Source organism: Arachis stenosperma, chromosome 2 (assembly GCF_014773155.1).
Source record: "Arachis stenosperma cultivar V10309 chromosome 2, arast.V10309.gnm1.PFL2, whole genome shotgun sequence".
NCBI classification, from domain to species: Eukaryota; Viridiplantae; Streptophyta; class Magnoliopsida; order Fabales; family Fabaceae; genus Arachis; species Arachis stenosperma.
In genome coordinates this window covers 46793636-46865724 of record NC_080378.1, presented here as the reverse complement: position 1 = coordinate 46865724, position 72089 = coordinate 46793636, and the positions used below count along the sequence as shown (strand labels likewise).

General features: G+C 39.9%; 2 non-coding genes across 2 annotated transcripts; both read right to left on the bottom strand.

Moving 5' to 3' along the window:
• Positions 1-24720: 24720 nt before the first annotated feature.
• Positions 24721-24824, bottom strand: LOC130965109 (small nucleolar RNA R71). The gene has a single exon (XR_009081163.1). It is a non-coding gene; the product is annotated as a small nucleolar RNA R71 (small nucleolar RNA).
• Positions 24825-50406: 25582 nt separating this feature from the next.
• Positions 50407-50514, bottom strand: LOC130964976 (small nucleolar RNA R71). The gene has a single exon (XR_009081038.1). It is a non-coding gene; the product is annotated as a small nucleolar RNA R71 (small nucleolar RNA).
• Between the last annotated feature and the right edge of the window lie 21575 nt (positions 50515-72089).

Genomic DNA, 72089 nt, shown 5'->3' with positions numbered 1-72089 from the left:
AAAGAAAGCTTCGGTCCAAAACACTAGACATGGCCAAAGGCCAGCCAAGCCTTAGCAGATCACTGCTCCAAAAGCAAGATTGATAAAAATCAACAAGCTCTTGTGATGATAAGTTGAAACCTCGGTCCAATGAGATTAGACATGGCTTCTCAGCCAGCCAGACTTCAACAAATCATCATGAAACTCTAGAATTCATCTTCAAGAATTTCGAAAAAAAAAATACCTAATCTAAGCAACAAGATGAACCGTCAGTTGTCCAAACTGAACAATCCCCGGCAACGGCGCCAAAAACTTGGTGCTGTTGCCGGATTTTGGCACTGATGTTACCGGACAAAGAGCTTGCTCAAAACTTGAACAATCCCCGGCAACGGCGCCAAAAACTTGGTGCGCGAAATTGTGAACAATACTTTTTCACAACTCTCATAATCCCCGATCATGAACTCCAAAAACTTGGTAGCTCAATTCCATGGCATTACACAACTTCGCACAACTAACCAGTAAGTGCACTGGGTCGTCCAAGTAATAAACCTTACGCGAGTAAGGGTCGATCCCACGGAGATTGTTAGTTTGAAGCAAGCTATGGTCATCTTGTAAATCTTAGTCAGGCAGACTCAAATGGATATGGTGATGAACGAAAATAACATAAAAGATAAAGATAGAGATACTTATGTAATTCATTGGTAGGAACTTCAGATAAGCGCATGAAGATGCCTTCCCTTCCGTCTCTCTGCTTTCCTACTGTCTTCATCCAATCCTTCTTATTCCTTTCCATGGCAAGCTTGTGTAGGGTTTCACCGTTGTCAATGGCTACCTCCCATCCTCTCAGTGAAAACGATTGCATATGCTCTGTCACAGCACGCGGAATTCAGCTGTCGGTTCTCGGTCAGGCCGGAATAGAATCCATCGATTCTTTTACGTCTGTCACTAACGCCCCGCCTGCTAGGAGTTTGAAGCACGTCACAGTCATTCAATCATTAAATCCTACTCAGAATACCACAGACAAGGTTAGACCTTCCAGATTCTCTTGAATGCTGCCATCTGTTCTCGCCTATACCACGAAGACTCTGATCTCACGGAATGGTTGGCTCGTTTGTCAAGCGAGCACTCGGTTGTCAGGTGGTGCACGAAATTGCAATCACACTTTTGCAATCCCGCACAACTAACCAGCAAGTGCACTGGGTCGTCCAAATAATACCTTGCGTGAGCAAGGGTCGATCCCACGGAGATTGTCGGCTTGAAGCAAGCTATGGTTATCTTGTAAATCTTAGTCAGGATATCAGAAATTATCAAGATTGATTGTAAAAAGCAAAAGAACATGAAATTGTTACTTGTTTTGCAGTAATGGAGAATAGGCTGAGGTTTGGAGATGCTCCATCTTCTGAATCTCTGCTTTCCTACTGTCTTCTTTATCAAACACGCAAGGCTCCTTCCATGGCAAGCTGTATGTAGGGTTTCACCGTTGTCAATGGCTACCTCCCATCCTCTCATTGGAAATGTTCAACGCACCCTGTCACGGCACGGCTATCCATCTGTCGGTTCTCAATCAGGCCGGAATAGAATCCAGTGATTCTTTTGCGTCTGTCACTAACGCCCCACCCTCAGGAGTTTGAAGCACGTCACAGTCATTCAATCATTGAATCCTACTCAGAATACCACATACAAGGTTTAGACCTTCCGGATTCTCTTGAATGCCGCCATCAGTTCTAGCTTATACCACGAAGATTCCGATTAAAGAATCCAAAAGATAACTACTCAATCTAAGGTAGAACGGAGGTGGTTGTCAAGCACACGTTCATAGTTGAGAATGATGATGATTGTCACGGATCATCACATTCATCCGGATTAAGAACAAGTATTATCTTGGAATGGAAGCAAGCATGATTGAATAAGAAACAGTAGTAATTGCATTAATCCATCAAGACACAGCAGAGCTCCTCACCCCCAACCATGGGGTTTAGAGGCTCATACTGTGGAAAGAAACGTGTAAAAATGTTATGAGGTCATAAGGTACGGATACAATGTCAAAAGATCCTATTAATAGTAAAACTAGTCACCTAAGGTTTTACAGAAATGAGTAAATGACAGAAAAATCCACTTCCGGGCCCACTTGGTGTGTGCTTGGGCTGAGCAATAAAGTAATTTCGTGTAGAGACCTTTTCTGGAGTTAAACGCCAGCTTTCATGCCAGTTTGGGCGTTTAACTCCAAGTTTTATGCCAGTTCCGGCGTTTAACGCTGGGATTTCTGAGGCCGGATTGCTACACCGGTTTGGGCCATCAAATCTTGGGCAAAGTATGGACTATCATATATTGCTGGAAAGCCCAGGATGTCTACTTTCCAATGCCGTTGAGAGCGCGCCAATTAGGCTTCTGTAGCTCCATAAAATCCACTTCGAGTGCAGGGAGGTCAAAATCCAACAGCATCTGCAGTCCTTTTTGGTCTCTGGATCAGATTTTTGCTCAGGACCCTCAATTTCAGTCAGAAAATACCTGAAATCACAGAAAAATACATAAACTCATAGTAAAGTCCAGAAAAGTGAATTTTAATTAAAAACTAATAAAAATATACTAAAAACTAACTAAAAGGTACTAAAAACATACTAAAAACAATGCCAAAAAGCGTACAAATTATCCGCTCATCACAACACCAAACTTAAATTGTTGCTTGTCCCCAAGCAACTGAAAATCAAAATAGGATAAAAAGAAGAGAATATACTATAGACTCCAAAATATCAAAGAAACATAGTTCCAATTAGATGAGCGGGACTAGTAGCTTTTTTGCCTCCGAACAGTTTTGGCATCTCACTCTATCCTTTGAAGTTCAGAATGATTGGCATCTATGAGAACTCAGAACTCAGATAGTGTTATTGATTCTCCTAGTTAAGTATAATGATTCTTGAACATAGCTAGTGTATGAGTCTTGGCTGTGGCCCAAAGCACTCTGTCTTCCAGTATTACCACCGGATACATACATGCCACAGACACATAATTGGGTGAACCTTTTTAGATTGTGACTCAGCTTTGCTAAAGTCCCCAATTAGAGGTGTCCAGGGTTCTTAAGCACACTCTTTTTGCCTTGGTTCACACCCTTATTTCTTTCTTTTCTCTTTCTTTTCTCTTTTTTCTTTTTCGAAATTTTTTTTTGTATTCACTGCTTTTTCTTGCTTCAAGAATCAATTTGATGATTTTTCAGATCCTCAATAACAGTTCTCTTTCTCCTCATTCTTTCAAGAGCCAACACTTTTAACATTCTTAAAACAACAAATTCAAAAGACATATGCACTGTTCAAGCATTCATTCAGAAAACAAAAAGTATTGTCACCACATCAAGCTAATTCAACTAGTTTCAAGGATAAATTTCGAAATCCTGCACTTCTTGTTCTTTTGTGATTAAAGCATTTTTCATTTAAGAGAGGTGATGGATTCATAGGACATTCATAACTTTAAGGCATAAATTTTATTAATTATGAACTAAGAACAATGCTCAAATATAGATATAAGATGAGACTAAAATAAAAATAGAAAGCAAAAGAAAAACGCAAAAAAAAAATTAGGCTCCTAATGATAGAGGTTTTCACAGAGTTAGGACTCAACAACCTTGATTTTGAGAAGTGGATGCTCCCTCAGCTTGAGAGGAGAGCTTTTGGCGCTTCATCTCTTGGATTTCACGCCCCTGCTTCTCTTGTTCCTTCAGCAATTTGCAGAGCATGCAGTTCTGATTCTGCTGTTCTTCCTTAAGTTGCTCCATAGTCTCTTGCAACTTGGTGATAGATGCTTCCAGGCTGGCCCAGTAGCCAATTTCAGGAAATTCAGGGAGGAACTCATGCGCCCTCCTTTTGATAGAGTTGTCTTGCACTTGTCCTTCCATTGACTTCTTGGTGATTGGGTGTTCAATGGGTATGAATTCATCTACCCCCATCTTCACCCCAGCCTCTTTACAGAGCAAGGAAATCAAGCTTGGGTAAGCCAGTTTGGCTTCAGTGGAATTTTTATTTGCAATTGTGTAAATCTCACAAGCAATCACATGATGGACCTCCACTTCTTTTCCAAGCATAATGCAATGAATCATCACAGCTCTCTTGATGGTGACCTCAGAACGGTTGCTAGTGGGCAATATGGAGCGCCCAATGAAGTCTAGCCAACCTCTTGCAATTGGCTTGAGGTCTCCCCTCTTGAGTTGGTTTGGGACACCCTTTGAATTGGTTATCCATTTAGTCCCAGGGAGACATATGTCTTCTAGAACTTGATCCAACCCCTTATATACTCTCACCATCCTCCTATTAAAGGAGTCAGGATCATCTTGCAGTTGAGGCAATTTAAAGATTTCTCTTATTTTGTCCAGATGGAAGTACATAACTTTTCCTCTGACCATGGTTTTGTAGGTATGGTAAGCGGTTCCAGTCATTCTCTGCTTATCTGTCAGCCACAGATTTGAGTAGAATTCCTGAACCATGTTCCTTCCAACCTTTGTCTCAGGATTGGTTAGAACTTCCCATCCTCTGTTTCGAATTTGCTCTTGGATCCCCGGATATTCATCTTCTTTCAGATCAAATTTAACTTCCGGGATCACTGACCTCAGACCCATTATTTTGTGATAATGGTCTTCATGTTCTTTGGTTAAGAACTTCTCTTGATTCCAAAGATTCTTTGGATTAGTCTCTTTCTTGCCTCTTAAATTGGTTTGTTTTCCCTTAGGAGCCATGATATTGATGAATCTTGGCTTAGTGATCACGGAAAAGCACACCAAACTTAGAGGTTTGCTTGTCCTCAAGCAAAAGAAAAGAGATAAGAGAGGGGGAGGAAGAGGAAATTCGAATGGTGTGGTTGGAAGAGGGGAAACAAACGTGTATTTATAAGGTGGGGAGGGGAGTTTTCGAAAAAAAAAAGAATTTGAAAGGAGATTTGAGAAGATATGAAAAGAAATTGAGAAAAAGGTGAAATTTTTGAACAATGTTTGTAATTGATTTGAAATAAATTTGAAAAATGGTTTTGATTTTTGAAGATTTGAAAGTGAATGATGAATGATTGAAGTGTGATTTTGTAGAAAAGTGTGGGTAAGAAAAGGAAAGTTTGAAAAAATTTGATTTGAAAACAAAATTGTGGTCCCCCCCACCTTGCTGGCGTTAAACGCCCAGAATGGCACCCATTCTGGCGTTTAACGCCCATTTGTTGCCCCTTTTGGGCGTTTAACGCCCAGCCAGGTGCCCTGGCTGGCGTTAAACGCCAGAAATCCTTTGTCACTGGGCGTTTTTTCAAAACGCCCAGGATACTGCACACCTGGCGTTAAACGCCCAGAATGGTGCCCATTCTGGCGTTTAACGCCCAGAATGGTGCCCATTCTGGCGTTTAACGCCCAAAATGGCACCATTCCTGGCGTTAAACGCCCAGAATGGTACCCATTCTGGCGTTTAACGCCCAAAATGCCCCTTACTGGTGTTTTTTCGCCAGTAAGCTCATTTTCTCTGCTTTTTGAGCTGAATCCTTCTGTAACTCTGTGAATTCCTTCATTTTTGATACTTGCCTCTGTAAGAACTAATCATACAATTTCCTAATGACTGGGTTGCCTCCCAGCAAGCGCTTCTTTACTGTCTTTAGCTGGACTTTCACTGAGAATCACTCGAGTCTCAGTTTTGAGCACTCCTGCTCAAAATTTCCTTCAAGATAATGCTTGATTCTCTGTCCATTTACAATGAACTTTTTGTCAGAATCAATATCCTGAAGCTCAACATACCCATATGGTGAGACTCCTGTAATCACATATGGACCCCTCCATCGGGATTTGAGTTTTCCTGGAAACAATTTGAGCCTAGAGTTGAAGAGCAGAACTTTTTGTCCTGGCTCAAAGACTCTGGTTGACAACTTCTTGTCATGCCATTTCTTTGCCTTTTCCTTATAAATTTTTGCATTTTCAAAGGCATTGAGTCTGAACTCCTCTAGCTCATTTAGCTGGAGCAATCTTTTTTCACCAGCTAACTGTGCATCCATGTTTAGGAATCTGGTTGCCCAGTAGGCTTTATGTTCCAGTTCCACAGGCAAATGACAGGCCTTCCCATACACCATTTGGTATGGAGAGGTTCCTATAGGAGTCTTGAATGCTGTTCTGTATGCCCACAGAGCATCATCCAAGCTCTTTGCCCAATCCTTTCTTCGGGCTATCACAGTCCGTTCTAGGATTCTTTTTAGCTCTCTGTTAGAGACTTCAGCTTGCCCATTTGTCTGTGGATGATACGGAGTTGCCACTTTATGGCTGATTCCATATCTAACCATAGCAGAGTATAGCTGTTTATTGCAGAAATGAGTGCCCCCATCACTGATTAGCACTCTGGGGACGCCAAACCTGCTGAAAATGTTTTTCTGGAGGAATTTCAGTACAGTCTTGGTATCATTAGTGGGTGTAGCAATTGCTTCTACCCACTTAGATACATAGTCCACTGCCACCAGAATGTAAGTGTTTGAGTATGATGGTGGGAATGGCCCCATGAAGTCAATTCCCCATACATCAAATAATTCTATCTCCAATATCCCTTGTTGAGGCATGGCATATCCGTGAGGCAGGTTACCAGCTCTTTGGCAACTGTCACAGTTATGCACAAACTCTCGGGAATCTTTATAGAGAGTAGGCCAGTAGAAGCCGCACTGGAGAACTTTAGTGGCTGTTCGCTCACTTCCAAAATGTCCTCCATACTGTGATCCATGGCAGTGCCATAGGATCCTTCGTGCTTCTTCTCTGGGTACACATCTGCGGATCACTCCGTCAGCACATCTCTTAAAGAGATATGGTTCATCCCAGAGGTAGTACTTGGCATCTGAAATTAATTTCTTTCTTTACACTCTGCTGTACTCCTTAGGTATGAACCTCACAGCTTTATAGTTTGCAATATCTGCAAACCATGGAGCTTCCTGAATGGCAAAGAGTTGCTCATCTGGGAAAGTCTCAGAGATCTCAGTAGAAGGGAGGGACGCCCCAGCTACTGGTTCTATTCGGGACAGATGATCAGCTACTTGGTTCTCTGTCCCTTTTCTGTCTCTTATTTCTATATCAAACTCTTGCAGAAGCAACACCCATCTTATAAGCCTGGGTTTTGAATCCTGCTTTGTGAGTAAGTATTTAAGAGCAGCATGGTCAGTGTACACAATCACCTTTGATCCCACTAGGTAGGATCTAAACTTGTCAATGGCATAGACCACTGCAAGTAATTCTTTTTCTGTGGTTGTGTAATTCTTCTGTGCATCATTTAGAACACGGCTAGCATAATAAATGACATGCAGAAGTTTGTTATGCCTCTGTCCCAACACTGCACCAATGGCATGATCACTGGCATCACACATTAATTCAAATGGTAATGCCCAATCTGGTGCAGAGATGACTGGTGCTGTGACCAGCTTAGCTTTCAGGGTCTCAAATGCCTGCAGACACTGTGTGTCAAACACAAATGGTGTGTCAGCAGCTAACAGGTTACTCAAAGGTTTAGCAATTTTCGAAAAATCCTTGATAAACCTTCTGTAGAATCCTGCATGCCCCAGAAAGCTTCTGATTGCCTTAACATTGGCAGGTGGTGGTAATTTTTCAATTACCTCTACCTTTGCCTTATCCACCTCTATTCCCCTGCTTGAAATTTTGTGCCCAAGGACAATTCCTTCAGTCACCATAAAGTGACATTTCTCCCAGTTTAAAACTAGGTTAGTCTCTTGGCATCTTTTCAGGACAAGTGCTAGGTGATTAAGACATGAGCTAAATGAGTCTCCATATACTGAAAAGTCATCCATGAAGACTTCCAGAAATTTCTCTACCATGTCTGAGAAGATAGAGAGCATGCACCTCTGAAAGGTTGCAGGTGCATTGCACAGACCAAAAGGCATCCTCCTATAGGCAAACACGCCAGAAGGGCAGGTGAATGCTGTTTTCTCTTGGTCCTGAGGATCTACTGCAATTTAGTTGTAGCCTGAATAGCCATCCAAAAAGCAGTAGTAATCATGACCAGCTAGTCTTTCTAGCATTTGGTCTATGAATGGTAAAGGAAAATGATCCTTTCTGGTGGCTGTATTGAGCCTTCTGTAATCAATACACATGCGCCACCCTGTGACTGTCCTTGTAGGAACCAGTTCATTTTTTTCATTATGGACCACTGTCATGCCTCCCTTTTTGGGAACAACTTGGACAGGTCTCACCCAGGGGCTATCAGAAATAGGATAAATAATCCCAGCCTCTAATAATTTAGTGACCTCTTTCTGCACCACCTCCTTCATGGCTGGATTTAGCCTCCTCTGTGGTTGGACCACAGGTTTGGCATTATCCTCCAACAGGATCTTATGCATGCATCTAGCTGGGCTAATGCCCTTAAGATCACTTATGGACCACCCAAGAGCTGTCTTGTGTGTCCTTAGCACTTGAATCAGTGCTTCCTCTTCCTGTGAATTTAAAGCAGAGCTTATAATCACTGGAAAAGTGTCACCCTCTCCCAGAAATGCATATTTCAGGGATGGTGGTAGTGGTTTGAGTTCAGGCTTAGGAGGCTTATCCTCTTCCTGAGGAATTTTCGAAAATTCCTTTGCTTCCTCTAGTTCTTCTTGATCAGGTTGAGCATCTTTGAAGATGTCTTCAAGCTCTGATTCTAGGCTTTCAGCCATATTGATCTCTTCTACCAGAGAGTCAATAATGTCAGCGCCCATGCAGTCATTTGGTGTCTGGATGCTGCATAGCTTTTACAGCATTCAACTTGAACTCATCCTCATTGACTCTCAAGGTTACTTTCCCCTTTTGTACATCAATGAGAGTTCGTCCAGTTGCTAGGAAAGGTCTTCCTAGAATGAGAGTTGCACTCTTGTGCTCCTCCATTTCCAGCACCACAAAGTCAGTTGGAAAGGCAAATGGCCCAACCTTGACAATCATGTCCTCTATTATGCCTGATGGGTGTTTAATGGAGCCATCAGCAAGTTGGAGGCATATCCTGGTTGGTTTGACTTCTCCAATCACCCAAGCTTTCTGATAGTGGATGCAGGTATTAAATTGATGCTTGCTCCAAGATCACATAGGGCTGTCTTGGTGCAAGTACCTTCTAATGTGCATGGTATCAGAAAGCTTCCAGGATCTTGAAGCTTTTCTGGTAAGCTTTTTAGAATGACTGCACTGCATTCTTCAGTGAGAAACACTTTTTCAGTTTCTCTCCAATCCTTCTTATGACTTAAGATTTCCTTCATGAACTTAGCATAAGAAGGTATTTGCTCAAGTGCCTCTGCAAACGGAATCTTTATTTCAAGAGTCCTTAAATAGTCTGCAAAGCGGGCAAATTGCTTATCCTGTTCCGCTTTGCGGAGTTTCTGAGGATAAGGCATCTTGGCTTGATATTCTTCAACCTTAGATGCTGCAGGTTTATTCCTTACAGAAGTGGTTGAAGAAGCCTTGTTAGAGGGATCACTGTCAGCACTCTTAGGTGTCTGATTTTCCTTTGGCGTTTGAACGCCAGGACTGGGTGGAAAATGGGCGTTTAACGCCAGCTTTTCCCCCTTTTCTGGCGATTGAACGCCAGAACTGGGCAAGGAATGGGCGTTTAACGCCAGCTTTCCTTCCCTTTCTGGCGTTTGAACGCCAATAGCATTCCTCTCTGGGCTCTTACTGTCCTGAGAGGGATTTTGAACAGTGGGTTGGTCATCCTCTGTCAATTGCTCCTTATTTGGCTTTTTGCTCCTTTGAGAATTGTTATTCAGTGTCTTCCCACTCCTCAGTTGAACTGCTTGGCATTCCTCTGTTATTTGTTTAGATATTTGTTGTTTTGCTTGATTCAACTGCAGTTCTATGCTCTTGTTAGCAACCTTAGTATCATGGAGCATTTCTTTAAATTCTGCTAACTGTTCTGTCATCAGGAGCAATTGTTGATTAAGCTCATTCATCTGTTCCTGAGGATTAGGATCAGTGACTAATGCCATGACCTCCTCCTTTGGAACGAACTCATTGCTAGAATATAAGTATTGGTTTCTAGCAACAGTGTCTATAAGCTCTTGAGCTTCTTCAATTGTCTTCCTCATGTGTATAGATCCACCAGCTGAGTGGTCTAAAGACATCTGAGCTTTTTCTGTAAGCCCATAGTAGAAAATGTCTAACTGAACCCACTCTGAAAACATTTCAGAGGGACATTTCCTTAGCATACCTCTATACCTCTCCCAGGCATTATAAAGGGATTCATTATCCTCTTGTTTAAAGCCTTGGATGTCCAGCCTTAGCTGTGTCATCCTCTTTGGAGGGTAAAAATGATTCAGGAATTTGTTTGACAACTGTTTCCATGTCTTTATGCTTGCTGTAGGTTGGTTATTTAACCACCTTTTAGCTTGATCTTTTACAGCAAATGGAAACAGTAATAGTCTGTAGACATCCTGATCCACCTCTTTATCATGTACTGTGTCAGCAATTTGTAAAAATTGTGCCAGAAACTCAGTAGGTTCTTCCTGTGGAAGACCGGAATACTGGCAATTTTGCTGCACTATGATAATGAGTTGAGGGTTTAGCTCAAAGCTGCTTGCTTTGATGGGAGGTGTACAGATGCTACTCCCATATGCAGCTGTAATGGGGTTAGCATATGACCCCAGAGTCCTCTTGGACTGATTAATTCCACTTAAGTCCATAATGGACAAAAGGGAAATGATAATGATTGCAAAGAGATGAATTTTGTTTATTTTTATTATTTTTTTGAAATATCCGAAAAAAAATTAAAATGAAATAAAATAAAATAAAAAAAAATTCGAAAATCAAAAGGGAAATGAAATCAAAGCAAATTGAGAACTGAATCAATTAGTAAAAGAGAAGATTTTGAAAACAGCAATTAAAAAGATATGATTGAAAAATTTTTATGAAAAAGATTTGATTTTTGATAAGAGGAAAGAGAAAAACACAAAAAGACACCAAACTTAAAATTTTTAGAAATCAAACACTAATTTTCGAAAATTTTAAAGGAAAAACACAAAGAGGACACCAAACTTAAAATTTTTATGAATCAAAAAGGGACTAAGAACATGCAAAAACGAAAATCAAGAGAAAAATAAAAGCATGCAAAAGACACCAAACTTAAAATATGAAACTAGACTCAATTAAAAGACTCTAAACCAACAAAAATTGTCCTAATCTAAGCAACAAGATAAGCCGTCAGTTGTCCAAACTCGAACAATCCCCGGCAACGGCGCCAAAAACTTGGTGCACGAAATTGCAATCACACTTTTGCAATCCCGCACAACTAACCAGCAAGTGCACTGGGTCGTCCAAGTAACACCTTGCGTGAGCAAGGGTCGATCCCACGGAGATTGTCGGCTTGAAGCAAGCTATGGTTATCTTGTAAATCTTAGTCAGGATATCAGAAATTATCAAGATTGATTGTAAAAAGCAAAAGAACATGAAATTGTTACTTGTTTTGCAGTAATGGAGAATAGGCTGAGGTTTGGAGATGCTCCATCTTCTGAATCTCTGCTTTCCTACTGTCTTCTTTATCAAACACGCAAGGCTCCTTCCATGGCAAGCTGTATGTAGGGTTTCACCGTTGTCAATGGCTACCTCCCATCCTCTCATTGGAAATGTTCAACGCACCCTGTCACGGCACGGCTATCCATCTGTCGGTTCTCAATCAGGCCGGAATAGAATCCAGTGATTCTTTTGCGTCTGTCACTAACGCCCCACCCTCAGGAGTTTGAAGCACGTCACAGTCATTCAATCATTGAATCCTACTCAGAATACCACAGACAAGGTTTAGACCTTCCGGATTCTCTTGAATGCCGCCATCAGTTCTAGCTTATACCACGAAAATTCCGATTAAAGAATCCAAGAGATAACTACTCAATCTAAGGTAGAACGGAGGTGGTTGTCAAGCACACGTTCATAGTTGAGAATGATGATGATTGTCACGGATCATCACATTCATCCGGATTAAGAACAAGTATTATCTTGGAATGGAAGCAAGCATGATTGAATAAGAAACAGTAGTAATTGCATTAATCCATCAAGACACAGCAGAGCTCCTCACCCCCAACCATGGGGTTTAGAGGCTCATACTGTGGAAAGAAACGTGTAAAAATGTTATGAGGTCATAAGGTACGGATACAATGTCAAAAGATCCTATTAATAGTAAAACTAGTCACCTAAGGTTTTACAGAAATGAGTAAATGATAGAAAAATCCACTTCCGGGCCCACTTGGTGTGTGCTTGGGCTGAGCAATGAAGTAATTTCGTGTAGAGACCTTTTCTGGAGTTAAACGCCAGCTTTCATGCCAGTTTGGGCGTTTAACTCCAAGTTTTATGCCAGTTCCGGCGTTTAACGCTGGGATTTCTGAGGCCGGATTGCTACGCCGGTTTGGGCCATCAAATCTTGGGCAAAGTATGGACTATCATATATTGCTGGAAAGCCCAGGATGTCTACTTTCCAATGCCGTTGAGAGCGCGCCAATTGGGCTTCTGTAGCTCCAGAAAATCCACTTCGAGTGCAGGGAGGTCAGAATCCAACAGCATCTGCAGTCCTTTTTGGTCTCTGGATCAGATTTTTGCTCAGGACCCTCAATTTCAGTCAGAAAATACCTGAAATCACAGAAAAACACACAAACTCATAGTAAAGTCCAGAAAAGTGAATTTTAATTAAAAACTAATAAAAATATACTAAAAACTAACTAAAAGGTACTAAAAACATACTAAAAACAATGCCAAAAAGCGTACAAATTATTCGCTCATCATCAGGCGATCAACCATGCATCGTGCAATCAGGAATCCAAGAGATATTCACTAGAGCCTTGGTTGCTTGTAGAACAAAAGTGGTTGTCAGTCACCTTGTTCATAAGTGAGAATGATGATGAGTGTCACGGATCATCACATTCATCAAGTTGAAGAACAAGTGATATCTTAGAACAAGAACAAGCGGAATTGAATGGAAGAACAATAGTAATTGCATTAATACTCGAGGTACAGCAGAGCTCCACACCTTAATCTATGGTGTGTAGAAACTCCACCGTTGAAAATACATAAGCATAAGGTCTAGGCATGGCCGAATGGCCAGCCTCCCAATGATCTAAGATAGCATAAAACACGAAGATAGCTACCCAGATATCTCAATACAATAGTAAAAGATCCTACTTATAGAAAACTAGTAGCCTAGGGTGTACAGAGATGAGTAAATGACATAAAAATCCACTTCCGGGCCCACTTGGTGTGTGCTTGGGCTGAACAATGAAGCATTTTCGTGTAGAGACTCTTCTTGGAGTTAAACGCCAGCTTTTATGCCAGTTTGGGCGTTTAACTCCCATTTGGGTGCCAATTCCAGCGTTTAACGCTGGGATTCCTGAGGGTGACTTTGAACGCCGGTTTGGGCCATCAAATCTTGGGCAAAGTATGGACTATCATATATTGCTGGAAAGCCCAAGATGTCTACTTTCCAACGCCGTTGAGAGCGCGCCAATTGGGCTTCTATAGCTCCAGAAAATCCACTTCGAGTGCAGGGAGGTCAAAATCCAACAGCATCTGCAGTCCTTTTTAGTCTCTGAATCAGATTTTTGCTCAGGTCCCTCAATTTCAGCCAGAAAATACCTGAAATCACAGAAAAACACACAAACTCATAATAAAGTCCAGAAAAGTGATTTTTAACTAAAAACTAATAAAAATATACTAAAAACTAACTAGATCATACTAAAAACACACTAAAAACAATGCCAAAAAGTGTATAAATTATCCGCTCATCATCAGGCACGCGTTCATAAGTTGAGAGTGGTGATGAGTGTCACGGATCATCACATTCATCACATTGAAGTACGAGTGAATATCTTAGAACAGAAGCAAGCGCGATTGAGTAGAAAATAGTAGTAATTGCATTAATTCATCGAGACACAGCAGAGTTCCTCACCCCCAACCATGGGTTTAGAGACTCATGCCGTCAAAGGTACAATAAGGAATGTAAAAATGTCATGAGGTACAAAGTAAATCTCTAAAAGTAGTTTTTATACTAAACTAGTAACCTAGGTTTACAGAGAATGAGTAACTATGTGCAGATAGTGCAGAAATCCACTTCCGGGGCCCACTTGGTGTGTGTTTGGGCTGAGCTTCCTAGCTTTCACGTGCATAGGCTCTTCTTGGAGTTTAAACGCCAGTTTTGGTGCCAGTTTGGGTGTTTAACTCCAGCTTTGGTGCCAGTTCTGGCGTTTTACGCCAGAAAAAGGGTCTTTGGTGGGCGTTTTGATGCCAGTTTGGGCCATCAAATCTCGAGCAAAGTATGGACTATTATACATTGATGGAAAGCCCAAGATGTCTACTTTTTAACGCATTTAAGAGCACGCAAATTGGGATTCTGTAGCTCCAGAAAAACGACTTCTAGTGCAGGGAGGTCAGAATCCAACAGCATCTTCAGTCCTTTCTCAGCCTCTAAATCAGATTTTTGCTCAGGTCCCTCAATTTCAGCCAGAAAATACCTGAAATCACAGAAAAACACACAAACTCATAGTAAAGTCCAGAAATGTGATTTTTGCATAACAACTAATAAAAATATACTAAAAAGTAACTAAAACATATTAAAAACTATGTAAAAACAATGCCAAAAAGCGTATAAATTATCCACTCATCACAACACCAAACTTAAATTGTTGCTTGTCCCCAAGCAACTGAAAACAAAATAAGATAAAAAAAGAGAATATACAATAAATCTCAAAATATCAATGAAACTTAGTCCCAATTAGATGAGCGGGGCTAGTAGCTTTTTGCTTATGAACAGTTTTGGCGTTTCACTTTATCCTTTGAAGTTCAGAAAGATTGGCATCCATTAGGAACTCAGAATTTAGATAGTGTTATTGATTCTCCTAGTTCAGTATGTTGATTCTTGAACACAGCTACTTTATAAGTCTTGGACGTGACCCTAAGCATCTTTTTTTCTAGTATTACCACCGGATACATAAATGCTACAAACACAAAACTGGGTGAACCTTTTCAAATTGTGACTCAGCTTTGCTAAAGTCTCCAGTTAGAGGTGTCCAAAGTTCTTGAGCACACTCTTTTTGCTTTGGAACATGACTTTAACTACTCAGTCTCAAGCTTTTCACTTGGACCTTCATGCCACAAGCACATGGTTAGGGACAGCTTGATTTAGCCGCTTAGGCCAGGATTTTGTTCCTTTGGGCCCTCCTATCCATTAATGCTCAAAGCCTTGGATCCTTTATACCCTTGCCTTTTGGTTTAAAGGGTTATTGGCTTTTTCTGCTTCTTTTTTTCTTTTTCTTTATTTATTTATTTATTATTTATTTATTTATTTTGCAAGCTTTTTCCTTTTCATTGCTTTTTCTTGCTTCAAGAATCAATTTTATGATTTTTCAGATTATCAATAATATTTTTCTTTGTTCATCATTCTTTCAAGAGCCAATAATTTTAACATTCATAAACTTCACTATAAAAAATATGCACTGTTCAAGCATTCATTCATAAAACAAAAAATATTGCCACCAAATGAAAATAATTAAACTAATTTCAAGATAAAATTCGAAATTCATGTACTTCTTGTTTTTTTGCAATTAGAAACATTTTTCATTTAAGAAAGGTGAAGGATTTATGGGACATTCATAGCTTCAAGGCATAGACACAAGACACTAATGATCATGTAATAAAGACACAAACATAGACAAACATAAAGCATGGGAAACCAAAAAACAGAAAGATAAGAGCAAGGAAATTAAAGAACGGGTCCACCTCAGTATGGCGGCTAGTTCTTCCTCTTGTAAATCCTATGGAGTGCTTGTGCTCCTCAATATCTCTTCCTTGCCTTTGTTGTTCCTCCCTCATAGCTTTTTGGTCCTCTCTATTTTCATGAAGGATAATGGAGTGCTTTTGGTGCTCCATCCTTAGTGCTTTTGGTGCTTCTATCCTTAGTTGCTCCCAATAGTTGTGTGGAAGGAGGTGCATCCCTTGAGGCATCTCAGGGTTTTTTTTATGAGAGACTTCCTCATGCTCTTGTTGAGGTCCATGAGTGAGCTCTCTTGTTTGCTCCATCCACTTTCTAGTGATGGGCTTTTGAGATGAATCTCTCCATCTCCCATGACTCAGAGTTTGAAGCAATTGCCTTACCTTTTCTCTTTCTAGAGGTTTTTCCGACCTTAGGTGCCATTAATGGTTATTGAAAACAAAAAGCAAAGCTTTTTCCAACACCAAACTTAAAAGGTTTGCTCGTCCTCGAGCAAAGGAAGAAAGAAAGGAGTAGAGGAAGAAGAAAAAAAGGAGATGGAGTTGTGTGAGTGGGTAGGTTTTATAGAAGGGTGTGAAGAGGAGAGAGAAAGTTGGGGTAGGTAGGGATCCTGTGGGGCCCATAGCTCCTGAGGTGTCAAGGAATTTTCATCCCTGCACCTTTCTGGCATCTAAACGCCCTCTGGGTGCCTTATCTGGCGTTAAACGCCAGTCTGCTATCCATTTCTGGCGTTAAACACCAATTTGCCTGCCCGTTCTGGCGTTTAACGCCTAGAATGCTTCGGGATGCGCGTTAAACGCCCATTCTGCTATCCTTACTGGCGTTTAAACGCCAGTAGCCCTGTCCTCCGGGGTGTGCTGTTTTTGATGTTGTTTTTGATTTCGCTTTAATTATACAGCTGTTTTTGTGACTCCACATGATCATCAACCTAAAGAAAACATAAACTAACATAGATAAATAAATAAAATTGGGTTGCCTCCTGATGAATGGATTTTAGCCGGTAGAGAAATTATCAAGTAACCATTCGTAGTATAGTCTAAACCGACACAAAATCCATCATCAAAAAAATCAAATCAATAACCGAGAGTATTAGTCCCGAGTCGTTCTTCCCTAGGAATGCTACAAGGATGCATGTTATTGGTTAAGTGGGCTTTTGTGGTTTGAAGAGTGTGGCATAAAAGTGCTAACAAAGGTGAACAACAATCAATTAATATTAAAGGCCTTGGCCAAGGTTGAACATTGGAAGTTCCATCACTATAGCTTCCTTCAATTGTGATAACAATGGAGTATTGCTTCACTCTGTTAACCCTTAATCATAGAGGAAAGTCAAGTGAAAATAACTAACTTGAGTCACAAGTCCTAGTCTAACCCTAGGGAAGTCTAGCTTTAGTGCACTCCAAGTTAGTTAGCAATTCTCAATTCTCAATCAATAGTTGACATCCATTATTCAAGTGTCTCCAATGACTCAACCACTAGGCCAAGTGAGGGAATGCTACTCCATATCTAAAGTTGGCATTTTCTCAAAAATTTGGAGAGCAAGAATGAAAGACATAGTATAATTGAGAAGAAACTTAGAATCAAAGTAATTCAATACAAGAGATTAACAACAATCTACAATGAACAACAATGAAAATGAGATCTCCAATGCATTAATAGAACCCAAAACAACAAAGTCAAATCTAATATCTACGAGAATTGAACAATTACAAGCACTAATTGAGATTAGAAAAGAGGATCTATAACATGAACAAAGTAAATTGAGAGTTGCAATGGATCTCACTAAGGAATGGTTGAAAATTGAGAAAATGAAGATGAACCCTAGAGAGAGGTTGGAGTCTCTCCCTCTACAAATGTAACTAACTAAAAATATCTACGAAGGTGCAAAAATGAGTGTATGGATGTGAAAATGTGTTAATTCCCTTCAATCCTTGGTTCTTATATGCAGTTTTGGTGCCAAAGTTGGTTACAGAAGCCCTCCAAAATCACCAGGCACGTGTTGTAGTAACAGAATCACGTGCAGACTGCGACGCATGCGCGCACAATATGCGTACGCGTCCCTGGCCGATTTAGCGATGTGCACGCGAGCGCCTTGTGTGCGTGCGCGTCCTTGGCCGAGATCAATTCTTTGGCTTTTTGTGCTTCTCTCCACTTGCATGCTTCCTTCCTTGCTCCTTTGATCCATGTCTAGCCTATTTTAACCTGAGATTACTAGCAAACACATCAAGGCATCTTATGGAATTAAGGATGAATTAAAATTATCAAATTAAAGGCTTAAAAGCATGCTCTTACATTCAAGCACAAATACGGGAGAGATTACAAAATCATGCTAATTCATTGGTTAAACGTGACAAAAGGTTGATAAAATGCTCTAAATCCAACACAAGATAAACCCTAAAAATGGGGTTTATCAACCTCCCCACACTTAAACCAAGCATGTCCTCATGCTTAAACCAAGAGAAAGCAAAGGGCATCAACATTTATTCAATGTGAGCTAATCTAAATGCAACCTAAACTATATGCATCTATCTATATGAATGCAACTAAATGCAAAATAATTCTACCTACTTGGATAAAAATAAATCAATCTCCAAGACATACATGCACAAGTAGGGCTAAGGTCCCATGACGACTCATGAATCGTACCAATTCGAATATCAAAATGAAGTTCAAGTAGACTTGCAAGAAGAACGCTCATGAAAGCCGGGAATTAAGGAATTGAGCATCGAACCCTCACCGGAAGTGTTTGCACTCTAGTCGCTCAAGTGTATAGGGTCGATTCTCTCAATTCTCCCCTACTTATGCTTTCCAAGATTTGTTTTTCATCTAACAATCAACAATTATTCAATGCATGCATACATTCATCATGAGGTATTTTCATAGGTTGTAATGGGGCTAGGGTCAAGGTAAGACCATATATGGTTAAGTGGACTAGAATTTGAATCTTTGATTAACCTAGACTTTCCCACCAAACCTATATAATAACTTATACAATTGAGTACTAATCTAACTACCCATTCCTCACTTTTTCACAAACTCATGCATTCTCTTTTCTCTTTACAACACATATGCATTGACTTTATTGAGCTTCGCTTTGGGGCATTTTGTCCCCTTTTATTGCTTTTTTTTCTTCTTTTCATTTCTTTTTCTATTTTGTTTTTCTTTTCTTTCTGTTTCTCTTTTTTTTTCACATTTACTTTATTTTTCTTTCACTTTTCTTTGTTTTTCTCATTTTCTTCTCTCTTTCAAGACTATCACTGCATAAGGTCTTACATTTAATTAACGCATGAGTATGTACCCGATTCCGAAATATAGAAATATAAAACAAAAACATCCTTTTAACTCAACCAATGTCCCAAGTTTCCCACACTTGAATGATACTCACACACACTAGCCTAAGCTAATCAAAGATCCAAATCAAGGACATTTATTATTTTTCACTTTAAGGTTTGTAATGTGCTAAAATAAGAACAAGTGGGTTAAGCGTAGGCTCAAATTTGCTAACAATGGAAGATAAAAGGTAAGGCCATTTGGGTAAGTGAGTTAAATGAAATGATGGCCTCAATCATATAAATGCATGTATACACAAAATAATGGACATAAAGAATCAAACAAATCAAAGATTACATTCCTAGAAAGAAAATAATGCACACAAGAAGGAAAAATAAGTGGTTATAAGATGTAATCACACAATTAGGCTCAAATCTCACTAGCTTGTGTTCTTAGCTCAAAAACCATGTTCCAAAATAAATTCATTCAAGCAAGTTCCACAAAAATTTTTTTTTCAAATTGGTAGGGTGCCCTAAAACAGTTTCTTGGACAAGAAATCATTACTCTAACCAAGTATTCCTAATAAGAAAGAAGTGTTAAAAATATGTACAAATTGTAACTAACATGCAACCTATCATGCAATGCAACAACTAGCTAACATTGGTGTTGAAAAAGGAAATTGTTACCCATGGAGATCGGTCGAACGACCTCCCCACACTTGAAGATTGCACCGTCCTCAGTGCATGCAAAGAAGAGCAATGTGGATAGGTTGTTACAATTGATGAGCTCCTTCAAAAGGTTGTGCGGATGACTTGTTTGTTGCCCCATTTAAAAGCTTTTCGGTTTCCTCCTTTCTTGGTGGCCAGCCTAAAAAGAAAGAAAAGGAAAGAAAAATTAAGCCTGTAACAAAGATATCAAAGCAAATAGAACCTAGGTGGGGGCTAATGCCAAGTAAGAGTGTGGTTCTCTACTACATGGTAGCTAAGCATGTGAGTGAGAAAACAATGTAAGCTAAGGCATATCATTAGGCTCGATGCAAGAGTAAAGTTAAAGCATGAAGAGTATATTGAGCATCAAGTTCAAATGAGAAAAAGTGGGTCATGAAAGACAATATGAGGTCATATCAATGCAAAAAGACACAAGAGTCATACAAGACGAATCATTGATTTAAAAGTTTCATCACCCAACAATATCAAACAAGTCAAGAAGCATAAAAGTAATGCAAGAATGTTCAATAATTGAGTAAGAGAATTCAACACCATTATTAAAATAAGAAACTCAAAAAAAATGAAGTGAAAACAAGCTACAAAAACAACATGAAAATGCAAAGGATAAAAGTATGCGAATGCAATGGACAGAAGAAAATGGAAGATGAGAGAAAAAAACTCTTTTTTTTACCGGCATGGACGCGTCATGCACGCTTACGCGCCGATGTGCAAATCAGTTGAAGGGCGCGGAAGCGCCAGGTGCGCCTAGGCGTGGATGGAGATGTACGCATAAACGCGTATGCGTATAGTACGCGTCTGCGTGCATTGAGGTTGGGCTAAAGGCATAGTGCTGGCCCAGAGTTAGCACAACTCTCGGGTCATATGTATGGGAACTGCGTCAGCGGATCGGTGCTCACGCAGCATGTGCGCGGGCGCGCGCATTGCAAAATATGTATATCGACGCGTGCATGTGGTTATGCCATTAGCCTAGTGTTGGCGCGAGATTGGTCTAACTCTCTGGAAAATGTATGGGTCTGTGATGAGTGGATAATTTATATGCTTTTTGGCATTGTTTTGAGGTATTTTTTAGTATAATCTAGCTACTTTTTGGGATGTTTTCATTAGTTTTTATGCTAAATTCACATTTCTGGACTTTACTATGAGTTTATGTGTTTTTCTGTGGTTTCAGGTATTTTCTGGCTAAAATTGAGGGGCCTGAGCAAAACTCTAATAAGAAGGCTGACAAAGGACTGCTGATGCTGTTGGATTCTGACCTCCCTGCACTCGAAATTGATTTTCTGGAGCAACAAAACTCCAAATGGCGCATTCTCAACGGCGTTGGAAAGTAGACATCCAGAGCTTTTCAGCAATATATAATAGTCATTACTTTATTTGAGATTTGATGACGTAAACTAGCGCTCAACGCCAATTCCATGCTGCATTTTGGAGTCAAACGCCAGAAACACGTCACGAACCAGAGTTGAATGCCAAAAACACGTTATAACTTGGCGTTCATCTCCAAGATAAGCCTCAGCTCGTGTAAAGATCAAGCTCAGCCCAAGCACACACCAAGTGGGTCCCAGAAGTGGATTTCTGCATCAATTACTTACTTCTGTAATCCCTAGTAGCTAATCTAGTATAAATAGGACTTTTTACTATTGTATTAAATATCTTTGGTCTCAGTTTTATTTTATTATTCATCGGAGGAGACTATTGATCACGTTTTGGGGGCTGGCCATTCGGCCATGCCTGAACCTTCATCACTTATGTATTTTTAACAGCGGAGTTTCTACACACCATAGATTAAGGGTGTGGAGCTCTGCTGTACCTTACGTTTCAATGCAAATTACTACTATTTTCTATTCAATTCCGCTTGTTCTTATTCTAAGATATTTGTTGCACTTCAACATGATAAATGTGATGATTCGTGACACTCATCATCATTCTCACCTATGAACGCGTGACTGACAACCACTTCCGTTCTACCTTAGACCGGGCGCATATCTCTTGGATTCCTTAATCAGAATCTTTGTGGTATAAGCTAGAATTGATGACGGCATTCATGGGAATCTGGAAAGTCTAACCTTGTCTGTGGTATTCCGAGTAGGATTCCGGGATTGAATGACTGTGACGAGCTTCAAACTCGTGATTGTTGGGCGTGATGACAAACGCAAAAGAATCAAGGGATTCTATTCCAACATGATCGAGAACCGACAGATGATTAGCTGTGCTGTGACTGACCATTTGGACCATTTTCACTAAGAGGATGGGATGTAGCCATTGACAACGGTGATGCCCTACATACAGCTTTCCATGGAAAGGAATAAGAAGGATTGGATGAAAGCAGTAGGAAAGCAGAGATTCAGAAGGAACACAACACCTCCATGCACTTATCTGAAATTCCCACCATTGAATTACATGAGTAACTCTATCTTTATTTTCTATTTTATTTATTTACTATTCGAAAACTCCATAACATTTATTATCCGCTTAACTGAGATTTACAAGATGACCATAGCTTGCTTCATACCAATAATCTCCGTGGGATCGACCCTTACTCACGTAAGGTATTACTTGGACGACCCAGTGCACTTGCTGGTTAGTTGTGCGTAGTTGTGACTAAGTGTGATTCACGTTTGAGAGCGCTACCAAGTCTTTGGAGCCATTATTGATGATCACAATTTCGTGCACCAAGTTTTTGGCGCCGTTGCCGGGGATTGTTCGAGTTTGGACAACTGACGGTTCATCTTGTTGCTCAGATGAGGTAATTTTCTTTTTGTTTTATTTTCAAAAAAAAATTCAAAAAAATTTATCCCTATTTTCGAAAAAAAAAGTATTTCTCATCTGTTTTAGAAAATTATTCCAAAATTTTTAAGAATGAATTCTAGAGTTTCATAGTAACATGTTGAAGCCTGACTGGCTGTAAAGCCATATCCAAATCCTTTTGGATTAAGGCTTCCACTTGTCAACATAACGGGTATGTATATGGAGTTGGATGAAATATCAGCTGTTGCATGCCTGATTTATATCTTCTAAAGCTGGCTGGCTATTTAGCCATGCCCAACCCTTGGATTGGAGCTTTAGACTAACATTGAAAGATTCCTAGAATTCTTATTAAAAATTTTTGAATCTCTTAATTTCTTTTCCTATATGTTTTTTTTCGAAAAATTAAAAGAAAATACAAAAAATCATAAAATTATAAAAATAAAAAATATTTTGTGTTTCTTGTTTGGGTCTTGAGTCAATTTATAAGTTTGGTGTCAATTGCAATATTCATTTTGTTCTTGCAATTTTCGAAAATTCATGCATTCATAGTGTTCTTCATGATCTTCAAGTTGTTCTTGGTAAGTCTTCTTGTTTGATCTTGATGTTTTCTTGTTTTGTGTCTTTTATTGTTTTTCATGTGCATCTTTGCATTCATATTGTCTAAGCATTAAAGATTTCTAAGTTTGGTGTCTTGCATGTCTTCTTTGCATCAAAATTTTTCAAAAATATGTTCTTGATGTTCATCATGATCTTCAAGGTGTTCTTGGTGTTCATCTTGACATTGATAGTGTTCTTGCATGCATCATTGGTTTTGATCCAAAATTTTCATGTTTTGGGTCATATTTGTGTTTTTCTCTCTCATCATTAAAAATTCAAAAATAAAAAAATATATATCTTTTCCTTTTCTCTCTCAACATTTCAAAAATTTGGGTTGACTTAGTCAAAAATTTTTAAAATTAGTTGTTTCTTGTAAGTCAAGTCAAATTTTCAAATTTTTTCATTTTTTATTTAATTTTCGAAAATTTAATGTTTTAAAATGTTTTTCAAAAATATTTTTCTTATTTTTATCTTTATTTTCGAAAATTATGCTAACAATTAATATGATTGATTCAAAAATTTGAAGTTTGTTACTTTCTTGTTAAGAAAGGCTCAACTTTAAATTCTAGAATCATATCTTTTAGTTTCTTGTTAGTTAAGTAATTAATTTTAATTTAAAAAATTAAATCTTTTCCAACCATATCTTTTTAATCATATCTTTTTCAAAATTTTATCTTTTTCAAAAATTTGATTTTAAAATATCTTTTCTAACTTCTTATCTTATCTTTTCAAATTTGATTTTCAAATCTTTTTCAACTAACTATTTGACTTTTTGTTTGTTTCTTATCTATTTCAAAACCACCTAACTACTTTTCTCTCTCTAATTTTCGAAAATATCTCCCTCTTTTTCAAAATTTTTTTTAATTAATTAATTGTTTTAAATTTTAATTTTAATTTTAATTTTATTTCTTATCTTTATTTTTCGAAAATCATTTAACTCATTTTTAAAATTTATTTTCGAAAATTACTCCCTCTCTCATATTATTCTATTTATTTATTCATTTACTAACACCTCTCTTCACCTCTCTTCATCTCAAATCACTGCCCCTATCCTTACCCTTGTGTTTGGATTCTCCTTTCTATATTCCCTTCTTCTTCTACTAATAATAAGGAACCTCTTTACTGTGACATAGAGGATTCCTTTTCTTTTTCTGTTCTCTTCTCTTTCATATGAGCAGGAACAAGGAAAAAGGCATTCTGTTGAAGCTGATCCAGAACCTAAAAGGACTCTGAAGAGGAAACTAAGAGAAGCTAAATTACAACAATCCAGAGATAACCTTGCTGAAATTTTCGAACAAGAAAAGGAGATGGCAACCGAACCTAACAACAATAATGCAAGAAGGATGCTTGGTGATTATACCACACCTACGTCCAAATTTGATGGAAGAAGCATCTCAATTCCTACCATAGGAGCAAATAATTTTGAGCTGAAATCTCAATTAGTTGCTCTAATGCAATAGAACTACAAGTTTCATGGACTTCCATCAGAAGATCTTTACCAGTTCTTAACTGAGTTCTTGTAGATCTATGAGACTGTTAAGACTAATGGAGTAGATTCTGAAGTCTACAGGCTCATGCTTTTCCCTTTTGCTGTAAGAGATAGAGCTAGAACATGGTTGGACTCTCAACCTAAAGATAGCCTGGACTCCTGGGATAAGCTGGTCATGACCTTCTTGGCAAAGTTCATTCCTCCTCAAAAGCTGAGCAAGCTTAGAGTGGATGTTCAGACCTTCAAACAAAAAGATGGTGAATCCCTCTATGAAGCTTGGGAAAGATACAAATAGATGACCAAAAGATGTCCTTCTAACATGTTTTCAGAATGGACCATGATAGATATATTCTATTATGGTCTATCTGAGTTCTCTAAGATGTCATTGGACCATTCTGCAGGTGGATCCATCCACCTAAAGAAAATGCCTGCAGAGGCTCAAGAACTTATTGACATGGTTGCAAATAACCAGTTCATGTACACTTCTGAGAGGAATTCCGTGAATAATGGGACGTCTCAAAGGAAGGGAGTTCTTGAGATTGATGCTCTGAATGTCATATTGGCTCAGAACAAAATGTTGACTCAGCAAGTCAACATGATTTCCCAAAGTCTGAATGGATGGTAAAATGCCTCCAACAGTACTAAAAATGCATCTTCTGAAGAAGAAGCTTATGATCCTGATAACCCTGCAATAGCAGAGGTAAATTATATGGGTGAACCTTATGAAAATACCTATAATTCATCATGGAGAAATTATCCAAATTTCTCATGGAAGGATCAACAAAAGCCTCAACAAAGCTTTAATAATGGTGGAAGAAATAGGTTCAGCAATATTAAGCCTTATCCATCATCTTCTCAGCAACAGACAGAGAATTATGAACAGAGTACCTCTAACTTAGCAAATTTAGTCTTGATCTGTCTAAGGCCACTTTAAGTTTCTTGAGTGAAACAAGGTCCTCCATCAGAAATCTAGAGGCACAAGTGGGCCAGCTGAGTAAGAAAATCACTGAAACCCCTCCTAGTACTCTCCCAAGCAATACAGAAGAGAATCCAAAAAGAGAGTGCAAGGCCATTGATATACTCAACATGGCCAAATGCAAGAAGGAGGGAGAGGACGCGAATCCCAATGAGGAAGATCTCATGGGACGTCTCTCAAGCAAGAAGGAGTTCCCTATTGAGGACCCAAGGGAATCTGAGGCTCATATAGAGACCATAGAGATCCCATTAAACCTCCTTCTGCCATTCATGAGCTCTGAAGACTATTCTTCCTCTGAAGAGGATGAAGATGTAACTGGAGAGTAAGTTGCTCAATATCTAGGAGCTATCATGAAACTGAATGCCAAGTTATTTGGTAATGAGACTTGGGAAGGTGAACATCCCTTGCTCATTAGTAAACTAGATACCTGGATTCAACAAACTTTACCTCAAAAGAGACAAGATCCTGGCAAATTCGTAATACCCTGTACCATAGGCACCATGACTTTTGAGAAAGCTCTGTGTGACCTAGGGTCAGGCATAAATCTTATGCCACTCTCTGTAATGGAGAAGCTGGGGATCATTGAGATACAACCTGCCTTATTCTCATTACAAATGGCAGACAAGTCAGTTAGACAAGCTTATGGATTGGTAGAGGATGTGTTGGTAAAGGTTGAAGGCCTTTACATCCCTGCTGATTTCATAATCTTAGACACTAGGAAGGAGGAGGATGAATGCATCATCCTTGGAAGACCTTTCCTAGCCATAGCAGGAGCTGTGATAGATGTTAACAGAGGAGAATTAGTCCTTCAATTGAATGGGGAATACCTTGTGTTTAAGGCACACGACCATCCTTCTGTAACAAGGGAGAGTAAGCATTCAGAGCTTCTCTCAGTACAGAGTCAAACAGAGCCCCCACAGTTAAACTCTAAGTTTGGTGTTGGGAGGCCACAACCAAACTTTAAGTTTGGTGTTCAATCCCCACAACCAAACTCTAAGTTTGATGTTGGGAGTCTACAACATTGACCTGAACACCTGTGTGGCTCCATGAGAACCCACTGTCAAGCTATTGACATTAAAGAAGCGCTTATTGGGAGGCAACCCAATTTTTATTTATCTAATTTTATTTTATTTTCATTGTTCTTTTATGTTTTATTAGGTTCATGATCATGTGGAGTCACGAAAAAAATATTAAAATTAAAAAAACAAAATCAAAAACAGCAGAAGAAAAATCACACCCTGGAGGAAGGACTTACTGGCGTTTAAACGCCAGTAAGGAGCATCTGGCTGGTGATGACAAGTCATCTTAGCCTAGTTTCACTAGTCTTTTTCCTTTGTTTTCAATAGATTTTATGCACTTTCTTGAGCCATAAGCAAGCCATTTGGGTAGAATTTCATGTTTCCTTTGATTCAATCAACCATGGATGAATTGATGCATTTTCATGAGTTTTTATGCCATAATTGCTTAAATCTCAAGAAGAAGAAGAACTCTCATGATTATAGCATAGCTTTGATGTTTTTGATTGATTGATGATAGGTGAAAAGATCTTTGAAGAAGGTTGAAGAAAGAAGAAATGGCAAAGAGCAAGAGAGGACAAAAAGCTTGAGCTAAAGCTTGCCTCAAGCTTTAGCTCAAACGTGAGGAAGAGCTTGACTTCACCCTGGAGGCATTAAAAGCTTGCGCCAACGTTTGCCTCAAGCTTGAGGTCAAACGTTGGCACCATCAGAGCAAAAGAAGAAAGACCCAGGGAGCAAAAAGCTTGCGCCAATGTTTGCCTCAAACTTTGAGTCAAACGTTGCTCCTCACAGCCTGAAGGGGTATACTTCCAACAAGAATAACTTGAGCTACAGAGCTCTAAATGAGGTGATTCAAAAAGCAATGGAAAGTAGGAATCGAGAGCTTTCCAAGAATATATGGCACTACATGGTGGACACCAAAATCGAAGGAGAAAACTGCCCCGAAATGTGCATAAACAAACATGGTGTCAACCTGCAGTGAGGCCAACTGACCTCTGCACCTTCGATGGAGTATAACTCGAGCTGTGAAGCTCCAAACTATGCGCTCCCAATGGCATTGGAAAGTAGACCTTCACGGCTTTCCAACAATATATAATAGTATGGGATGGACAATGCGTTTGAGCCTCAAGAATCTGGCGTTTTTGACCACGTTTGAGGCAAACGCCGCCTCAAACGTTGCACACCAAAGCTAGCAACCCTATCACCTTCAAAGGAGCATAACTTGAGTTGTAAATGTCCAATTGAGGTGATTCCAATTAGGTTAAAAAGCTGATATTCAGAGCTTTCCAACCATATATAATAGTCTATAGCGAGCATCAAATTGGCAACGTTGACAAGAGGACAAAGTAGCATCCCAAGACTTGATGTGCAACAAGTGTCAACGTTTGCGTCCAAGTTGGGCCTCAAACTTGGACTCAAACGCCAATGGCAGCACAAAGGGGCAATCTACTAAAAAAAAAAAGCTTGAGTCAAAGCTTGCCTCAAACTTTGACTCAAGCTTAAATGGTTCATGGCCCGGTTCACAAGTGGATTTCTTCTCAAGACCAAGAGCAACCCATCCGGATCCATCTTCAACCCAATTCTACTCCAAAGCAAGCAAAGCCCACATGACTCAAAGGCACACAGAGAAGCTAGATTAGGAATTTTATTTTATAAATGGTGTTTTGATTTTTCATTTTCATTTTGTAAAATCCTATATAAAGGCATTGGTTTCATTCCATTACGGAGGAGTTGGCTCTAATATAGAGCATTGAGGGCTAGCTCCACTAGGGAGCATTAGGAGTAGTAGAGAGCTCTCTCTTGAGTTTTTCTCTTTGTTTTGAAATTTTAGATTGAGATTGGAAGGAATTCTGTTTTCATTCTCCATCTGCAACTTCTCTTGTTCTTCTTTTGCATAATTGAGAATTGGAATTACATTTCACTTGCTGTTTGATTTACTTCTCTTCTGCTGATTATTTTCTACTTTGATCAAGGAAGGAATTGAGATCTAAACTTGTTTTCTAGTCTCTTTGATTTCCTGAGATCTTCATTTTGATTTTGCAATTGAGTTGAATTTAATTTCTGTTTGCTTCTTCAAGCAATTCTGCTTTCTGTTTGAGATCGGTTGTAAGTTACTACATCTATTACTTCTCTGTTTGATTGTCATTTACAATTTCTTGTTTGATTTCTTGAATCCCAGCTCCCAAAATCCTTTTATTCTTCTTGCAATTTAAATTTCCAGTTTCTTGATCTACTGCTTTCATTTAAATTCCCTGCTCCCACTCCCTTTACATTTAATGCAATTTACATTTCTTGTCATTTAAGTTCTTGCAATTTATATTGCTTGCTCTTTAAGTTTCTGCCCATTTACATTCTGCAATTTTAATTTCCCTGCAATTTTACATTCTGCAGCATCAATTTCACCAAATCACTCAATGTTAGCTTGACTAAACTAATCACCCACTAAAGTTGGTTGATCCATCAATCTCTGTGGGATCGACCTCACTCTTGTGAGTTATTACTACTTGATGCGACCCGGTACACTTGCCGGTGAGTTTTGTGTCGGATCGTTTTCCGCACATCAAGTTTTTGGCGCCGTTGCCGGGGATTGATTAGATCAACAATGATTAAGTGGGTGAGAAGTCTAGATCAAGCATTTTTTTGTTTTTGTCCTCTGTTCTAAGTTGAAACCAAGGTGTTTGAGTTAATGGAACTAAGAAATTCTGTCTCTGTGACATGAATTTCAATTTCCATTGATGTTGCATTTTACAAAATACAAATGGAGTTCAACTCATCTTATGGTCAAACAAAATTTTTCAGGATATTGCCCACCATCACCAACCTCTAATGGTGGCTGGGAATATCAGCAAGAATCAACAAATGCTGAGCACTCCAATCCATGGAGATTTGCTTTAGAGACACAAGATGAGCAAGAGAATCATATGGGATACTTTCCACCACCACAAAATGATTCAAGTCATTATCCTAATGGTGGCTGGGAGTATCACCAAGGAATGAAAGAGCATCCACCCTCACGTCCCAGTTTCTCATTTGAAAGTTCTTTATCACTTGATTATGCTTCAACACAAAGTTTCCTCCAAAATCCATACAAGTCATCCCATCAATCACACAACTCATTCCACACCCCTCAACACAACTTCACCACAACAAATCCACGTCACCAAAATTTCTCTCAACCTTCATCTTTTGAACCAGCAGATGAGGATTACCTTCAAGCCATTGAAATACATAGAAAACTCGTGGAAAGATACACACAACCCCAATCCTGGAAAGAAATCATCCTCAAGAAGACGAATGGGACCTTAGAGCAAACAAGGGGAAACTTAGAACCATCAAACAGTAAGAATGAAGACCAATTTGTGAATGAGGAAGTGCAAAAAGAAGAACAAAAGGTCCCTGTTGCAAGTAAAATTGTAATAAAGGATGAGGGACATGAGCCAAGGATTTTACAATCACAAAAGCTACTTGAGGTGACAATGAAACATAAAGATTCCCTCCCAAAGGAATTAATGGAAAATCATGACGAAAAAAGGGAGGAAGATACTCAAGAGAATTCACAATCAAGTGAAGTAAAGAAGAAAGAGGAAAGGCTCAAGGAACCACCAATACAAAAGGCTCTTGATGAAAAGAAGACTCCAACAATCACACAACCACCAAGACTTGGATTCAAGGAAGTGAAGGCAATTAACAAAAGCACCAAGAAGAGGATTGTGACCAAGCTACCAAAGACAATATTCATGAAGAAGAAAAGGTCAACTACAAGCAATCATCCCCCTGATCCAGCAAGCAAGCTCAATCAAGCCATTAACAAAAGAAAGCTTGCTGAGGAGAGACCAAGACAGGGGGCAATAGCTGAATCTTCTCCTTCCTTGAGGTCATTCCTCTTAACAAACTAGAAGAAGAGGAAGAAAGTCATCAACCATAGGTCAGTAGTTTTTCTTTCTTAGTTATTTCAATAAAGAAGTTAGGTAGATTTCTCTATATTGCAAGGAGCTAAGTCTGGTGTTGCACACCAAAATAATTAGGGGTGAATGTTGGATGCTAAGTTTGGTGTTCCACCAAAAATTTTACTAAGAACACATTACACCCTCAGCATGACTAGTATCGGCTCCAAACAATCAGAAAAACTATTTAATAATTGTCATAGTTTATTCTCTAGTTTACAGTCATTTTCTAGTTCATAGTCTACTTTCTTAATAAAAGTACTTGGTGTTTCATGCATGTATTTATTCTGCTGCATATAGAAGTAGGCAAGGAACTAAGTTTGGTGTTCCCACACCAACTTAGGATCAGAAAAACACAAGCATACATGCATGCTAACTATGTCTCAAGTGCTTGGGGAACAAGCAACTTTCAATATCTTTTGTAGGAAGTCATTCAATCTCTTGGAGGAAAAGATACATCATCATAGGCAAAGGAAGGACATGGAATCCAACATTGATGATGACACAGAGAAAACAAATTGACTCCAAGAGGTTGTATTATTCTCTCACTGACTTTAGCTTAAATATGCTATTTGAAAGTGCAAATGTCCTCTGTTGATTAGTGTTCTATTAGATTTATTTACTGTTTGTTTGTTTTCATGCTGTTTTGGCTTACTAGTTTAAGTGCTTGATTCACTTTCATCTTATTCGGATTATATGCTTTGTTCCTCATGTTGAATAAAAGAAAAATAACTGTGAAATAGAGAAAGAGTAAAAGTCTAGCATGATATGAGGCAAAATAAGGTTATGTGGTGGTATGTGCTGGTTCATTGGTTGATTTATAAATAAAACTGAATGTTGACATGACTTTGTGATATGAACTTGAGTTACATTTCATGAGACTTGACAAAAAAAAAGGTCCAAAATAAAAGAAAGAAAATGCAAGAAAAAGAAGCAAAAAGAAATAAACAAGGCTGGGCATCAATAGCTTGAGATTTGGATATATGCCTGTGATGCTTTTTGTACAAAGATAAGCTTGGATAACTAGGTTCTAAGGGGTGCTTCATCACCCGGCAACTTGGGTTAACTAACTCAGGATTGCCAACCGAAAGTCCACCATCAAGAGCTACTTTGAGACAAAGCATTTAGTAATCCAAAGAGGTGCTGGGCATCAATTCCCAAAGAACAAACAGAGATGAACAAAACAAGCTAAATGCTGTGATGTGTGTGTGCTAAGGAGAGGCTTGAGCAAGTAAGCCCATAGGGGTGTTTCAACACCTAGCATCTTGAACCAACTGGGGTGGGAATGCTGGCTGAAAGCTTACTCTAAAAAGTTGCCTTACCACATAGCATTAAGCCTCAACCAAGAAAGAGAACAAGACAAGAACTAAGGACCAAGTAATAACAAGTCTCAATTTTTTGTGTGATTCAAGTAAGGATCTAGAGGAATGTTGATGCCTCAGCCACAGAATAAAAATCCCTAAGATACCATGCATGAAAACCCCATTTACCAGTATTCAATGTCTTCCAAAAAAAGGGCTTATACACTTCTCTGCTTCTAGTAATTTTTCTTCTGTTTTACTGCTTGCTTGGGGACAAGCAAGATTTAAGTTTGGTGTTGTGATGACAAGTCATCTTAGCCTAGTTTCACTAGTCTTTTTCCTTTGTTTTCAATAGATTTTATGCACTTTCTTGAGCCATAAGCAAGCCATTTGGGTAGAATTTCATGTTTCCTTTGATTCAATCAACCATGGATGAATTGATACATTTTCATGAGTTTTTATGCCATAATTGCTTAAATTTTAAGAAAAAGAAGAACTCTCATGATTATAGCATAGCTTTGATGTTTTTGATTGATTGATGAGAGGTGAAAAGAGCTTTGAAGAAGGTTGAAGAAAGAAGGAATGGCAAAGAGCAAGTGAGGACAAAAAGCTTGAGCTAAAGCTTGCCTCAAGCTTTAGCTCAAACGTGAGGAAGAGCTTGACTTCACCCTGGAGGCATCAAAAGCTTGCGCCAACGTTTGCCTCAAGCTTGAGGTCAAACGTTGGCACCATTAGAGCAAAAGAAGAAAGACCCAGGGAGCAAAAAGCTTGCGCCAACGTTTGCCTCAAACTTTGAGTCAAACGTTGCTCCTCACAGCCTGAAGGGGTATACTTCCAACAAGAATAACTTAAGCTACAGAGCTCTAAATGAGGTGATTTAAAAAGCAATGGAAAGTAGGAATCGAGAGCTTTCCAAGCATATATGGCACTGCATGGTGGACACTAAAATTGAGGGAGAAAACTGCCCCGAAATGTGCATAAATGAACATGGTGTCAACCTGCAGTGAGGCCAACTGACCTCTGCACCTTCGATGGAGTATAACTCGAGCTGTGAAGCTCCAAACTATGCGCTACCAATGGCAATGGAAAGTAGGCATTCATGGATTTCCAATAATATATAATTGTATGGGGTGGACAATGCGTTTGAGCCTCCAGAATCTGGCGTTTTCGACCACGTTTGAGGCAAACGCCGCCTCAAACGTTGCACACCAAAGCTAGCGACCCTGTCCCCTTCAAAGGAGCATAACATGAGTTGTAGATGTCCAATTGAGGTGATTTTAATTAGGTTAGAAAGCTGACATTCAGAGCTTTCCAACTATATATAATAGTCTATAGTGGGCATCAAATTGGCAACGTTGACAAGAGGACAAAGTAGCATCCCAAGACTTGATGTGCAACAAGTGTCAACGTTTGCGTCCAGGGCCTCAAACTTGGACTCAAACGCCAATGGCAGCACAAAGGGGCAATCTGCTAAAAAAAAAAGCATGAGTCAAAGCTTGCCTCAAACTTTGACTCAAGCTTAAGTGGTTCATGGCCCGGTTCACAAGTGGATTTCTTCTCAAGACCAAGAGCAACCCATCCGGATCTATCTTCAACCCAATTCCACTCCAAAGCAAGAAAAGCCCACATGACTCAAAGGCACACAGAGAAGCAAGATTAGGAATTTTATTTTATAAATGTTGTTTTGATTTTTCATTTTCATTTTGTAAAATCCTATATAAAGGAATTGGTTTCATTCCATTAGGGAGGAGTTGGCTCTAATAGAGAGCATTGAGGGCTAGCTCCACTAGGGAGCATTAGGAGTAGTAGAAAGCTCTCTCTTGAGTTTTTCTCTTTGTTTTGAAATTTTAGATTGAGATTGGAAGTAATTCTGTTCTCATTCTCCATCTGCAACTTCTCTTGTTCTTCTTCTGCATAATTGAGAATTGGATTTACATTTCACTTGCTGTTTGATTTACTTCTCTTATGCTGATTATTTTATACTTTGATCAAGGAAGGAATTGAGATCTAGACTTGTTTTCTAGTCTCTTTGATTTCTTGAGATCTTCATTTTGATTTTGCAATTGAGTTGAATTTAATTTCTGTTTGCTTCTTCAAGCAATTCTGCTTTCTGTTTGAGATCGGTTGTAAGTTACTGCATCTATTACTTCTCTGTTTGATTGCCATTTACAATTTCTTGTTTGATTTCTTGAATCCCAGCTCCCAAAATCCTTTTATTCTTCTTGCAATTTAAATTTCCAGTTTCTTGATCTACTGCTTTCATTTAAATTCCCTGCTCCCACTCCCTTTACATTTAATGCAATTTACATTTCTTGTCATTTAAGTTCCTGCAATTTATATTGCTTGCTCTTTAAGTTTCTGCCCATTTACATTCTGCAATTTTAATGTCCCTGCAATTTTACATTCTGCAGCATCAATTTCACCAAATCACTCAATGTTAGCTTGACTAAACTAATCACCCACTAAAGTTGCTTGATCCATCAATTCCTTTGGGATCGACCTCACTCTTGTGAGTTATTACTACTTGATGCGACCCGGTACACTTGCCGATGAGTTTTGTGTCGGATCATTTTCCGCACATCAGCTGGCGTTCAACGCCAAAACAGAGCATGGATCTGGCGTTGAACGCCAGAAACAAGCAACATCCTGGCGTTCAAACACCAGGAATGCACCCTGAGGAGAGCTGGCGCTGAACGCCAGAAACAAGCATGGAACTGGCGTTCAACGCCAGAAACATGCTGCACATGGGCATTTAACGCCCAGAACATGCATCACTTCGGCGTTTAAACGCCAAAATTGCATGCAAAGGCATTATACATGCCTAATTGGTGCAGGGATATAAATCCTTGACACCTCAGGATCTGTGGACCCCACAGGATCCCCACCTACCATATTCTCCCCTCTTCTCAACATTCATCCTCTATTTCCAATAAATACTGATGACAAGTCATCATATACCCATTTTTCAAGCAAATTTCACTTGTTTTGTTAGCATTTATGCACTTTCTTGCATCCTAAGTAAGTGATTTGGAGTGAAAATGCATAACTTCTCTAAATCAAGCAACCACCATGAATTTAATGTTAATCATTGAGGTTTGAGCTCATTTTAATTGAATTCTAATTGATTTATAAGCCTCTTGAATTTAGTGATACTTTGAGTGGTTGTTTGGTTTATTTTAGGTGAAGAAAAGAAAAGAAAATGAAAAGCGTGGCCTAAGAAGTGTGACGCAAGAAAAGGAAAGCGTGGCCAAAGAGGAGAGAAGCGTGCCGCATTGAGGTGGGGGAAGCAACATTGCCCTCCACAAGGGCAGAATGCCCTCCAGGAGGGCAGCACTAAGTGACCAAGCCAAGGAAGGCAACCCTGCCCTGCCCACTCTAAGGGCAGAGCACAAAATGGTGCCTTGAAGCCAAGAGAAGGAAAACATTGCCCTGCCCTTGTGGAGGGCAGAATCGGGCTCCATAAGGAAGAAAATCAAAGAGAAAAGGTCACTCATGCAAGCTACAAGGTTCGAACAAGGAACCAGGAGGAAGTCAAGCTCTAAGACCCATTGCCGTGCCAAGAAATCAAGAAAATTAATGAAGCGTGTGTAGCGGCCCAGGTTCGAACACGGGCGTACAAGATGGCAACTCTGCCCTGCCCTTGGCGCGGGCAGGGCAGCATTTGAATTGGCACGATCTTGGCGCACCATTCCTCAATCTGGCGCACCAATTTCCTTCCATGGCAGCACCAAGCGCACGCGCTCCCATCCCTGGCGCACCAAAGCTTGCCTGCCCTGCCCTTGGCGCGGGCAGGGCAGCGTCCCACGCGCCAATTTCCTTTCCTGGCGCACCAACCTTCGCATCTGGCAGCACCAACGCACGCACGCCTCACATCCTGGCGCATCAGCTTTCCCGCCCCCTGGGCGCGGCAGGGCAGCCTCTGGCGCGCACAGACTCGCACCACACGCACCAAGGCCGCACCAAATCACACCACCATGCATCAATTTTCTGCCCTGCCCTCCACAAGGGCAGGGCAGCCTCCTGGGAGTGGTTTTTGGGCCAAAATTCAAATTAAAAATTCATTTGAATTCATTTCTTCACCAATCCAAAAGCCCATCCAAATCCCATTATCCAAGAATAGAAAGTGTATAAATAGGACTTAGTTTGATGTAATTAGGACCTTTAGCTACCTTTACTTTGAGCTTTGAATTTTTGCTTTCATTTTGAGCTTTTGAATTTTGTCTTTGAGCTTTCTTGAGAGATTTGTCCGAGCACCAAGAGGATCAAGGGAGAATTGATTGATCTCCTTCCTCAATTCACTTGGGCAATTCTACTCTTCTGTTTTCTGAGTATTGGGTGTGTGAAATTGGGGAAATTCTGTCCCAATTCCCATTCAAGCTCTTTGCACTTTGTTTTCTGCATATAATTCAAATTCTGTTCAATTGTTTTTTCTTAAATTTTCTGTCAATTGCTTAGTTAATTCAGATCTGGGAAGGAAATTGGGTTTTAGGATCTGCTACCTAAGCCCTTGGAATCCTGAGATCACAATTTCACTTTTGGTTCTTCTGTGAACCTCTGCTATATTTCATTTAAATTCTGTTTGAATGCTACTTGTTATTGATTTACTTTCTGCTCAACCATTTACTGCAATTTACTTCTTCTTTGTTTAGATCTTGCAATCCCATTCCTCAGTTCCCTTTTATATTCAAGCAATTTATCTTTCTTGCCATTTAAATTACTGCAATTTAAGTTTCTTGCACTTTAAGTTTCAGTCATTTACTTTCTTGCTCTTTAAGACTCTGCAAATTTACAATTCTGTTCTTCAATTTACTGCACTTTTCCCTTCCCCCTTTACATTTACTGTCATTTACTTTCTGTTAAACACAAATCACTCAACCAAAACTTGATTCGCTTGACTAAATCACCCACTAAACTAAAATTGCTCAATCCTTCAATCCCTGTGGGATCGACCTCACTCATGTGAGTTATTATTACTTGATGCGACCCGGTACACTTGCCGTGAGTTTGTGTTGGATCGTTTTCCACACATCAAGTTTTTGGCGCCGTTGCCGGGGATTGAAATAGATTGACAATGATTAAGTGAAGTGAAGGTCTAGATTAAGCACTTTTTCTTTTCTGTTATTCTAACTCTCACTAACACACTAACTGTTTGAATCTTTGCTTAAACTAACTAAACCTTCATTCTAGCTATAGATTGAAGTTTCATTGGCTTTCTGGGTTTGTGTGTTTATTGCTGTGTGTTTGTATGTCAGGTATAGGGAGATCCTCTACTATCCACTCTGAAATTGATCAAAGGACTCTTCGGAGAATAAGAAGAGCTGAAAGAGGGAAGAATATTGTTGGAGAAGAAGAAGAATCTGAGGAGGAATTCCAAGATATGGAAGGAGATACCAATCAACCAGGAGGAGGAGCCAACAATGACCAACAGAGAAGAGTCTTGGCCTCATACACATTTGCAAATGCTAGGCATTGTGGGAGTAGCATTCTTCCCCCCAATGTCAATGCAAACAACTTTGAACTCAAGCCACAACTCATCACTCTGGTGCAAAATAATTGTTCTTTTGGAGGAGGGCCTTTGGAGGATCCAAACCAACATTTGTCTACTTTCTTGAGAATTTGTGATACAGTGAAAACAAATGGTGTACCTCTTGATAGCTATAAGTTGCTTACTCATAGGGATAAAGCAACTCAATGGCTAGAGACCTTTCCAAAAGAAAGCATCAACACTTGGGATGACTTGGTGAGCAAGTTCCTTGCCAAATTCTATCCACCTCAAAGAGTCCTAAGGTTGAAGACAGAGGTTCAAACATTCACTCAAATGGAGGCCGAGAGCTTATATGAAGCATGGGAAAGATATAAGGCTCTATTGAGGAAATGTCCACCAGAAATGTTCACTGAGTGGGACAAGCTACAAAACTTCTATGAAGGTCTCACCCTTAAAGCTCAAGATCTCTTGATCACTCTCTCTGGGAAAGATATAAGGCTCTATTGAGGAAATGTCCACCAGAAATGTTCACTGAGTGGGACAAGCTACAAACTTCTATGAAGGTCTCACCCTTAAAGCTCAAGAAGCTCTTGATCACTCTGCCGGAGGCTCTTACAACTCATGAAAACACAGAGGAAGCTCGAAACCTCATTGATATGGTGGCCAACAACCAATATTTCTTGCTCATCAAAGACAACGCCAACCATCACAGAGAAGAGGAGTCCTCAAGAGGAGCAACAACAAGAGCAGGTTCAATACATGCACACCCAAAATCCTGGAACAAATGAAGTCTATGGTGACACCTACAATCCATCTTGGAAGAATCATCCCAACCTCAGATGGGGAGACAACCATAATCAAAACCAACAACCATGGCAAAGAAACACAGGCCAAAACAATTGGAAAAACGCAAACCATAACCCCCAGCCAAACACTAACCAAAACTCATACAGAAAACCACAAAACAACTACCCAAATTCTAACCAATACCCACCTAATAGCCACCCAACTAACCAAAACACTTATCTTCATCCATCAACACCCCAAAACCAACCCATCTCACAAGATTCACAGAGAATCACCAATCTAGAGCTACTCATGGAGAAACTAATGAAGAGCCAGGAATTGACAAACAAGAATCAAGAAGCTACCATGAAGAACCTAGAGAGGCAGATTGGGCAAATCTCTAAGAAGATCTCTGTTGAGAAGCCATCAAGTTCACTACCTAGTGACACCATTCCCAACCCAAAGGAAGAATGCAAGGTAGTGCAACTAAGAAGTGGAAGAGTATTAACAGATGGCAACCAAGGAACAACCAAAAAGCTTGTGGAGAATGACACTGAGCCAACAAAGAATGATAAAACCATCAACAAGGACAAGATAAGCAAGAATGCTCCAGAAAAGCTCCTAGAGGAAGATGACAAGCCACAGAAGTTGAAGCAAGGAAAGCAAATCATGGAAGAACCAATTCCAAAACAGCATCAAGTGGAGAAGAGCTCAACACCACCACTACCTTATCCACAAAGATTTCACAAGGAAACAAAGGACCAGCACTTCCACAAATTTCTTGAGACTTTCAAGAAGTTGGAAATCAACATACCTTTGGCAGAGGCCTTGGAGCAAATGCCCCTGTATGCTAAGTTTCTAAAGGAGCTCATCAACAAGAAAAGGGATTGGAATGAGAAGGAAACAGTGACGCTGAGTGAGGAATGCAGTGCACTCATTAAAAAGGGACTCCCTCCCAAGCTTGAAGACCCTGGAGGTTTCTTCTTACCGTGCACCATTGGAAACCTGTTTATTAACAAAGGGATGTGCGATCTAGGAGCAAGCATAAATCTAATCCCATATTCTCTAGTGAAAAAGCTTGGCATAGAGGAGGTGAAACCAACAGAGATGACTTTGGAATTGGTGGATCAATCAATAGTCTATCCTAAGGGGCTGATTGAGAACCTTTTAGTTAAGGTTGACAAGTTCATCTATCCGGCAGACTTTGTGATCCTGGATTCTTCAGAAAATGGAAATGACTCCATAATACTGGGTCGACCATTTTTGGCCACTGCTAGAGCCATTGTGGACATAGAGCAAGGAGAGTTAACTCTTAGGATGCATGAGGAGAGCATCATCCTGAAAGTTTTCCCAGAATTACAAATGGATGAAGAAAAAAGCAGAATGAGTGATGATCTCCCTCCAAAGCAATCAACTGAAAAGGAAGTGGAACAGATAAACAAACAGATACAAGAAGAAAAGGGGATTCACAAGGAAGCAGGGGTGATCAGCAAAAAGGAAGGCATCGCAACTCAAGTAATTGCCAAGAAAGGAAGATCAACAAGCAAGAGAAAGGTGAAGAATAAGAAAAAGGCTCACAAAGGGTGGAAGAACAAGAAAATCCCAACTGAAGGATTCTCTAAGGGTGATAAGGTGCAATTAATATACCAACAGCAGGGAGCAGAAGATTATTACACTGTCAACCAAATTCTCTCTCTTGAGCATCAAAGCACTCAGAGAAAGCTGACAGTGAGAGGTGACAAGCTGAGACATCACCAACGTCAACCACCTTAAAGGGAGGATAATGTCAAGCTAATGACAATAAAAGAGCGCTTCATGGGAGGCAACCCATGGTTTAAGATTTCTGTTTTCTCTTTTATTTAATAAGCTATGATTCCTCTGAATATGATTTTGAATTTTCATGCCTGGTGAATGCATATATCATTTTGAAGCACATGGCAAACTTCTAAGTTTGGTGTACCTTAAGGCACACCCAAGTTCATTATTCAAAGAAGAGTATTATCTTTTAGAGCATATGCATAAGTCTTTTGATAAAGCATGTGACCAAACACGAAGTTTGGTGTCTGCATAATCAGAGGAGCAATTTCCAATCATGGACTCAAAACCATACAGACAAGGGATCATACATCAATAATTTCTTAAAATACATCAATTGTGAGATTGGTTTGCAATTGCTAAGCCATCCCCTAAATAAAAGATAAGTTTGGTGTTCACCAACTTTTAACATCTTTAATTAAGGGACACAATTGACCACAAAAATATTTTTCATAATAATAAACAATTAATATTTCTTTTGATGCAAATTAATTGCCAACGGCCATATTAATGATCTAAGGCTAGCTATCTTGATTCTTGCAGGAGAAAAAGATTAAGACAAAAATCAAGGGGGCCCAGCGCAATATCTAGAGCCCCATCCTGAATTCATGGAACAATTCTTGAAAGAAAAGGAAGAACGAGAAGCTTGGCAGCATCAAATGGAAGAGAAGCAAGAGAAATGGCAGCAACAAATATTGACTCAGCAGCAAGAATTTCAAGCACAGATCCTTGAAGGGCAAAAAGAACAATACAAAGAATTCAAGGAATCATATGATAAGCTGTATTTCAGTCAAGCTAAGGCAGAGGAGTATAGTCACAACCTATATCAATGGAAGAATGTTCATCATACCTTGGGAGAAGCTAGACACGTACAAAGAATGGAGTATGATGAAAACATGCAAGCAAGGTTGGAGTACTTGACCCACAATTTGCCAACACTCAATCCTGAGATCAAGCCATTTGAGCAATGCCCTGAATTCTTAGCCAAGCAACAAGCAAAATCTCGTCAATACACTGAGTCAACCTTTAACACATTGGAAAATTTTGGGCTCAAAGGACTCTTAGATTCTGTTTGGGGTAGAAGGTGTCCTAGTGAAGAGATCCGAGACTACTCCAAGACAGGGAAGAGAAAGAAGAAGAAGGGAGAATCAAGCGGCAGCCATGACCATTAGAAGGTGGCAAAAATTCTTTCATACTCCCTCCTTCATGTCCCTAATAAGGAGATGCATGTCTGAAACATGATATGCCTCCATCATTTATTTCCTTTACTTTATGCATTTTCTGTTCTTTGCTTTTCATTTTAGTTAGTTAATAATTAGCTAGAAAAATGATGAGTCTGCATAATGCTTGTATCCATCATTTAGCTTGAAAATTGCTTTGTTTCCCATATGCTTGAATAAAAGAGTTTGGTTTGAATTGAAAAGTAAAATATCCAATGTTGCATGAGTATGAATGGAAGTTGGTGGTGGCATATGTGTTTGATTAAATGTATAACTCATGAAATAAGTGTTGCATGATGTCATTCTCATTCAATTGTAAGTTAGCTTGCTGTTACAAAGACTTTTATCAATAATGAAACACCCTTGGTAACAAAAACAGAAAGAAGAAGGAAAGAAAAAGCCAAAGTGGCAAGAAAAACAAAGAATAAAGGTTGGACACCAATGGCTTGAACCTTAGGACAAATGCCTGTGGTGTTCTTGTACTGAGATCTGCTTGGATGAGTAAATTCTAAGGGGTATTTTGAAACCCGGTCACTTAGATCAACTGATTTGGGATGGCCAATTGAAAATCCACAATAAAGAGCAACTTAGATACAAAGCACTTAGTGATCCAAAGAGATGCTGGGCATCAATGATCCTAGGAAGAATTAATGAGCTAAGTGTCTGTGGTGGAAGATGTTGAGCAAAGAAAAGAAAATAAAGCCAAAGGCTATGCTGCAGCATTTGACACCCAACCTCTAAAAGAATAAAAAGCTTGTTAAAGCATTGTAAGCCAGAAAAGTTAGCAAGGGAGGAATCAAAAGGTGAGTCTTATAACAGCAAGTTTAGCAAGCCTTTGAAGAAAGAATGTATTATGTAGCAACAACAATAAGTGAGTATCATTGTCTGCTAAATGCCCCATAAATTGAAGTTTGCTATCTGCATAATAAGGTGGTATTCTTTTTATTCATTTCATTTACTCTTAGTTTTGATGCTTGCTTGGGGACAAGCAAGGTTTAAGTTTGGTGTTGTGATGACAAGTCATCATATACCCATTTTTCAAGCTAATTTCACTTGTTTTGTTAGCATTTATGCACTTTCTTGCATCCTAAGTAAGTGATTTGGAGTGAAAATGCATAACTTCTCTAAATCAAGCAACCACCATGAATTTAATGTTAATCATTGAGGTTTGAGCTCATTTTAATTGAATTCTAATTGATTTATAAGCCTCTTGAATTTAGTGATACTTTGAGTGGTTGTTTGGTTTATTTTAGGTGAAGAAAAGAAAAGAAAATGAAAAGCGTGGCCTAAGAAGCGTGACGCAAGAAAAGGAAAGCATGGCCAAAGAGGAGAGAAGCGTGCCGCATTGAGGTGGGGGAAGCAACATTGCCCTCCACAAGGGCAGAATGCCCTCCAGGAGGGCAGCACTAAGTGACCAAGCCAAGGAAGGCAACCCTGCCCTGCCCACTCTAAGGGCAGAGCACAAAATGGTGCCTTGAAGCCAAGAGAAGGAAAACATTGCCCTGCCCTTGTGGAGGGCAGAATCGGGCTCCATAAAGAAGAAAATCAAAGAGAAAAGGTCACTCATGCAAGCTACAAGGTTCGAACAAGGAACCATGAGGAAGCCAAGCTCTAAGACCCATTGCCGTGCCAAGAAATCAAGAAAATTAATGAAGCGTGTGTAGCGGCCCAGGTTCGAACACGGGCGTACAAGATGGCAACTCTGCCCTGCCCTTGGCGCGGGCAGGGCAGCATTTGAATTGGCACGATCTTGGCGCACCATTCCTCAATCTGGCGCACCAATTTCCTTCCATGGCAGCACCAAGCGCGCGCGCTCCCATCCCTGGCGCACCAAAGCTTGCCTGCCCTGCCCTTGGCGTGGGCAGGGCAGCGTCCCACGCGCCAATTTCCTTTCCTGGCGCACCAACCTTCGCATCTGGCAGCACCAACGCACGCACGCCTCACATCCTGGCGCATCAGCTTTCCCGCCCTGCCCTTGGCGCGGGCAGGGCATCCTCTGGCGCGCACAGACTCGCACCACACGCACCAAGGCCGCACCAAATCACACCACCATGCATCAATTTTCTGCCCTGCCCTCCACAAGGGCAGGGCAGCCTCCTGGGAGTGGTTTTTGGGCCAAATTCAAATTAAAATTCATTTGAATTCATTTCTTCACCAATCCAAAAGCCCATCCAAATCCCATTATCCAAGAATAGAAGTGTAATAGGACTTAGTTTGATGTAATTAGGACCTTTAGCTACCTTTACTTTGAGCTTTGAATTTTTGCTTTCATTTTGAGCTTTTGAATTTTGTCTTTGAGCTTTCTTGAGAGATTTGTCCGAGCACCAAGAGGATCAAGGGAGAATTGATTGATCTCCTTCCTCAATTCACTTGGGCAATTCTACTCTTCTGTTTTCTGAGTATTGGGTGTGTGAAATTGGGAAAATTCTGTCCCAATTCCCATTCAAGCTCTTTGCACTTTGTTTTCTGCATAATTGAATTCAAATTCTGTTCTTCAATTGTTTCTTCTTAAATTTTCTGTCAATTGCTTAGTTAATTCAGATCTGGGAAGGAAATTGGGTTTTAGGATCTGCTACCTAAGCCCTTGGAATCCTGAGATCACAATTTCACTTTTGGTTCTTCTGTGAACCTCTGCTATATTTCATTTAAATTCTGTTTGAATGCTACTTGTTATTGATTTACTTTCTGCTCAACCATTTACTGCAATTTACTTCTTCTTTGTTTAGATCTTGCAATCCCATTCCTCAGTTCCCTTTTATATTCAAGCAATTTATCTTTCTTGCCATTTAAATTACTGCAATTTAAGTTTCTTGCACTTTAAGTTTCAGTCATTTACTTTCTTGCTCTTTAAGACTCTGCAAATTTACAATTCTGTTCTTTAATTTACTGCACTTTTCCCTTCCCCCTTTACATTTACTGTCATTTACTTTCTGTTAAACACAAATCACTCAACCAAAACTTGATTCGCTTGACTAAATCACCCACTAAACTAAAATTGCTCAATCCTTCAATCCCTGTGGGATCGACCTCACTCATGTGAGTTATTATTACTTGATGCGACCCGGTACACTTGCCGGTGAGTTTTGTGTTGGATCGTTACCCTTCACCAATCACCTCAATCTCTCTTCCCAATTACCCCCTTCACCACTCACATCCATCCACTCTTCCCCATAAACCCCACCTACCTTCAAAATTCAAATTTCTTTCCCACCCAAACCCACCCTAAATGGCCGAACCAACTCCCTCTCCCCTAACTATATAAACCCCTCCATTCTCCTTAATTTTTACACAACACAATCCCCTCTTCTACACCTTGGCCGAATACACCTCCCTTACTCTCCTCCATATTTTCTCTTCTTCTTCTTCTTTTCTTTCTTCTCTTGCTCGAGGGCGAGCAATATTTTAAGTTTGGTGTGGTAAAAGCATAAGCTTTTTATTTTTCCATTACCATTGATGGCACCTAAGGCCAGAGAAACCTCTAGAAAAGGGAAAGGGAAGACAAAAGCTTCCACCTCCGAGTCATGGGAGATGGAAAGATTCATCTCCAAAGCCCATCAAGACCACTTCTATGATGTTGTGGCCAAGAAGAAGGTGATCCCTGAGGTCCCTTTCAAGCTCAAGAAAAATGAGTTTCCGGAGATCTGACATGAGATTCAAAGAAGAAGTTGGAAAGTTCTAACCAACCCCATCCAACAAGTCGGAATCTTAATGGTTCAAGAGTTTTATGCCAATGCATGGATCACTAGGAACCATGATCAAAGTATGAACCCGAATCCAAAGAACTATCTTATAATGGTTAGGGGAAAATACTTAGATTTTAGTTCGAAAAATGTGAGGTTGGCATTCAACTTGCCCATGATGCAAGGAGATGCACACCCCTATACAAGAAGGGTCAACTTTGATCAAAGGTTGGACCAAGTCCTTAGGGACATATGTGTTGAAGGAGCTCAATGGAAAAGAGACTCCAAAGGCAAGCCGGTTCAATTAAGAAGACTGGACCTCAAGCCTGTGGCTAGAGGATGGTTGGAGTTCATCCAACGCTCCATCATCCCCACTAGCAACCGATCTGAAGTTACTATGGATCGGGCCATCATAATTTACAGCATCATGAATGGAGAGGAAGTAGAAGTTCATGAAGTTATCTCCCTTGAATTCTACAAAATAGCCGATAAGTCCTCTACTTTGGCAAGGCTAGCTTTTCCTCATCTTATTTGCCATCTATGTTACTCAGCTGGAGTTATCATAGAAGGCGACATCTCCATTGATGAGGACAAGCCCATCACTAAGAAAAGGATGGAGCAAACAAGAGAGCCCACTCATGGAACCCAAGAGACGCGTGAGGAAGCTCATCACCAAGAAATCCCGGAGATGCCTCAAGGGATGCACTTTTCACCCAACAACTATTGGGAACAATTCAATAATTCTCTTGAAGATTTGAGTTACAATATAGATCAATTAAGGGTGGAACATCAAGAGCACTCCATCATTCTCCATGAAATTAGAGAAGATCAAAGAGCAATGAGGGAGGAGCAACAAAGGCAAGGAAGAGACATAAAAGAACTCAAGGACATCATTGGTTCTTCAAGAAGAAAGCGCCACCATCAATAAGGTGGACTCATTCCTTGTTCTTAATTTTTTCTGCTTTTCGGTTTCTTTATGTTAAATGTCTATCTATGTTTGTGTCTTCATTACATGATCATTAGTATTTAGTAACTATGTCTTAAGGCTATGAATAATTCCATGAATTCTTCACCTCTCTTAAATGAAAAATGTTTTTAATTCAAAAGAACAAGAAGTACATGATTTTTGAATTTATCCTTGAATTTAGTTTAATTATATTGATGTGGTAACAATACTTTTTGTTTTCTGAATGAATGATTGAATAGTGCATATTTTTTATCTTGTTGTTTATGAATGTTAAAATTGTTGGCTCTTGAAAGAATGATGAACAAAGAGAATGTTATTGACAATCTGAAAAATCATGAAATTGATTCTTGAAGCAAGAAAAAGCAGTAAAAAAGCAAAAGCTTTCGAAAAAAAATTATTAGAAAGAAAAAGAAAAAGCAAGCAGAAAAAGCTAATAGCCCTTAAAACCAAAAGGCAAGGGTAAAAGGGATCCAAGGCTTTGGGCATCAATGGATAGGAGGGCCCAAGGAAATAAAATCCAGGCCTAAGTGGCTAAATCAAGCTGTCCCTAACCATGTGCTTGTGGCATGCAGGTCCAAGTGAAAAGCTTGAGACTGAGTGGTTAAAGTCGTGATCCAAAGCAAAAAGAGTGTGCTTAAGAGCTCTGGACACCTCTAACTGGTGACTCTAGCAAAGCTGAGTCACAATCTGAAAAGGTTCACCCAGTCATGTGTCTGTGGCATTTATGTATCCAGTGGTAATACTGGAAAACAAAGTGCTTAGGGCCACGGCCAAGACTCATAAAAGTAGCTGTGTTCAAGAATCAACAAACATAACTAGGAGAATCAATAACACTATCTGAAATTCTAAGTTCCTATAGATACCAATCATTCTAAACTTCAAGGGAAAAAGTGAGATGCCAAAACTGTTCAGAGGCAAAAAGCTACAAGTCCCGCTCATCTAATTAGAATTAATATTTATTGATATTTTGGGATTTATAGTATATTATCTTCTTTTTATCCTAATTTATTTTCAGTTACTTGGGGACAAGCAACAATTTAAGTTTGGTGTTGTGATGAGCGGATAATTTATACCCTTTTTGGCATTGTTTTTAGGTAGTTTTTAGTATAATCTAGCTACTTTTATGCATGTTTTAATTAGTTTTTATGCTAAATTCACATTTCTGGACTTTACTATAAGTTTGTGTGTTTTTCTACAATTTCAGGTATTTTCTGGCTGAAATTGAGGGACCTGAGCAAAACTCTGATAAGAAGGCTGACAAAGGACTGCTGATGTTGTTGGATTCTAACTTCCCTGCACTCGAAATAAATTTTCTGGAGCTACAGAGTTCCAAATGGCCCGCTCTCAACAGCATTGGAAAGTAGACATCCAGAGCTTTCCAGCAATATATAATAGTCCATACTTTATTCGTGATTTGATGATGTAAACTGGCGCTCAATGCTAGTTTCATGCTGCATTCTAGAGTCAAACGCCAGAAACACCTCACGAACCAGAGTTGAATGCCAAAAACACGTTACAACTTGGCGTTCAACTCCAAGATAAGCCTCAGCTCGTGTAAAGATCAAGCTCAGCCCAAGAACACACTAAGTAGGCCCCGAAAGTGGATTTCTGCATCAATTACTTACTTTTGTAAACCCTAGTAGTTAATCTAGTATAAATAGGACTTTTTACTATTGTATTAAATATCTTTGGTCTCAGTTTTATTTTATTATTCATCGGAGGAAACTATTGATCACGTTTTGGGGGCTGGCTATTCGGCCATGCCTGAACCTTCATCACTTATGTATTTTTAATGGTGGAGTTTCTACACGCCATAGATTAAGTGTGTGGAGCTCTGCTGTACCTCAAGTTTCAATGCAAATTACTACTATTTTCTGTTCAATTCCGCTTGTTCTTATTCTAAGATATTCGTTGCACTTCAACATGATGAATGTGATGATCCGTGACACTCATCATCATTCTCACCTATGAACGCGTGACTGACAAGCACTTCCATTCTACCTTAGACGGGGCGCATATCTATTGGATTCCTTAATCAAAATCTTCGTGGTATAAGCTAGAATTGATGGCGGCATTCATGGGAATCTGGAAAGTCTAACCTTGTCTGTGGTATTCCGAGTAGGATTCCGGGATTGAATGACTGTGACGAGCTTCAAACTCGCGATTGTTGGGCGTGATGACAAACGCAAAAGAATCAAGGGATTCTATTCCAACATGATCGAGAACCGACAGATGATTAGCTATGCTGTGACAGAGCATTTGGACCATTTTCATTGAGAGGATGGGATGTAGCCAATGACAATAGTGATGCCCTACATACAGCTTGCCATGGAAAGGAATAAGAAGGATTGGATGAAAGCAGTAGGAAATCAGAGATTCAGAAGGAACACAGCACCTCCATGCACTTATCTGAAATTCCAACCATTGAATTACATGAGTAACTCTATCTTTATTTTCTGTTTTATTTATTTACTATTCGAAAACTCCATAACATTTATTATCCGCCTAACTGAGATTTATAAGATGACCATAGCTTGCTTCATACCAATAATCTCCGTGGGATCGACCCTTACTCACGTAAGGTATTACTTGGACGACCCAGTGCACTTGCTGATTAGTTGTGCGGAGTTGTGACTAAGTGTGATTCACGTTTGAGAGCATTACCAAGTCTTTGGAGCCATTGTTAATGATCACAATTTCATGCACCAGCCTGTATCAGCGTATGGACGCGTGCACGCACAGCGTGCGTACGCATTTTTCACCCTTTTTTTTCAGAAATACTATAAACAGCTAAAAATCTCCCTAATATTACCTACAACTCAAGATAAACTAAAATGCAGAACTAAAAAAAATTTCAAGTGCAAACAAACATAACTTGCACTTTAAGCAACTAACAACCATGATATTAAGATAAAACTACATGAAGAGGGAAAAAAACTATCTATTATGGCAACTCAAATCACTTATTAATCAAATCTACAAGAGAGTGGAGAGAGTATACCATGGTGGGGTGTCTCCCACCTAGCACTTTTATTTCAAGTCCTTAAGTTGGACATTTGGTGGGGGCTTTTCTATGGTGGCTCAGGCTTGAACTCTTCCTTGAATCCCACTAATGCTTGCATTTCCAATGACCACCGGGATCCCATACTTTGTTTGTCAACCCCCCTCCGTCTTGATTTTCATGCTTCTAATAGGGTGACAAACTTATTGAATTCTCTTTGTAACTCTTACTCATTATCCTAATTCCATAGAATTGAGCTTCACTCCACTTTTGGATCTCAAAGTTTGAACATCCATCCCTTATGCACCTTGATTCAAATTGTCCACCAACATCCAATCCTTTCTTACTCTCTAACCCACAAAGTATTCTGAGTTGACCATCTATTTCTAACAACCCATATTGATATGGGCCAAGGAAATTAAAGGATGAGATGATTACTCACTCAATTTGTAATTTGGATGGTGATTTAGCAAGGAAGATGTCCATTGGTCTTGACATTGTAGGCTTCACTTCTTTTGGCTCCTCCTTAGTGACTTCCATCTTTTGACAACTTTTTTTAATTTTCACTCATTTGCTAACTTCTTGCAACCCTTCCTCATTGATCAAGTTATGTGTTGGAGGTTGCGCACCCTCCTCAACATCTATTTCACATTCAATGGAAGAAGTTTCAACAAGATCACTATGGTCACTTGGTGTAGAGTTGTCTTCAATGATGGGACGTCTTTCTTGTTCAACCTCCCCTAAGTCTTCTTCCACTTCTTCTTCTTCAACAATATCCATTTCTTCCGTTTGTTGCAAGGCACACTCCATTTTCTTGTGCTTAACTTGAGACTCTAAAATCTCCCTCATACTTCCCTTTTCGGTCGTTTTTTCACAATCATCCGTGGACATATTTTGCTTGTGGCATGAATCCCATGAGTCCAAATTTTGATGGATGGTTGCTTGAAGCCGATCCATTGCTTCCTTGAGATGATCATTTGACTCTTGTTCCTCTTCACTAACATAAGTAGGATCATATGGCTCTTGGATTGATGGACATGGATATTCTTCCATAGAGGGTTGTGATGGAAAGGAGAATTCATCATGTGGTTGGAAAGGAGGTTCACCAAAGCTTGAAGGTTGGAAGGTGTTTTGGTTGTTGGTAGAAGGTGAAGTATATGGGACATAAGTTCTTGGAGGGTAGAGGTGAAACTAGTGAGTGCGGTTTGGAGCTCTTATTGCTCTTAAGGAATGATGCCAAGTGTACCATCCATGAAAACTTGGTTTGAAGGGTAAAGATGTTGGAGTGGTGGTGATTCAATGGTTGCTTGCTCATAATTATCACAAGGATATGCATAGGGAGAATATGGATTAGGATTGTGTGGAGGCAATTGGTGGAAATAGGATTGAGAGTATGGTGGTTGGAATGATGGTGTTTGAGGACTATATTGGGAGTATGGTGCATGGAATGATGGTGGTTGAGTGGAATAGTCATGATAAGAACCATCATATCCGTTGGAATGATATGCATTTTAGCTGAATTCTTGCAAATTTGTGACACTGTCAAGACTAATGGGGTTGACCCTGAGGTCTACAGACTTATGCTATTCCCTTTTGCTGTAAGAGACAGGGCTAGGATATGGTTGGACTCACAACCTAAAGAAAGCCTGAACTCTTGGGAAAAGCTAGTCAATGCCTTCTTGGCAAAGTTCTTTCCACCTCAAAAATTGAGTAAGCTTAGAGTGGAAGTCCAAACCTTTAGACAGAAGGAAGGAGAATCCCTCTATGAAGCTTGGGAAAGATACAAACAATTAATCAGAAAGTGCCCCTCTGATATGCTTTCTGAATGGAGCATCATAGGTATTTTCTATGATGGTCTGTCTGAACTGTCCAAGATGTCTTTGGATAGCTCTGCTGGAGGATCTCTTCATCTGAAGAAGACGCCTACAGAAGCTCAAGAACTAATTGAAATGGTTGCAAATAACCAATTCATGTACACTTCTGAAAGGAATCCTGTGAACAATGGGACTAATCAGAAGAAAGGAGTTCTTGAGATTGATACTCTGAATGCCATATTGGCTTAGAACAAGATATTGACTCAGCAAGTCAATTTGATTTCTCAAAGTCTGTCTGGAATGCAAGCTGCACCAGGCAGTACTAAGGACGCTTCATCTGAAGAAGAAGCTTATGATCCTGAGAACCCTTCAATGGAAGAGGTGAATTACATGGGAGAACCCTATCGAAACACCTATAATCCTTCATGGAGAAATCATCCAAATCTCTCATGGAAGGATCAACAGAGACCTCAACAAGGTTTCAACAACAATAATGATGGAAGAAACAGGTTTAGCAATGGCAAGTCTTTTCCATCATCTTCTCAGCAACAGACAGAGAATTCTAAGCAGAACCACTCTGACTTAGCAACCATGATCTCTGATCTAATCAAAATCACTCAAAGTTTCATGACTGAAACAAGGTCCTCCATTAGGAATTTGGGGGCACAAGTGGGTCAGCTGAGTAACAAAGTTACTGAACTTCCTCCTAGTACTCTTTCAAGAAATACAGAAGAGAATCCAAAAGGAGAATGCAAGGCCATTAACATGACCCACATGGCCGAACTAGGAGAGGTGGAGGAGGCAGTGAACGCCACTGAGGAAGACCTCAATGGACGTCCACTGACCTCCAATGAGTTCCCTAATGAGGAACCATAGGAATCTGAGGCTCACACTGAGACCATAGAGATTCCATTGGATTTACTTCTGCCATTCATGAGCTCTGATGAGTATTCTTCCTCTGAAGAAGATGAGTATGTCACTGAAGAGCAAGTTGCTAAATACCTTGGAGCAATCATGAAGCTCAATGACAAGTTATTTAGTAATGAGACTTGCGAGGATGAACCCCCTTTGCTCACCAAAGAACTGGATGACTTGACTAGGCAGAGATTACCTCAAAAGAGACAAGATCCTGGGAAGTTTTCAATACCTTGTACCATAGGCACCATGACCTTTAAGAAGGCTTTGTGTGACTTAGGGTCAAGTGTAAACCTCATGCCTCTATCTGTAATGGAGAAGCTAGGGATCTTTAAGGTACAAGCTGCAAAAATCTCACTAGAGATGGCAGACAATTCAAGAAAACAAGCTTATGGACTTGTGGAGGATGTTTTGGTAAAGATTGAAGACAATTACATCCCTGCTGATTTCATAGTCCTAGAGACTGAGAAGTGCATGGATGAATCCATCATCCTTGGCAGACCCTTCCTAGCCACAGCAAAGGCTGTGATTGATGTGGACAGAGGAGAATTGATTATTCAAGTGAATGAAGAATCCCTTGTGTTTAAGGTTCAAGGATATCCCTCTGTCACCATGGAGAGGAAGCATGAAGAGCTTCTCTCAAAACAGAGTCAAACAGAGCCCCCACAGTCAAACTCTAAGTTTGGTGTTGGGAGGCCACAACCAACTTCTAAGTTTGGTGTTGAACCCCCACATTTAAACTCTAAGTTTGGTATTGGGAGGTTCCAACATTGCTCTGAGTATCTGTGAGGCTCCATGAGAGCCCTCTGTCAAGCTACTGACATTAAAGAAGCGCTTGTTGGGAGGCAACCCAATGTTATATTTTATCTATTTTCCTTTGTTATTTTATGTTTTCTGTAGGTTGATAATCATGGGAAGTCACAAAATCAATTGAAAAATCAAAAACAGAATGAAAAACAGAAAGAAAAACAGCACACCCTGGAGGAAGGCCTTGCTAGCGTTTAAACGCCAGTAAGGGCAGCAAATGGGCGTTTAATGCCCAGTCTGGCACCATTCTGGGCGTTTAACGCCAGAAAGGGGCACCAGACTGGCGTTAAACGCCAGGAAAGGGCAAGAAGTTGGCGTTAAACGCCAGAAATGGGCACCAGCCCGGTGTTTAACGCCAGAATTGGCACAGAGAGCAATTTTGCTCGCCACTTGGTGCAGGGATGACTTTTCCTTGACACCTCAGGATCTATGGACCCCACAGGATCCCCACCTACCCCACCACTTTCTCTCTTCTTCACCCATTCACCAATAACCTCAATACCTCTTCCCCAAAAACCCTTCACCTATCAAATCCCATCTTTCTCTTCACCACTCACATCCATCCTTCATAAAACCTCACCTACCTCACCATTCAAATTCAAACCACTTTACCTCCTAAACCCACCTTCACTCCTTCATTTTCACACACCCTAAACACTACTTCTCCCCCTTTGGCCGAACCATAAAGCCATCTCTATCTCCTCTATTTCTTCTTCTTCTACTCTCTTCTTTCTTCTTTTGCTCGAGGACGAGCAAACCTTCTAAGTTTGGTGTGGTAAAAGCATTGCTTTTTGTTTTTCCATAACCATTTATGGTATCTAAGGCCGGAGAAACCTCTAGAAAGAGGAAAGGAAAGGCAAAAGCTTCCACCTCTGAGTCATGGGAGATGGAGAGATTCATCTCAAGGGTGCATCAAGACCACTTCTATGAAGTTGTGGCCAAGAAGAAGGTGATCCTCAAGGTCCCTTTTCAAACTCAAAAAAGGTCAACTTCAATCAAAGGTTGGACCAAGTCCTCATGGATATCTGTGTGGAAGGAGATCAATGAAAACAGGAGATTTCACTCAGAGACATGAGCTTGAGGAAATTCCTCGTCATGAAATCCCTGAGATGCCTCAAGGGATGCACTTTCCTCCACAAAACTATTGGGAGTAAATTAACACCTCCCTAGGAGAATTGAGTTCCAACATGGGACAACTATGGGTGGAGCACCAAGAACATTCCATCCTCCTCCATGAAATTAGAGAAGATCAAAGAATCATGAGAGAGGAGCAACAAAGGCAAAGAAGAGACATTGAGGAGCTCAAGCACTCCATAAGATCTTCAAGAGGAAGAACAAGCCGCCATCACTAAGGTGGACCCGTTCTTTAATTTCCTTGTTCTTTAGAGCTAAAAAGAATCCTAGAACGGACTGTAATTGTCCGTAGAAAGGATTGGGCAAAAAGCTTGGATGATGCTCTGTGGGCATACAGAACAGCATTCAAGACTCCAATAGGAACCTTTCCATACCAACTTGTGTATGGCAAGGCCTGTCATCTACCCGTGGAACTGGAACATAAAGCCTACTGGGCAACCAGATTCCTAAACCTGGCTAAGTTAGCTGGTGAAAAAAGATTGCTCCAGCTAAATGAGCTAGATGAATTCAAACTCAGTGCCTTTGAAAATGCAAAAATTTATAAGGAAAAGGCAAAGAAGTGGCATGACAAGAAGTTGTCATCCAGAGTCTTTGAGCCAGGACAAAAAGTTCTGCTCTTCAACTCTAGGCTCAGACTGTTCCCAGGAAAACTTAAATCCCGCTGGAGGGGTCCATATGTGATTACAAGAGTATCACCATATGGATATGTTGAGCTTCAGGATACTGATTCTGACAAAAAGTTCATTGTTAATGGACAGAGGATCAAGCATTATCTTGAAAGCAATTTTGAGCAGGAATGCTCAAAACTGAGGCTTGAATGATTCTCAGAGAAGGTCCAGCTAAAGACAATAAAGAAGCGCTTGCTGGGAGGCAACCCAGTCATTAGCAGGTTATCTGTTTTGTTTAATCAAAGTTTGATACATATTCTAAAAGGGCAATTATCAAAATTGAAGGAATTCACAGAGTTACAGAAGGATTCAGTGCAAAAAGCAGAGAAAAAGAGCTTGCTAGCGAAAAAATGCCAGTAAGGGGGTATTTTGGGCGTTAAACGCCAGAATGGGCACCATTATGGGCGTTTAATGCAGTAAAGGTGCCATTCTGGGTGTTAAACGCCAGAATGGGCACCATTCTGGGCGTTAAATGCCAGAATGGGCACCATTCTGGGCGTTTAGCGCCAGGTGTGCAGCATCCTAGGCGTTTAGCAAAACGCCCAGTGATGAAGGGAATTCTGGCATTTAACGCCAGCCAGGGTACCTGGTTGGGCGTTAAACGCCCACAATGGCCAACATTTGGGCGTTAAACGCCAGAATGGATACCATTCTGGGCGTTTAACGCCAGAAAGGTGGGGGACAAAGATTTTGCTTTCTAATTAAAATTTTTTCAAACTTTCCTGTTTTGATCCATAATTTTCTACATAAACACATTTCAAACTTTCATTATTCACCTTCAAATTTTCAAAAATTAAAATCATTCTTTAAATCTCTCTCAAATCCTTCCCAAATCTTCTTAAAAAAACTCAAATATTTCTCAAATTCTTTCCATATCTTCTCAAATATCCTTCAAAATTTTCGAAATTTCTCCCCCTCCCTTATAAATACATGTTCGGCCATCCCTTTCTTCCCACCATTCGAATTTGCTCTCCTCTCTCCCCTCTTTCCTTTCTTTTGCTTGAGGGCAAGCAAACCTCTAAGTTTGGTGTGCTTTTCTATGATCACTAAGCTAAGAATCATCAAGATCATGGCTCCTAAGGGAAAACAAACCAATTCAAGAGGCAAGAAAGAGAATAATCCAAAGAGTCTTTGGAATCAAGAGAAGTTCTTAACCAAAGAACATGAAGACCATTATCACAAAATAATGGGTCTGAGGTCAGTGATACCGGAAGTCAAATTCGATCTAAAAGAAGATGAATATCCGGGGATCCAAGAGCAAATTCGAAATAGAGGATGGGAAGTTCTAACCAATCCTGAGATAAAGGTTGGAAGAAATATGGTTTAGGAATTCTACTCAAATCTGTGGCTGACAGATAAGAAGAGAATGACTGGAACCGCTTTCCATACTTACAGAACCATGGTTAGAGGGAAAGTTATCTACTTCTATCTGGACAAAATAAGAGAGATCTTCAAATTGCCTCAACTGCAAGATGATCCTGAATCCTTTAATAGGAGAATGGTGAAAGCAGATAAGGGGTTAGATCAAGTTCTAGAGGACATATGCCTCCGTGGAACTAAGTGGACAACCAATTCAAAAGGTGTCCCAAACCAACTCAAGAGGGGAGACCTCAAACCAATTACAAGAGGCTGGCTAGACTTTATTGGGCGTTCCATATTTCCCACCAGCAACCGTTCTGAGGTTACTATCAAGAGAGTAGTGATGATTCATTGTATCATGCTGGGAAGAGAAGTGGAGATTCATCATCTGATTGCTTGTGAGATCTACATAATTACAAACAAGAATTCCACTGAAGCCAAACTGGCTTACCCAAGCTTAATCTCTTTGCTATGTAAAGATGCTGGAGTGAGGATGGGAGTAGATGAATTCATCCCAATTGAGCACCCAATCACCAAGAGGTCAATGGAAAGACAAATGAAAGATAACTCTATCAAAAGGAGGGCGCAGGAGTTCCTCCCTGAACTTCCTGAAATTGACTACTGGACTCGTCTAGAAGCATCTGTTGCCAAGCTGCAAGAAGCTATGGAACAAATTAAGGAAGAACAGCAGAATCAAAACTGCATGCTCTACAAATTGCTGAAGGAACAAGAGAAGCAGGGCGTGAGCTACAAGAGTTGAAGCGCCAAAAGCTCTCCCTTGAAGGGTCAGATACCCCACAAGTTGAGGGAGCATCCACTTCTCAAAATCAAGGTTGTTGAGTCCTAACTCTGTGATAACCTCTATCATTAGGAGTCCATTTAAATTTTTGTTTTCTATTAGTCTTATCTTATATCTATTTTTTAATCTTGTTCTTAATTCATGATTAATAAAATTTAAGGTTCATGTCTTAAAGCTATGAATGTCCTATTAGTCCATCACCTCTCTTAAATGAAAAATGCTCTAATCACAAAAGAACAAGAAGTACAGGATTTCGAATTCATCTTTGAATCTAGTTGAATTAGTTTGATGTGGTGACAATAATTTTTGTTTTCTGAATGAATGCTTGAATAGTTCATATGTCTTTTGAATTTGTTATTTTAAGAATGTTAAAATTGTTGGCTCTTGAAAGAATGATGGAAAAGGAGAAATGTTATTGAGGATCTGAAAAATCATCAAATTGATTCTTGAAGCAAGAAAAAGCAGTGAATACAAAAAGAAAAAAAAATAAAGTTGTGATCCAAGGCAAAAAGAGTGTGCTTAAGAACCCTGGACACCTCTAATTGGGGATTTTAGCAAAGCTAAGTCACAATCTGAAAAGGTTCGCCCAAGTATGTGTCTGTGGCATGAATGTATCCGGTGGTAATACTGGAAGACAAAGTGCTTTGGGCCACAGCCAAGACTCATAAAGTAGCTATGTTCAAGAATCATCATACTTAACTAGGAGAATCAATAGCACTATCTGAGTTCTGAGTTCCTATAGATGCCAATCATTCTAAACTTCAAAGGATAAAGTGAGATGCCAAAACTGTTCAGAAGCAAAAAGCTACTAGTCCCGCTCATCTAATTGGAGCTAAGTTTCTTTGATATTTTGGAGTCTATAGTATATTCTCTTCTTTTTATTCTATTTTGATTTTCAGTGGCTCGGGGACAAGCAACAATTTAAGTTTGGTGTTGTGATGAGCGGATAATTTATACGCTTTTTGGCATTGTTTTTAGTATGTTTTTAGTATACTTTAGTTAGTTTTTATTATATTTTTATTAGTTTTTAGTTAAAATTCACTTTTCTGGACTTTACTATGAGTTTGTGTGTTTTTCCATGATTTTAGATATTTTCTGGCTGAAATTGATCGTCCTGAGCAAAAATCTGATTCAGAGACTGAAAAGGACTGCAGATGCTGTTGGATTCTGACCTCCCTGCACTCGAAATGGATTTTCTGGAGCTACAAAAGCCCAATTGGCGCGCTCTCAATGGCGTTGGAAAGTAGACATTCTGGGCTTTCCAGAAATGTATAATAGTCCATACTTTTCCCGATATTTGATGGCCCAAACCGGCGTTGCAAATCAGCTTCAAAATTCCCGGCGTTTAACGCCGGAACTGGCACAAAAATTGGAGTTAAACGCCCAAACTGGCATAAAAGCTGGCGTTTAACTCCAGAAAAAGTCTCTACACATGAAAGCTTCAATGCTCAGCCCAAGCACACACCAAGTGGACCCCGGAAGTGGATTTTTATGTTATTTACTCATTTCTGTATACCCTAGGTTACTAGTTCACTATTAATAGGACCTTTTGATATTGTATCTCTACCTCATGACACTTTACACGTTTCTCATTGTATCTTCTACGGCATGAGTCTCTAAACCCCATGGTTGGGGGTGAGGAGCACTGCTGTGTCTTGATGGATTAATGCAATTACTACTGTTTTTCATTCAATCATGCTTGCTTCCATTCTAAGATATCTCTTGTTCCTAAACCTGATGAATGTGATTATCCATGACACTCATCATCATTCCCAAATATGAACGTGTGCCTGACAACCACCTCCGTTCTACCTTAGATTGAGTAGATATCTCTTGGATTCCTTAATCAGAATCTTCGTGGTATAAGCTAGGATTGATGGCGGCATTCAAGAGAATCCGGAAGGTCTAAACTTTGTCTGTGGTATTCTGAGTAGGATTCAAGGATTGAATGACTGTGACGAGCTTCAAACTCCTGAGGGCTGGGCGTTAGTGACAGACGCAAAAGAATCACTGGATTCTATTCCAACCCGATTGAGAACCGACAGATGATTAGCCGTGCTGTGACAGAGCGCGTTGAACATTTTCACTGAGAGGATAGGAGGTAGCCATTGACAACGGTGAAACCCTACATACAGCTTGCCATGGAAGGAGGCTTGCGTGCTTGAAGAAGAAGACAATAGGAAGGCAGAGATTCAGAAGATAGAGCATCTCCAAAACCTCAACCTGTTCTCCATTACTGCAAAACAAGTACTTAGTTCATGTTCTTTTACTTTTTACAATCAACCCTGATAATTATTGATATCCTGACTAAGAGTTACAAGATAACCATAGCTTGCTTCAAGCCGACAATCTCCGTGGGATTGACCCTTACTCACGTAAGGTATTACATGGACGACCCAGTGTACTTGCTGGTTAGTTGTGTGGGATTGCAAAAGTGTGATTGCAATTTCGTGCACCAAGTTTTTGAAGAAGAAGGTGATCCCCAAGGTCCCTTTTCAAACTCAAAAAAGGTCAACTTTAATCAAAGGTTGGACCAAGTCCTCATGGATATCTGTGTGGAAGGAGATCAATGAAAACAGGAGATCTCACTCATAGACATGAGCATGAGGAAATTCCTCATCATGAAATCCCTGAGATGCCTCAAGGGATGCACTTTCCTCCACAAAACTATTGGGAGCAAATTAACACCTCCCTAGGAGAATTGAGTTCCAACTTGGGACAACTAAGGGTGGAGCACCAAGAACATTGCATCCTCCTCCATGAAATTAGAGAAGATCAAAGAATCATGAGAGAGGAGCAACAAAGGCAAGGAAGAGACATTGAGGAGCTCAAGCACTCCATAAGATCTTCAAGAGGAAGAACAAGCCGCCATCACTAAGGTGGACCCGTTCTTTAATTTCCTTGTTCTTTATTTTCCTGTTTTTCGAATTTTAATGCCTATGTTTATCTATGTTTGTGTCTTATGATCATTAGTGTCTTAGTGTCTATGCCTTAAAGTTATGAATGTCATACGAATCCATCACCTTTCTTGAATGAAAAATGTTCTTAATTGAAAAAGAGAAGAATTGCATGAATTTTAAATTTTATAACAGATTAATTATTTTGATGTGGTAGCAATACTTTTGTTTTCTGAATGTATGCTTAAACAGTGCATATATCTTTTGAATTTGTTGTTCATGAATGGTTGGCTCTTGAAAGAATGGTGAAAAAGGAGACATGTTACTGAGGATCTGAAAAATCATAAAAATGATTCTTGAAGCAAGAAAAAGCAGTGAATATTCAAAAAAAAAAGAGAAAAAAAAAGAGAAAAAAACGAAAAAAAAAGAGAGAAGAAAGAAAAAGAAAGTTGTGATCCAAGGCAAAAAGAGTGTGCTTAAGAACCCTGGACACCTCTAATTGGGGACTCTAGCAAAGCTGAGTCACAATCTGAAAAGGTTCACCCAATTATGTGTCTGTGGCATGTATGTATCCGGTGGTAATACTGGAAGACAGAGTACTTTGGGCCACTGCCAAGACTCATAAAGTAGCTGTGTTCAAGAATCATCATACTTAACTAGGAGAATCAATGACACTATCTGGATTCTGAGTTCCTATAGAAGCCAATCATTCTGAATTTCAAAGGATAAAGTGAGATGCCAAAACTGTTCAGAGGCAAAAAGCTAAAAGCCCCGCTCATCTAATTAATACTGATCTTCATAGATGTTTTTGGAATTCATTGCATATTCTCTTCTTTTTATATTATTTGATTTTCAGTTGCTTGAGGACAAGCAACAATTTAAGTTTGGTGTTGTGATGAGTGGATAATTTATACACTTTTTGGCATTGTTTTTAGTATGTTTTTAGTATGTTTTAGTTAGTTTTTATTATATTTTTATTAGTTTTTATTTAAAATTCACTTTTTTGGACTTTACTATGAGTTTGTGTGTTTTTCTGTGATTTCAGGTATTTTCTGGCTGAAATTGAGGGACCTGAGCAAAAATCTGATTCAGAGACTGAAAAGGACTGCAGATGCTGTTGGATTCTGACCTCCCTGCACTTGAAGTGGATTTTCTGGAGCTACAGAAGCCCAATTAGCGCGCTCTCAACGGCGTTGAAAAGTAGACATCCTAGGCTTTCCAGCAATGTATAATAGTCCATACTTTTCCGATATTTGATGGCCCAAACCGGCGTTCCAAATCAGCTCAAAATTGCCCGGCGTTAAACGCCGGAACTGGCACAAGAATGGGAGTTAAACGCCCAAACTGGCACAAAAGATGGCGTTTAACTCCAAGAAAAGTCTCTACGTGAAAATGCTTCAATGCTCAGCCCAAGCACACACCAAGTGGGCCCAGAAGTGAATTTTTATGTCATTTACTCATTTCTGTAAACCCTAGACTACTAGTTCTCTACAAATAGGACCTTTTACTATTGTATTTTCATCTTTTGATCAATTTTAGATCTCTAGATCATCTTTGGATCATTTTAGATCTTTTGATCATCTTTGGACGTCTAGTTCTTAGATCATGGGAGGCTGGCCTCACGGCCATGCCTAGACCTTGTTCTTATGTATTTTCAATGGTGGAGTTTCTACATACCATAGATTAAGGTGTGGAGCTCTGCTGTACCTCGAGTATTAATGCAATTACTATTGTTCTTCTATTCAATTCAGCTTGTTCTTATTCCAAGATATTCATTCACACTCAAGAACTTGATGAATGTGATGATTATGTGACGCTCATCATCATTCTCACTTATGAATGCGTGCCTGAGAACCACTCCCATTCTACAATCAAACAAGGCTTGAATGTTTATGATGAGCGGATAATTTATACGCTTTTTGGCATTGTTTTTAGTATGTTTTTAGTATGATTTAGTTAGTTTTTAGTATATTTTTATTAGTTTTAGTTAAAATTCACTTTTCTGGACTTTACTATGAGTTTGTGTGTTTTTCTGTGATTTCAGGTATTTTCTGGCTGAAATTGAGGGATCTGAGCAAAAATCTGATTTAGAGGCTGAAAAAGACTGCAGATGCTGTTGGATTCTGACCTCCCTGCACTCGAAGTAGATTTTCTGGAGCTACAGAAGCCCAATTGGCGCGATCTCAACGGCGTTGGAAAGTATACATCCTGGGCTTTCCAGCAATGTATAATAGTCCATACTTTGCCCGAGATTTGATGGCCCAAACCGGCGTTGCAAATCAGCCTCAGAATTTCCAGCGTTTAACGCTGGAACTGGCATAAAAATTGGAGTTAAACGCCCAAACTGGCATGAAAGCTGGCGTTTAACTCCAGAAAAGGTCTCTACACATGAAAGCTTCAATGCTCAGCCCAGGCACACACTAAGTGGACCCAGAAGTGGATTTTTACGTCATTTACTCATTTCTGTATACCCTAGGTTACTAGTTCACTATTAATAGGATCTTTTGACATTGTATCTGTACCTCATGACACTTTACACATTTCTTTGTGTACTTCTTACAGCATGAGTCTCTAAACCCCATGGTTGGGGGTGAGGAGCTCTGCTGTGTCTTGATGGATTAATGTAATTACTACTGTTTCTTATTCAATCATGCTTGCTTCCGTTCTAAGATATCACTTGTTCTTAACCCGGATGAATGTGATGACCCGTGACACTCATCATATTCTCAACTATGAACGCGTGCCTGACAACCACCTCCGTTCTACTTTAGATTGACTAGATATCTCTTGGATTCTTTAATCAGAATCTTCGTGGTATAAGCTAGAACTGATGGCAGCATTCAAGAGAATCCGGAAGGTCTAAACCTTGTCTGTGGTATTCTGAGTAGGATTCAATGATTGAATGACTGTGACGAGCTTCAAACTCCTGAGGGCGGGGCGTTAGTGACAGACGCAAAAGAATCACTGGATTCTATTCCGGCCTGATTGAGAACCGACAGATGGATAGCCGTGCCGTGACAGGGTGCGTTGAACATTTCCACTGAGAGGATGGGAGGTAGCCATTGACAACGGTGAAACCCTACATACAGCTTGCCATGGAAGGAGCCTTGCGTGTTTGATGAAGAAGACAGTAGGAAAGCAGATTCAGAAGATGGAGCATCTCCAAAACCTCAACTGTTCCCCTTACTGCAAAACAAGTACTTATTTCATGTTCTTTACTTTTCACAATCAACCCTGATAATCTTTGATATCCTGACTAAGATTTACAAGATAACCATAGCTTGCTTCAAGCCGACAATCTCCGTGGGATCGACCCTTACTCACGTAAGGTATTACTTGGACGACCCAATGCACTTGCTGGTTAGTTGTGCGGGATTGCAAAAGTGTGATTGCAATTTCGTGCACCAAGTTTTTGGCGCCGTTGCCGGGGATTGTTCGAGGTTGGACAACTGACGGTTTATCTTGTTGCTTAGATTAGGACTGTTTTATTTTTGTTGGTTTAGAGTCTTTTAGTTGAGTCTAGTTTCATATTTTAAGTTTGGTGTCAATTGCATGCTTTTGTTTTTCTTCTAATTTTCGAATTTGCATGTCTTTAGTCCCTTTTTGATCCGTAAAAATTCTAAGTTTGGTGTCCTCTTTGTGTTTTTCCGTTAAAATTTTCGAAAAATTGTGTTTAATTTTCTAAAAATTTTAAGTTTGGTGTCATTTTGTTGTTTTTCTCTTTCTTCATTTCAAAATCAAATCTTTTTCATAAAATTTTCTCAATCATATCTTTCTAATTGCTAATCTCAAAATCTTTTCAATTAACTAATTGATTCAGTTTTCAATTTGCTTTGATCTTATTCTCTTTTAATTTTCGAATTTTTATTTTATTTTTCTTTTGTTTTATTTTATTTTATCTTTTTCGGATAATTCAAAAAAACAAAAAAAAAACAAAATTTATCTGTTTGCAATCCATATCATTTCCCTTTATCCATTATGGACCTAAGTGGGATTGATCAGTCCAGAAGGACTCTGGGGTCATATGCCAACCCCATTACTGCATATGGGAGTAGCATCTGTACACCTCCCATCAAAGCAAGCAGCTTTGAGCTAAATCCTCAACTCATTATCATAGTGCAGCAAAATTGCCAGTATTCCGGTCTTCCACAGGAAGAACCTACTGAGTTTCTGGCACAGTTCTTACAAATTGCTGACACAGTACATGATAAAGAGGTGGATCAGGATGTCTACAGACTATTACTGTTTCCATTTGCTGTAAAAGATCAAGCTAAAAGGTGGTTGAATAACCAACCTACAGCAAGCATAAAGACATGGAAATAGTTATCAGACAAATTCCTGAATCATTTTTACCCTCCAAAGAGGATGACACAGCTAAGGCTGGACATCCAAGGCTTTAAACAAGAGGATAATGAATCCCTTTATAATGCCTGTGAGAGGTATAGAGGTATGCTAAGAAAATGCCCCTCTGAAATGTTTTCAGAGTGGGTACAGTTAGACATCTTCTACTATGGGCTTACAGAAAAAGCTCAGATGTCTTTAGACCACTCAGCTGGTGGATCTATACACATGAGGAAGACAATTGAAGAGGCTCAAGAGCTTATAGACACTGTTGCTAGAAACCAATACTTATACTAGCAATGAGTTCTCTCCAAAAGAGGAAGTCATGGCAGTAGTCACTGATCCTAATCCTCAAGAACAGATGATTGAGCTTAATCAACAATTGCTCCTAATGACAGAACAGTTAGCAGAATTTAAAGAAATGCTCCATGAAACTAAAGTTGCTAACAAGAACATAGAACTGCAGTTGAATCAAGCAAAACAGCAGATATCTAAACAGATAACAGGAGAGTGTCAAGCAGTTCAACTGAGGAGTGGGAAGACACTGAACAACACCACTCAAAAGAGCAAAAAGTCAAATAAGGAACAATTGACAGAGGATAACCAAACCACTGTTCAAAATCCCTCTGAGGACAGTAAGAGCCCAGAGAGGAATGCTAGTGGCGTTCAAACGCCAGAAAGGGAAGGAAAGCTGGCATTAAACGCCCATTCCCTGCCCAGTTCTGGCGTTCAAACGCCAGAAAAGGGGGAAAAGTTGGCGTTTAACGCCCATTTTCCACCCAATCCTGGCGTTCAGACGCCAAGGAAGGATCAGACACCTGAGAGTGCTGACAGTAATCCCTCTAAAAAGGATTCTTCAACCACTTCTGTAAGGAACAAGCCTGTAGTAACTAAGGTTGAAGAATATAAAGCCAAGATGCCTTATCCTCAGAAACTCCGCCAAGCGGAGCAGGATAAGCAATTTGCCCGCTTTGCAGATTATCTCAGGACTCTTGAAATAAAGATTCCGTTTGCAGAGGCACTTGAGCAAATACCTTCTTATGCTAAGTTCATGAAAGAGATCTTAAGTCATAAGAAGGATTGGAGAGAAACTGAAAAAGTATTTCTCACTGAAGAATGCAGTGCAGTCATTCTGAAAAGCCTACCAGAAAAGCTTCAAGATCCAGGAAGCTTTATGATACCATGCACATTAGAAGGCGCTTGCACCAAGACAGCCCTATGTGATATTGGAGCAAGCATCAATCTAATATCTGCATCCACTATCAGAAAGCTTGGGTTGACTGGAGAAGTCAAACCAACCCGGATATGCCTCCAACTTGCTGATGGCTCCATTAAACATCAATCAGGCATAATAGAGGATATGATTGTCAAGGTTGGGCCATTTGCCTTTCCAACTGACTTTGTGGTGCTGGAAATGGAGGAGCACAAAAGTGCAACTCTCATTCTAGGAAGACCTTTCCTAGCAACTGGACGAACTCTCATTGATGTACAAAAAGGGGAAGTAACCCTGAGAGTCAATGAGGATGAGTTCAAGTTGAATGCTGTAAAAGCTATGCAGCATCCAGACACACCAAATGACTGCATGGGCGCTGACATTATTGACTCTCTGGTAGAAGAGATCAATATGACTGAAAGCCTAGAATCAGAGCTTGAAGACATCTTCAAGGATGTTTAACCTGATCAAGAAGAACCACAGGAAACAAAGGAATTTTCGAAAATTCCTCAAGAGGAGGATAAGCCTCCCAAACCTGAACTCAAACCACTACCACCATCCCTGAAGTATGCATTTCTGGGAGAGGGTGACACTTTTCCAGTGATTATAAGCTCTGCTTTGAATCCACAGGAAGAGGAAGCACTGATTCAAGTGCTAAGGACACACAAGACAGCTCTTGGGGTCCATAAGTGATCTTAAGGGCATTAGCCCAGCTAGATGCATGCCAAGATCCTGTTGGAGGTAATGCCAAACCAGTGGTCCAACCACAGAGGAGGCTAAATCCAGCCATGAAGGAGGTGTGCAGAAAGAGGTTACTAAATTACTAGAAGCTGGGATTATTTATCCTATTTCTGATAGCCCCTGGGTGAGCCCTGTCCAAGTTGTCCCCAAAAAGGAGGTATGACAGTGGTTCATAATGAAAAAAATGAACTGGTTCCTACAAGAACAGTCACAGGGTGGCGTATGTGTATTGACTACAGAAGGCTCAATACAGCCACCAGAAAGGATCATTTTCCTTTACCGTTCATAGACCAAATGCTAGAAAGACTAGCTGGTCATGATTATTACTGCTTTTTGGATGGCTATTCAGGTTACAACCAAATTGCAGTAGATCCTCAGGACCAAGAGAAAACAGCTTTTACTTGCCCTTCTGGCGTGTTTGCCTACAGAAGGATGCCTTTTGGTCTGTGTAATGCTCCTGCAACCTTTCAGAGATGCATGCTATCCATCTTCTCTGATATGGTGGAGAAATTCCTGGAAGTCTTCATGGATGACTTCTCAGTGTATGGAGACTCATTCAGCTCCTGTCTTAATCACCTAGCACTTGTCCTGAAAAGATGCCAAGAGACTACCGGTTTTAAACTGGGAGAAATGTCACTTTATGGTGACTGAAGGAATTGTCCTTGGGCACAAAATTTCAGGCAGGGGAATAGAGGTGGATAAGGCAAAGGTAGAGGTAATTGAAAAATTACCACCACCTGCCAATGTTAAGGCAATCAGAAGCTTTCTGGGGCATGCAGGATTCTACAGAAGGTTCATAAAGGATTTTTTGAAAATTGCAAAACCTTTGAGTAACCTGCTAGCTGCTGACACGCCATTTGTGTTTGACACACAGTGTCAGCAGGCGTTTGAGACCCTGAAAGCTAAGCTGGTCACAGCACCAGTCATCTCTGCACCAGATTGGACATTGCCATTTGAATTAATGTGTGATGCCAGTGACCATGCCATTGGTGCAGTGTTGGGACAGAGGCATAACAAGCTTCTGCACGTCATTTATTATGCCAGCCGTGTTCTAAATGATGCACAGAAGAATTACACAACCACAGAAAAAGAATTACTTGCAGTGGTCTATGCCATTGACAAGTTTAGATCTTATCTAGTGGGATCAAAGGTGATTGTGTACACTGACCATGCTACTCTTAAATACTTACTCACAAAGCAGGATTCAAAACCCAGGCTTATAAGATGGGTGTTGCTTCTGCAAGAGTTTGATATAGAAATAAGAGACAGAAAAGGGATAGAGAACCAAGTAGCTGATCATCTGTCCCGAATAGAACCAGTAGCTGGGACGTCCCTCCCTTCTACTGAGATCTCTGAGACTTTTCCAGATGAGCAACTCTTTGCCATTCAGGAAGCTCCATGGTTTGCAGATATTGCAAACTATAAAGCTGTGAGGTTCATACCCCAGGAGTACAGCAGAGTGCAAAGAAAGAAATTAATTTCAGATGCCAAGTACTACCTATGGGATGAGCCATATCTCTTTAAGAGATGTGCAGACGGAATGATCCGCAGATGTATACCCAGAGAAGAAGCACAAAGGATCCTATGGCATTGCCATGGATCACAGTATGGAGGACATTTTGGAAGTGAGCGAACAGCCACTAAAGTCCTCCAATGTGGCTTCTACTGGCCTACTCTCTATAAAGATTCCCGAGAGTTTGTACGTAACTGTGACAGTTGCCAAAGAGCTGGTAACTTGCCTCACGGATATGCCATGCCTCAACAAGGGATATTAGAGATAGAATTGTTTGATGTATGGGGAATTGACTTCATGGGTCCATTCCCACCATCATACTCAAACACTTACATTCTGGTGGCAGTGGACTATGTATCTAAGTGGGTAGAAGCAATTGCTACACCCACTAATGATACCAAGACCGTGTTGAAATTCCTCCAGAAACACATCTTCAGCAGGTTTGGTGTTCCCAGAGTACTAATCAGTGATGGGGGCACTCATTTCTGCAATAGACAGCTATACTCTGCTATGGTCAGATATGGAATTAGCCACAAAGTGGCAACTCCGTATCATCCACAGACAAATGGGCAAGCTGAAGTCTCTAACAGAGAACTAAAAAGAATCCTAGAATGAACTGTGATAGCCCGAAGAAAGGATTGGGCAAAGAGTTTGGATGATGCTCTGTGGGCATACAGAACAGCATTCAAGACTCCTATAGGAACCTCTCCATACCAACTAGTGTATGGAAAGGCCTGTCATCTGCCCGTGGAACTGGAACATAAAGCCTACTGGGCAACCAGGTTCCTAAACATGGATGCTCAGTTAGCTGGTGAAAAAAGATTGCTCCAGCTAAATGAGCTAGAGGAATTCAGACTCAATGCCTTTGAAAATGCAAAAATTTATAAGGAAAAGGCAAAGAAGTGGCATGACAAGAAGTTGTCAACCAGAGTCTTTGAGCCAGGACAAAAAGTTCTGCTCTTCAACTCTAGGCTCAGATTGGTTCCAGGAAAACTTAAATCCCGGTGGAGGGGTCCGTATGTGATTACAGGAGTGTCACCATATGGATATGTTGAACTTCAGGATATTGATTCTGACAAAAAGTTCATTGTTAATGGGCAAAGAATCAAGCATTATCTTGAAGGCAATTTTGAGCAGGAATGCTCAAAACTGAGACTTGAGTGATTCTCAGTAAAGGTCCAGCTAAAGACAGTAAAGAAGCGCTTGTTGGGAGGCAACCCAGTCATTAGCAGGTTATATGTTTTGTTTTTACAAAGGCAAGTATCAAAAATGAAGGAATTCACAGAGTTACAGAAGGATTCAGCGCAAAAAGCAGAGAAAAAGAGCTTACTGGCGAAAAAATGCCAGTAAGGGGCATTTTGGGCGTTAAACGCCAGAATGGGCACCATTCTGGGCGTTTAACGCCAGTAAAGGTACCATTTTGGGCGTTAAACGCCAGAATGGGCACCATTCTGGGTGTTTAACGCCAGGTGTGCAGCATCCTGGGCGTTTAGCAAAACGCCCAGTGACAAAGGGGATTCTGGCATTTAACGCCAGCCAGGGCACCTGGCTGGGCGTTAAACGCCCACAATGGGCAACAATTGGGCGTTAAACGCCAGAATGGATGCCATTCTGGGTGTTTAACGCCAGAAAGGTGGGGGATCAAGATTTTGCTCTCCAATCAAATCTTTTTCAAACTTTCCTTTTCTTACCCATACTTTTCTACATAAACCCATCTCAACCTTTCATCATTCACTTTCAAATCCTCAAAAATTAAAATCATTCTTCAAATCTCTCTCAAATCAATCCCAAATCTTACTCAAAAACTCACCCTTCTCTCAAATTCTCTCCATATCTTCTCAAATCTCCTTTCAATTTCTTTCGAAATCTCCTTCCCCCCTTATAAAACCACGTTCGGCCTCACCATTCCCCCACATCATTCGAATTTGCTCTTCTCCTCTCTCTTCTCCTTCCTTTCTTTTGCTTGAGGACAAGCAAACCTCTAAGTTTGGTGTACTTTTCCGTGATCACTAAAGCCAAGATTTATCAAGATCATGGCTCCTAAGGGAAAACAAACCAATTTAAGAGGAAAGAAAGAGAATAATCCAAAGAATCTTTGGAATCAAGAGAAGTTCTTAACCAAAGAACATGAAGACCATTATCACAAAATAATGGGTCTGAGGTCAATGATCCCGGAAGTAAAATTTGATCTGAAAGAAGATGAATATCCGGGGATCCAAGAGCAAATCCGAAACAGAGGATGGGAAGTTCTAACCAATCCTGAGATAAAGGTTGGAAGGAATATGGTTCAGGAATTCTACTCAAATCTGTGGCTAACAGATAAGTAGAGAATGACTGGAACCTCTTACCATACTTACAGAACCATGGTCAGAGGGAAAGTTATGTACTTCCATCTGGACAAAATAAGAGAAATCTTCAAATTGCCTCAACTGCAAGATGATCCTGAATCCTTTAATAGGAGAATGGTGAGAGCAGATAAAGGGTTGGATCAAGTTCTAGAGGACATATGCCTCCTTGGAACTAAGTGGATAACCAATTCAAAGGGTGTCCCAAACCAACTCAAGAGGGGAGACCTCAAACCAATTGCAAGAGGTTGGCTAGACTTTATTGGGCGTTCCATACTGCCCACTAGCAACCGTTCTGAGGTCACTATCAAGAGAGCAGTGATGATTCATTGCATTATGCTTGGAAAAGAAGTGGAGGTGCATCATGTGATTGCTTGTGAGATCTACACAATTGCAAATAAGAATTCCACTGAAGCCAAATTGGCTTACCCAAGCTTGATCTCCTTGCTCTGTAAAGAGGCTGGGGTAAAGATGGGAGTAGATGAATTCATACCCATTGAACATCCAATCACCAAGAAGTCAATGGAAGGACAAATACAAGACAACTCTATCAAAAGGAGGGCGCAGGAGTTCCTTCCTGAATTTCTTGAAATTGGCTACTGGGACAGCCTAGAAGCATCTATCACCAAGTTACAAGAGACTATGGAGCAACTTAAGGAAGAACAGCAGAATCAGAACTACATGCTCTGCAAATTGCTGAAGGAACAAGAGAAGTAGGGGCATGAACTTCAAGAACTGAAACGCCAGAAGCTCTCCCGTCAATTTGAGGGAGCATCCACTTCTCAAAATCAAGGTTGTTGAGTCCTAACTCTGTGAAAACCTCTATCATTAGGAGCCTATTTAAAATTTTTGTTTTCTAGTTTCATCTTATATCTATTTTTGAGTCTTGTTTTTAATTCATAATTTAAACTTCATGTCTTAAAGCTATGAATGTCCTATGAATCCATCACCTCTCTTAAATGAAAAATGCTTTAATCACAAAAGAACAAGAAATACAGGATTTCGAATTTAGCCTTGAAACTAGTTGAATTAGTTTGATGTGGTGACAATACTTTTTGTTTTCTGAATGAATGCTTGAACAGTGCATATGTCTTTTGAATTTGTTGTTTTGAGAATGTTAAAATTGTTGGCTCTTGAAAGAATGAGGGAAAAAGGGAACTGTTATTGAGGATCTGAAAAATCATCAAATTGATTCTTGAAGCAAGAAAAAGCAGTGATTCAAAAAAAAAAGGAGAAAAAAAAGGGGGGAGAAAGAAAGAAATAAAGTTGTGATCCGAGGCAAAAAGAGTGTGCTTAAGAACCCTGGACACCTCTAATTGGGGACTCTAGCAAAGCTGGGTCATAATCTAAAAAGGTTCACCCAAGTAAGTGTCTGTGGCATGTATGTATCCGGTGGTAATACTGGAAGACAGAGTGCTTTGGGCCACAGCCAAGACTCATACACTAGCTATGTTCAAGAATCATTATACTTAACTAGGAGAATCAATAACACTATCTGAGTTCTGAGTTCCTAAAGATGCCAATCATTCTGAACTTCAAAGGATAAAGTGAGATGCCAAAACTGTTCGGAAGCAAAAAGCTACTGGTCCCGCTCATCTAATTGGAACTATGTTTCTTTGATATTTTGGAGTCTATAGTATATTCTTTTCTTTTTATTCTATTTTGATTTTCAGTTGCTTGGGGACAAGCAACAATTTAAGTTTGGTGTTGTGATGAGCGGATAATTTATACGCTTTTTGTCATTGTTTTTAGTATGTTTTTAGTATGATTTAGTTAGTTTTTAGTATATTTTTATTAGTTTTTAGTTAAAATTTACTTTTCTGGACTTTACTATGAGTTTGTGTGTTTTTCTGTGATTTCAGGTATTTTCTGGCTGAAATTGAGGGATCTGAGCAAAAATCTGATTTAGAGGCTGAAAAGCACTGCAGATGCTGTTGGATTCTGACCTCCCTGCACTCGAAGTAGATTTTCTGGAGCTACAGAAGCCCAATTGGCGCGCTCTCAACGGCGTTGGAAAGTAGACATCCTGGGCTTTCCAGCAATGTATAATAGTCCATACTTTGCCTGAGATTTGATGGCCCAAACCGGCGTTGCAAATCAGCCTCAGAATTTCCAGCGTTTAACGCTGGAACTGGCATAAAAATTGGAGTTAAACGCCCAAACTGGCATGAAAGCTGGCGTTTAACTCCAGAAAAGGTCTCTACACATGAAAGCTTCAATGCTCAGCCCAGGCACACACTAAGTGGACCCAGAAGTGGATTTTTACGTCATTTACTCATTTCTGTATACCCTAGGTTACTAGTTCACTATTAATAGGATCTTTTGACATTGTATCTGTACCTCATGACACTTTACACGTTTCTTTTTGTACTTCTTACAGCATGAGTCTCTAAACCCCATGGTTGGGGGTGAGGAGCTCTGCTGTGTCTTGATGGATTAATGCAATTACTACTGTTTCTTATTCAATCATGCTTGCTTCCGTTCTAAGATATCACTTGTTCTTAACCCGGATGAATGTGATGACCCGTGACACTCATCATATTCTCAACTATGAACGCGTGCCTGACAACCACCTCCGTTCTACTTTAGATTGAGTAGATATCTCTTGGATTCTTTAATCAGAATCTTCGTGGTATAAGCTAGAACTGATGGCAGCATTCAAGAGAATCCGGAAGGTCTAAACCTTGTCTGTGGTATTCTGAGTAGGATTCAATGATTGAATGACTGTGACGAGCTTCAAACTCCTGAGGGCGGGGCGTTAGTGACAGACGCAAAAGAATCACTGGATTCTATTCCGGCCTGATTGAGAACCGACAGATGGATACCCGTGCCGTGACAGGGTGCGTTGA